The 65,515-nt window shown below is 34.7% G+C and overlaps 1 protein-coding gene and 1 pseudogene across 1 annotated transcript; both read right to left on the reverse strand.

Annotated features, from left to right (window-relative positions):
- Nucleotides 1-16,517: 16,517 nt before the first annotated feature.
- On the reverse strand, nt 16,518-23,792 carry LOC107261910 (annotated as a pseudogene).
- Nucleotides 23,793-33,253: 9,461 nt separating this feature from the next.
- On the reverse strand, nt 33,254-48,377 carry LOC107262088 (exopolygalacturonase-like). The gene is made up of 6 exons (XM_048378400.1): nt 48,344-48,377; nt 47,801-48,006; nt 39,864-40,175; nt 39,294-39,751; nt 35,208-35,239; nt 33,254-33,288 (listed from the first exon to the last, which is right to left on the reverse strand). Exons 1-6 carry the CDS (start codon nt 48,375-48,377, stop codon nt 33,254-33,256), a joined length of 1,077 nt encoding a protein of 358 aa, XP_048234357.1.
- Nucleotides 48,378-65,515: the final 17,138 nt, after the last annotated feature.

A 65,515-nucleotide genomic window follows, 5' to 3' on the forward strand; every position in this document is an offset into this window, starting at 1 on the left:
TCCGGTGGAGAGAAAATGGTGGCGTTTTGGGTTTTCCGGAGGATGGGCGATTGGAGGACGTATCCCGACTCTCCTCACCAAGCTTCGCGATGGCACTAGTTTCGTGGCGATCGGGCTTCGTTCTGAATCGACGGTCGAGATCGTCCGTAAATTTCTCCCGGATGATCGGGTGTCGGATCGGAAAATCGAAAGCGAGGATCGTCATCGGTAGCGTCGTTGAGTCCGATGGTGTGTTCGGATCGTCGATCGGACTCGCTAGTCGGCCGAGCGATCGAGCGTCTCGGTAATTTTCTTTGGCCCATTAATTTTAGAAATTCTTGGTTTAATTGTGTCTATTGGATTATATTGAGTATTTGATGATTTTTGTGAGTCATAAATAATTGTCAGTTTTGACTGCCATAGTCGTGTTTTTGTGCTGTGTGGCGGAGTCGGAAATAGTGAAGTTTGGGGACCCGACTCCTATTGTTTGAATCGTTAAGTATTTGGAGTGTTTTTCTGGCCGGTCCTGGACCCATTTTTACGGGGGGTAATGTTCGTGTTGTAGGGGAGGTTCTACCGGATTTTCGGTAGAATTCTCCTGAGTCGAGATTCTTAGTGAGTCTAGACCTAGGATTAAAGATCGATTGTTTGACTTTTGATAAATTGTTTTCCGTGACTAGATTGTCCGTTTGTTCGCTCGGGCACGGGCGAGCTAGGAGGTCGCCCAATCCTGTGAGTTAAAGTCATATATCGCTTATGCACGTGTCATGCATAAAATTTGATTTGCTATTGTGATTATTCATTTGCAATTTTAATTTTTCATTTAATTATTATCATTATTTTCATGATGCTTTTAATTATTTTATCACCAATTTTAATATTGCATGATGACTCAGGATGGGACGGCAGTAGAACATACGAGTTGGATGAGTGTTCCAATATAATATGAGAGAGATAGGAAAAGGGTAAAGAGGTAAAAATTTTGAGAAAGAAAGATTAGGACCTGCCCTAGTCGAGCATCGCTCTCTGGGCTTAGTAGAGTGTGGTTGCCGGAGTAAAGGTCCCTGGTCGAGCATTGCTCTCTAGGCGCCGGCTTATTTGGAAATTTAAGTGACCAAACTGGAGGTAAGGTCCCTGGTCGAGCTATGCTCTCTGGGCGCCAGTCTTATTGGATAAGAGAGCCGAAAGGCTAAAATTTGAGAGTTAAGTGGCCGGGAGGTAAGGTCCCTGGTCGAGCTTTGCTCTCTGGGCGCCAGTCCTGTTGGAATGAGAGGTTTGAGATGTTAGAGTTGAGGTTAGTTGAGACATAAGTGTTGAAATAAATCGAGATGTTAGAGTTGGGATTAGGGTTATACTGAAGTACTCCGTCCCGTTGTATGTGGAATAATTTTTGTTTAAGCATGGCATGACACATATGTCTTAACATGACACGTATGGTTCGCGTGATTTATTAATTATTTTTAAAAATTTAATGAATGTGATATTGAAATGTTTGAAACTGCTTTTAGATATATGATTTTAGCTCACTCTAGACTCATTTTTATTTTCGGATTCGTGTTGTTAGTCCTCTCGCGACTCTTATTCAAGAACCCGACTCCTTCATCATCGGGTGATGTATTTGATTTGGTATGTAAATTGGTAAATCTTAGATTCTCCGCATGAGTAATAGTAGATGTATCGATTTGTAAATTTTCCGAGTTTCAAGTCTCGCCTAGTTCTTCTGGGAGACCGATTAAATTATGTAAAATGTAGCATTTAAGATAATTTGTGGCTTTAATAATATTAATTTGAGATGAGATTTGTTTAAGTCAGTGAGTGTCAGGCTTACTACGGGTTTTGGCTGCCTACCCATTCCTAGTCGGCCATGGGCCTGGGTGGGGTCGTGACAGTTAAAGTCATATATATGTTTACTTGTGTCATGCCAAGGTTTTACGAAATAGTTTTGATTCTATGATTTAATATTTTAATTATTTATTTAATCACTATTTATATATGTTTCATTTTCTGCATTATGATCTTATTGATTATGTGTTGACTTGGGATGGGACGACAGTAGAACATGCCACATGATGGGTTGCATCAGGACCACGTGCGCACCAGTATGAATCTGAAATAGATACTAAAAAGGGTAAATTTAAAAAGGTAAATTTAGGACTTGCCCTGGTTGAGCATTGCTTTATGGGCGCCGACTTATTTGGAAACTTAAGTATCCAGACTAGACTTAAGGATCCTAGTCGAGCTTCGCTCTCTATGTGCCAGTCTTATTAGAGTGAGAGAGCCGAAAGGCTAAGACTGTTAGTGATAATTAAGTGACCGGACTAGATTTAAGGACCCTGGTCGAGCTTCGCTCTCTAGGCACCAGTTCTATTGGAATGAGAGAGTTGAGACTGTTAGTAGTGGGGCTAGGCTTCTACTGAGGTACTCCATCCCGTAGTATGAAATAAATTTATTTTATTTTACAGAAGCATAGCATGACATGTATTTTATTTTAATTAAACAAATATTTTATTTAAGTATTTATATTCATTTTGGGATATATGATTTTAACTCACTCTCGAGACTGACAGTCTCAATTTCACTGTTTTCCAGGTGTAGTTAGTTTCTGCAGTTCTTTTCTCTAGCAGCCCGACTCCTTCATCCTCGGGTTAGATGTAACTGATTTCATTGGTATGTTGACTTTTAAAATTCTAGATTCTCTGCAGTAGGAATTTTAGATTTATCATTTTGTAACGGCTTATAAATTCAAGTCTCGCCTAACTATACTGGCAGGCAAAATTTAATTAGTAGTACATGTTAATTTAAGGCTAATTATGGAAAAAGTGCTTTGGATTGAGTCCGGATCTCAATTTGATTGAGTTAGGGAATAGTCAGGCTTACTACAGGATTTGGTAGCTTTAAGCCTACCTATTCCCTAGTGCCAGTCACGGGCCCACAGATTAGGTCGTGACAATAAGAGTTTTATCTAATCCAAATAATTAAGGAGATTTACATAATATAAGAGTTCTATTTAATCCTATCATCGAGTGATATACATATTAAACTTATCTCTGTTATGCCCACGTCTTCTCTCTGCAAGTCTTTTGATTAAACTTACTCTACTTGCACCATATAACTTTATTAGACGTGCCCACATCTTATCTCTTTAAGTCTGCTGACTAGACTTACTTTTATATGCACCATACAACTCTATTAGGCGTTCCCACGCTTTATCTTTACAGGTCTGCCCACCTTAGTTTTCAATACGCCCCTTGAAGTTGGAACATGGAGATTTCAAATTCTCAACTTGCCAACTAAAGTTGAAGTGGTTTCTTTCCCAAGGCCTTAGTGAAAATATCGGCAACATGAGTTGAGACACAATGTACGGGTAGTAAAAAGGCCTTTTGGATGCAATCACGAATAAAATGACAATTATTTGAATGTGTTTTATTTGTTCATGATAGACTAGATTATTAGCAATATACATGGCAACTTGATTGTCGCAATAAAGGTGAATAGAAGAGGGGCGAGGTACAATTAAATCACAAAATAGTTGTTGTAACCATATTGATGCACAAGCAGTGATGGCCATGGATCGATATTCAACCTTTGTAGAGGAACTCCAAAACTGTTTCTTGCTTTTCCAAGAGATTTGAGAATGTCCAAGGAAAATGAAGTATCTGCTAAGTGAACACCGAGTGAGAGGACGACTAGCAAAGTCAGAATCACAATATGCTGAAAGAGACAAGCACCAGTCGAGGATAAAAACATTATGGTGAAAGTGCCAATTTGCCCCCCTAAATCTGGCGCCAATAGGCAATTAGCTCATATTTTAATTTTCTAGCCAATTTATCCAGCAATTTAGAAAAAGTGGCCAATTCACCTTAATCAAATTACCTAGTCCATACAAAAGTTTCAATTTGGTCCTAAAGCTTCATAATAAATTTGAAATTTTATAAAAAAAAAAACTTTTATCAAGTTAGAGTAAAGTTATCTAATTTTAACATAATTTATTCTAACTAACTAATACAAATAATTAGATGATGTTTTTAATTAAAAGCTTAAATTAAATAATATTACCAAACTCATAAAAAATTATGCTTTTATAAATTTAGAATAAAATCTTATATCTTATCAATATTTAGTCTTAGTTTGTAATAGAAAATAATAGGTTAATAATTTTGTAGTCTCAAACTCTGTCTGGATCTCGACCCGAAGAAATGCTAGACATTTATAAAATTATTTAATTTAATATTACCAAAACTTATTTAAAATATTCTTTTAATTTTTTAATTTATTTATTATCGGGTGAAGATGCGAGACCAAGTCACATACTAATTAAATTATTTTTTTATTAGCAATTAAGACTAAATATTGCTAAAATTTAAGGTTTTATTTTATTTTATAAAAGCATAATTCTATATGAGTTCGACGATATTATTTAATTTAATATTTTTAATTAAAAATATTATCTAGTTATTTTTGTCAAATAATATGAATAAATTATGTTAAGAATAAATAATTTTACTTTAATTCAATAAAAATATACTTTTAAGTAATTTGACATTTAGTATGAAGTTTAAGGACCAAATTGAACTTTTCATATTGAGTAAATCTTTTAATTGGTTAAATTGACTATTTTATTGCTAAGTTGCTGGATAAATTAACCAAAAAATCAAAATATGAGCTAATTACCCATTGATTCCAAGTTCAAGGACAAATTGGAATTTTAGCCAAACAATTCCTTTGACCTGGTACCACTTTAAGTTATCGTAATATGCTCATAGCAACTTGCCAATGGCCTTGGCGAGGTTGGTTCATAAACTCAGATAAGATATGCACTGAATAACAAATATCAGACCCGGTGATGGTCAAATAAATCAAGCGTCCAACTAGGCGATGGTAAGGACCCGGATCATTAAGAAGAGAGTTGTCATCAAGTGCTAACTTATGGTTCTGTTCATTAGGGAAATGACAGAGTTTTGAATCCAGCATGCCCACCTCGTGCAAGATGTCAAACGTATATCTCCGTTGTGATAGAACAATCCTTTCAAGAGAGTGGGAACTTTAAGACCAAGAAAATATTTAAGAGTGCCAAGATCCTTGATTAGAAATGAGGACTCTAAAATATTTCTTAAGAGAAGTAAGATGTGAGTCACTGTTAATGGCAATAACAATAAGGAGCTGTCAGGTTTAGACTAAGTGAAACCAAACTGGAGAATAGCATTAGAACATTTGGCTAACCATTACATGGAGGCTTGCTTCAAACCATATAAAGATTTGCAAAAATGAAAAACTCGATCATCACCAGGTGATAAATAACCAAGTGGGGGCTTCATATATACTTCTTCATTTAGATCACCATAAAGAAAAATATTATGAACATCAAGTTGATGGAATCCAGTTTTTGGTGGCAGTAAGTGCTAAAAGAGTATGAACAATTGTAAGTTTAGCAACAGGAGAGAAAGTCTCAGTATAATCTAGACCTTCCAAATGAATGTACCCTTTTGCCACAAGACACGGCTTATAACGTTCAATTGTTCCATCTGAGTGATATTTAATTTTGTACACCCATTTGCCTTTAACCACTTTCTTTTCTTGAGGCAATTTCTCCAGTGTCTAAGTTTGATTTTCTTCAAGTGCTTTGTTGAGAAATATTAGTACAAGAAGGTATTAGAGTCATAGCCTAAAGAGTCTTATTTTTAGTAACTACATATACATATAGGGCAAAAGAAATGCAAAGAAAAATGGGGCAAAAATTGACCCTCTAACACAAATACTTTTTATGGTATCAGAGTTATTTGCCTAACCACAATAACAGCAACAAAATCTTCAAAAAATTGGCAGCCATCTGCCTCACCATAAACGACAGCAACAAAATCAAAACTTCACATCTTCTCAAAAAAAAAAAAAAAACTAAAGGTCCACCTTCTTCACTGGGTTTTTCACGCAGAGCGTTCGTTTTCAAATCGACGCCGCATCTAAACACACAAAACGACCCGAAAGAATACCTAGATCCACCTTCATCAACTAGTGTTTAACTTGAAACGACCGTGTTGAGCTCGTGTTCAACCCGTGTTCAAACCAAAATGAACCCATGGCTGGCGTTGATCAACCAGCCCTCAAAATTGAACCAAATTCTCCTTTTCTCTTAGGATCGCAAGATCGTCCTGGGGACTTCATTACTCCGACCTGACTTCGTAGAGAAAACTATGACGATTGGCCTGGAGATATATAAATTGCGTTGGAAGCACAACGAAAATTCGGGTTCTTAGATGGCACAATAACCAAACCAAAACCTCCTTACACACAATCAGATTGGAATACTATTCACGCCATGTTAATTTCATGGATTATGAACACTGTTGAACTCGAGGTAAAGTGCACTCTCTCAAAATATAAGGATGAAAAACCACTTTGGGACACACTTAAATCCCGCTTTGCATTGATGAATGGCCTTAGGATTCAATAATTAAAATCTTCTATTGCTAAATGTGAACAAACAAAAGACATGTCTATTGCAACGTACTTTGGAAAGTTAACTACTTTGTGGGAAGAATTGCATAACTAAGAGCATATAATTAATTGTTCATGTTGTTCCTCTTGTTTGGCGGGATGTAAGCATGAAGAAAGACATGAGAATGGAATGCTCCATGAGTTTTTAATGGGTCTTTATTCTGAATATTATGCATAACTCTGTACTAGTATATTGTCACAGGATCCATTGCCAAGTCTTGATAGGGCTTATCAGTTGGTAATTCAAGATGAGCGTGTTTGTCTCGCTAAACCAGTTCAAGAAATTAAGTCGGCTGATGCTATGGCCTTTGTACTTTGTTTAAGGGTTGCCAGAGGATGAGGAAAAAAGGATAGAGTGGACAGGTCTCATCTTGTTTATTCTTATTGCAAAAAAATGGTCACGAGACTTCAGATTGCTTTGAAATTGTTGGTTATTCGGAGTGGTGGCCAGATCAAGCAAAGGTTGGTGGTGGAAGTTCGGGACGTAGCAGGCCACCATAATCAGCTGGGAAAGGATGTGGATTGGCTCGAGCCAATGCAGCTGCTGCTTTGTCAATTGGTGCAGGGGCTGTAGGAGCGGTTGGACCTGCTGGCAGTACTGGGTTCATGGGTTCTTCTTTGCAGCTCTTGTCTGTCGATCAATGGAAGGCTCTTCCTAGCCTTCTCGGTAATACCAAAATTTTGGATGATCGTTTGAATGTGAGTTTGATGATAAATTATGGATTATTGACACAGGAGCAACTCATCATGTCACTGGTAATGCTGCTTGGTTGTATGATACACAGGAAATTTCTTATCCCATAGGTCTTCCCAATAGTGGAACCATCGTGGCAACACAAGAGGGCTCGGTTCAGTTATCATGCCACATTACTCTTAAACATGTTTTTTATGTACCAAATTTGAGTTGCAATTTAATTTTGATATCCGAATTAAATGATGATAATGCAGTGTAGTGTCTAATTTAACTCTTATATGTGTGCTATACAGGACCAATCGAGGAAGCTGATTGAAACAAGTGTTAGGCGGGATGGACTTTACTACTTTAGGGAAGCTACTTCAGTGCAACATATCTCAGTGCATGGGATAGCATCTACGATAGAATTGTGGCACAAATGAATAGGACATCCGTCTGAAAAGTAGTAAAGTTACTTCCTCCTGTTAGCAATACTAAAGATAGTTTGTATAAAGCTTGTGAAATTTATTTTCGTGCTAAACATTCTAGAGACAAATTTCCTTTCAGTGATAATAGGGCAACTAGAAGTTTTGAAAAAATACATTGTGATTTATGGGGTCCTTACAAGCATTCTTCCTCTTGTGGAGCACGTTATTTCTTGACTTTGGTGGATGATTATTCCTGTGGTGTTTAGGTTTATTTACTAGTTGATAAGAGTGAGGTTTTTTGAATATTTATGTCCTTTATAGCAATGATTAAAAGACAATTTTCTCAGCAAATTAAGGTTGTCCAAAGTGATAATGGCACGGAATTTAATTGCTTACTTGATTATTTCTCTGCGACTGGTATTTTATTTCAATCTACATGTGTGGGAACTCCGCAACAAAATGGGAGGGTTGAAAGAAAACACAAGCATATTCTGAATGTAGGGTGGGCTTTGAGGTTTCAAGCTAATTTGCCAATTCACTTTTGGGGAGAGGGTATTCTTGTTGCTGCTCATTTAATAAATCGAACCCCATCTCCTTTGTTAAACAACAAAACTCCCTATTAAATTCTCTTTGGAAATCCTCCTTCATATAATGTAATTCGTATTTTTAGATGTCTTGCTTTGCTCATAATCAAAAATCAAAGGGAGAAAAATTTGCTAGTAGAAGTAGAAAATGTATTTTTTTGGGATATCCATTTGGAAAAAAGGGATGGAAACTCTTTGATCTTGATACAAAGGAATTCTATATTTCTCGTGATGTGAAATTTTTTGAAGATGTTTTTCCATTTCCTGATACGGAAACAACTAATATTGAGCTGGAAAATACTGTATCTAATATTCATATGGAAGTAGATTCTGATTTTGATGACTGTGAGTCACAATATGCTGCATCTCAAACCACTCCACAGCAGGACCAGCCTTGTAATGAACATTTAGAGGCGAACCATCAGGCTGGCTCCAGCCAAGTTTCTAAAGCTCACACGAAGTTACCCACTTCCACTGTTTTCCCACACAACCCTGCTTTGTCTAGGTTCTCTAATCTTCCTAAGCAGCCCGTTGCATCTGGGCCAACTCACCTCGGCCGTTGTATGAGGGATAAATTTTCTTCAGTTTTATTACGAGATTTTATAACACATACGGTCGTCATCGAAAGTCCATCTCCCTCCACTTTGTCTCCACAGCATTCCTCAGGCACTCCTTACCCTATAGCACATTATATAAATTGTGCCAATTTTTCTATGCATTATCGAAAACTTCTTGCAGCTATTACTTTTGGTAAGGAGCCTGAGTCTTTTAAGGAGGCCGTGAAGGATGTTGGTTGGAAAGAATCTATGCAAAAGGAGATACGGGCATTGGAGGATAATGGTACTTGGACATTACAACTTTTACCTCCTGGAAAACGTGCCTTGGGCAGTCAATAGGTGTACAAAATTAAATATTGTTCAAATGGAGATATTGAACGCCTTAAATCTAGATTGGTGGTTTTTGGCAATCATTAAGAAGCCGGCATTGACTATACAGAGACTTTTGCTCCAGTGGCAAAAATGACTATTGTTCGGGTTTTTCTTGCTATTGCACCTTTTAAAAATTGGGAACTTCATCAGATGGATGTTCACAATGCTTTCTTGCACGGAGATCTTAAGGAAGAGGTGTATATGAAACTTCCTCGACGATTTGAGTGTTCCAATCCCAATAAGGTGTGTCTTATGGGTAAGTCATTATATAGGTTGAAATAGGCACCAAGGTGTTGGTTCACTAAACTGCTCACAACATTGAAAGGGTATGGCTTCCTCTAATCTTACTCTGATTATTCTTTATTCACTTACACTCGAAGAAGTTTGCAACTTAATGTGCTCGTGTATGTTGATGATCTTATTATCTTTGGAAATAATTCTACTGCTATACAGGTTTCTAAAGCCTATCTTAGCGATTGTTTCAAAATGAAAGATCTTCGCTCTCTGAAATATTTTCTTGGTATTGAGGTAGCTCGTAGTTCTTCTAGTTTATTTCTATGTCAAAAGAAATATACACTCGATATTAATATTGAAGTGGGTCTGTTAGGAGCTAAGCCGTCTAACTTTCCCATTGAACAGAATCACAAACTCTGCCTAACAAATGGCGAGTTAGTCTCTGATCTGGAAGCTTATCGATGTCTTATGGGCCGTCTCATCTACTTGGCAGTCACTCGTCTGGATCTTACATATTCGGTGCATATCTTGTCACAGTTCATATAGGCACCTTGTGTTGAGCATTAGGAGGCAGCCTTGAGAGTGTTCGTTACTTAAAAGGCACTTCTGGTCAAGGTATTCTCTTGCGAGCTAGCAGTGATTTGTCATTACAAGGTTGGTGTGATTCTGATTGGGTAGCATGTTCCATTACTCGCAAGTCTTTGACAGGATGGCTTGTTTTTCTAGGCCATTTCCCCGTTTCATGGAAAACAAAGAAGCAGCATACTGTGTCTCGATCTTCTACAGAGGTGAAATACCGATCCATGGCAGCCATTACTTGCGAACTTAAGTGGTTAAAAGGGTTGTTATTGAGCATGGGTGTTCGTCATCTAAAGGTGATTAAACTTTTTTGTGACAGTCAATCTGCACTTCATATTGCTAAAAATCCAATTTTTCATGAACGCACAAAACACATCGAGGTGGATTGTCATTTTGTTCGTAATGATATAACAGATGGTTTGATTGCTCCGTCATATGTTTCTACGACGACACAACTGGCAGATATCATTACAAAGGCTCTTGGCAAGAAATAGTTTGATTGTGTTCTTCGCAAGTTGCGCATTTTGGATCTGCATGCTCCAACTTGAAAGGGCGTGTTGAGAAATATTAGTACAAGAGGGTATAAGAGTCATAGCCTAAAGAGTCTTCTTTTTAGTAACTATATATACATATAGGGAAAAAGATAAAGATACATAAATAGGGAAGTCGGCTTCCAGATTAATCTCTAGATTTGTGACATAAGCTTCCTTATGGATCGAGAAACGTCATTCATTAGTAAAAGTGTCCCGGTGAGTTCCCTAGGTGGCGACTCCCATCTCCCTGCTAGTCTATGTGACTAGTTTGCATACTCATGATTAGGTTGAAAAGCCTTGTAGTGCCGCAGTTGCTAAAGACACTTGGATGCGCGCCCGAAACCGCCACCCACAAAAGGCACATGTCAAAGAGTGTTAAAATAACACAAAAATAAATTCAAGTGTCTATTAAGTTAAATCAAAAGTTAAAGTATTAAAGTGATTAAATGACCAAAGTTTAAACACATAAATATGCATTTAGCCTATTTGTTTAAGGTTTATAAAAATTTCGGTCAATTTGGATATAATCAAATGTTTTTGAACAAAAACTGAACTAAAGTATTTTTTGGTTTATCCATTTTCAAACCGAACCGAACCAGACCTTAAAAATAATTAAATCCAGCTAAACCCAACTAGTTGGTTGGTTTAGTTTTTCGTTTCGGTCAACTTTGCTCACCTGTACCCGGTTGAACTAGTTAGTCCGGTCCAATTTGAAAAACAATAATAGAAGCATCAATAAAAAAATTTACCAGAAAAAGACACTAGTTAATTTTACTAAATAAGATGAATGTTATAATTAATTATTAAAAATAGAGAAAGCTAATAGCGTAATTAGTTAAACCTCAAGGAGAATAAATTAATTAACCATTTATTTATTACTTTAACTAGCAAGTATCACTAAAAGAAACCTACTGGAAAATTTGATAGAAATAAAGTATGTATATAATAAGACATTCATTCTGAGAAAGAGTAATTATTCCTGAACAGATTATGATATTGGTCTTTAAGGGAAATTTACTACATAGGTATCTCAATAGTAAATTACCTAACAAGTCTTGGATTGAAAAATACCTAATAAGTTCTAGAAGGAAAATGACTAGATTGGTCATTGTGGCATAGTTTAAAAATTATTAGAATGGTCCCTAAAGAAAATCACCACATATGCCCTAGACTATAAATTACCTGACAAGTCCTTGGATAAAAAACTAACCAACTACTCCTTAATGGAAAATTAATGAATTGGTCCATGATGACAAAGTACATGATAAGTCCCTGAATGGACAATTACCTAATAAGCATTAAAGGGAATTACAATATTGTACCTAAAGATTACCATATTGCTCCTAGATGGAGAATCATTGCATAGGCCCTAGATAGAAAACTAACGACTAGGTCCTTATATGCCAAATTACCAAATAGGACCATAATGGAAAATAATTGAATAGGTCCTTGGATGTAAAATTGCCATGTTGGTCCTTGATAAATTTACCTGACAAGTCCCTGCATGTAAGTTTACCACAACAGTCCTAGATATAAAATTACTTGATAGGCTCTTAGAGGAAAATTAACATATTGGTCCTTGAAAAAAAAAAACAAGTTAGACCCTAATAAAAATTATCAGATAAGTCCCCATATCGAGAACTACTAAATAAGTACCTAGCTAGAAAATTACTAAATAGATCTCTTGCAAAATTACCTATTTAGTGCTTAATTGTAAAAGTTACCATATAGGACCCTGATTGTAAAATTGTTTGGTCCTATATGAAAGATTGCTCAACTGTCCATGGTTAGACAATTACCAAGCCCTCTACTTAAGATTCCATTCATAAGGCTAATTTTTTCTTGTTGTGACGCTTTGGTTAGCCTGATAGAAAATTACTAGATTGGTCCCTAAATATATAATTGCTAGATGGATTAATTGAGATTGGACTATTACTAGTTGGTCCTTAGTGGATAATTATCAAAACAGTCCCTAGGCATAAAATAACTATATATAGGTACCTACAGAGAAGATTGCATGATTGATCCTTAGGTGGTAAATTATCTTTAAGTCCTTAATGGAGAATTACCATATTTGTCCTAACAAAAGATTATTAGAGTGGTACTTGTGGAGAAAATTACCTGATTTGTCCCTAGGTGAATACCTTATAGCCTTAGATAATTACAGTATTGATTCATATTAGAAATTCCTATATTGGTCCTGAATGGAAAATTTTAATCCTTAGAACATAAATCTTCATTTTTCACCCCTGCATCAAATATAATAAGAATGGAATTTGAGGGCGGAAAGCTAGCATATGTCACCATCTAATGATAGGAAAAGTATTGAGGGAGGTCCTTGACTATATATTACATTTTTTAATAAGGTAATTATAGGAGGAAATTTGTATAATTAGTTGTCGAAATGATTTCTATAAGGTTTTCATTGTTCTTATCATTGCTTTGTCATGATTTGTTATTCAACTTTATTTTAAATAAACGGAGGGAATTATAAAACTAGATTTTGGTGCAAAGTGATGTTTTGAACTCAATAATAAAAATTAGCTGATTTTTTAGATTTGTCTAAGGGCATGCTGCTTTGCTCCAAAGTCGTTCGGCTTTGTGTAGAATAAATGTCTTACGACTCTATGATATTGAGCAGCTTTGCCCTACACTAAGCAACCTTTCTTGCACAACTAAAATTAAAAGATTTATAAAAAATTATCTAATCCTATCACTTGTCTTTATCTTTCCTAAAATCATTTTGAAGTTCTATCAGCGTATATACAATAAGAATTCAATGAAATAGCGACAAACTACTTTTGTCACTATTTAGCAACAGATTTACGATGAATCTGCAATGGAATAAATATTATGAAAACTTTTTCTCTTTAGCAACAGATTCATGACTAAATATCCACAATAAATTTGCGACAAACAAAGTTCGTTACTATTCTTTTGCAAATTACATCGCTAACTTTTCGCGCTGATTTTAGTGATAGATTAGTGACAAATTGTCTATCACTAATTACTACGAATAAAAATACCGTTGCTAACAAAAAAATTTATCCCACCTTTTTTTAGCTTCCCACTCATACATTTATTTAGTGACGGGATTGAATTTTAGTAAAATAATTCTCACCCAATATTTTTATTCTCGCTTATTTATTCAATTAGCGAGGAAATAATTCGTCACTAATTTTAAAATAAGATTTTCCATCCAATTTTTTTTATTTTTCCGCTTATTTAATGTCTTAGCGACATATTCTTATATGTCGTTCAATCTATTATTTATCTATTTACCTTTTCTTCTTTACTCTATTATTTTTTACTGGCTAAATTACCATCATCGTTCCTGAGCTTTTGGGCTAGTATAATAAAGTCTCTAATCTTTAATTTGTAATACCAATTGTCTGAATTTGGATTTCAGTATCACAAAAGTCCCTCATACTATTTTCGATAAAAACACAACCGAAAAACTAATGTGGTTTAAGATTTTATTTACAAATTTATTAATTATATTCCATGTCATTAATTGAACAAAAATTAAAAAATTAAAATATATGGAGTAAAATATAATTCTCCTTATTTTCTCACTCTCAAACTTTAAAAAGAATATTATTTCTTTTGTTTTCTCAATCGCCAAATACAATAAGAAAATCCTTTTCTTATTTTCTCACTATTTTCGTAATCTTATAACCATCACAATCATAACCTTACAATAATCTTCTTATTGCAACATACCACACACAGTAGCTCAGAGGGCACATTTTCAAACCGAGCCAAATCAAGCCTCTCAATCTATCCCTCAAGTTTTTCCTCTCTTTTTCACCAAAACATAGAAAGATATCCCTCAAGTTTTTCCTCTCTTTTTCACCAAAACATAGAAAAATTCCAAATTAGAATCTCGGCAAGAAAAGTGAAAAGTTTCATAAGCAACCTCAAGAGAAGAAAATGGGCATTTGATTTATCTCTCTCTTTTTCTATGTCTCAGTTAACTAGGAAATAGTCCTCGTTTTATTTGGTTGGGATAATAAGTGGTAAGTGAGGGTGGAGTATAGCAAGGACAACGAAAAAAATGAAAGAGATTTTTCTTTTGTTAACTAAGAAAAGACCCGCCAAATAAAAATTATATTTTATTCCATGTATCTTCAATCCAGTTAATGACATGAAATTTAATTAATAAAATTATAATTAAACTTTTTCACATATGGTATGATATATTAACTTTTTGGCTTTTTTTTTTGCTAAAAAAAGTACAAAGAATTTTTGTGATATTAAAATCAAAATTCAAACAGTTTTCTCTATCGTTATTTCTCTTTTTTTTTTTATGTTTCTTTTAATCTTTTTATTTTCCCTCTCTCTCATTATTTCCTCTCTCTCTCTCATATTTTTTCTGCTTATCTCATTCATTTATTTTTTTTCTTTTCATTTCTTTCCTACACATTAGCCTGCACATTGTGCAAGATTAATAAAATAATTTTAATATAATATTAAAAATTTAAATAATTAATTTATATAATCTTTTAATTATATAAAATTATGATTATTTTAAAAGATCCATTTTATAATAAAATCAAATAATTTTTTTATAATAAATTTAACTTTTACCTAAATTATTTTAATTCATAATCTATTACTTTTGATTCTTTTCATTTTTTTATAAAACTCGTTGAATTTATATTTTATATTGTTGCTCAATAATTTTCAAAACTTTATAATTTATATATATATATATATATATATATATATATATATATATATATATATATATATATATATATATATAATATTTTAAAATTATCTTATAAGAGTAGAGTAAGCTTTTTAACCTCATTACTTGAAATAAACATATTGATAATCGTCTTCCATGAATACCATTATTTTCTTTATAATGAATTATTTAATATTTATACAGTTACTTTTCATGTTTATTTAATAAAAAATAGTTTTGTACACTAAAAAGTATAAAATATTTAATCTTCTTAAAAAATTTCATAAAATTAGTTATGTGACAGTCTGACTTAGAGAAGCAGTCTGACGAGGGCGGGAAGTCAACGTCGGGGCAAAAATAGGATGCCTAGACAAGGAGCGGCTTCTAGGATGACAACACTCTATGGTACGGGGGTACATGAATGAATCGAGTTGCACATCGAAATTGAGTGGGGAATAGTTGATAACATATATGTAAAGAGTTGGAACTATTCACATGAGGCGCCTTTTGATTGTTTGGCTGTGGAGCTGTAGGAACTCCAAAGTTAAATGTGCTAGGTTCAGAGAAATTCCAAGATGGGGGACCTCTTCTTGAACCCACCAAAGGGACAAAACCGTGAGGCCAGTGGGGGCCAAAGCGGACAATATCTCATGTAAGCTGGTTCCGGTTCATTACAAGTTAGATAAATTGAAATTCAAAATTAAATTAGTAGCTTTATAAATCGAATTGCAGTATAAAAGATAATAATATTCTAGCATAAAAGTAATGGTGCTTACATTTTAAAATATCAAGCATATGGAGAGCAACCTTAATGTAAAAATATGTATTGAAGTTTAAACAAGAAAGGCAGGTATTAAGATTAAATTACGAAGTTAAACTTTTAGACTCTAGTACACCATAATGTTAGTAAGTGATCTTAACAGACATCTCTTATATTCAATTAAATTAGATGTCACTTACCTAGATGCGATACTTGTCCCTCGAAGTGAAGGTCAAGACCATAACATTGAAAATTCTGAATCTAATCTCACTTTTCTCAGGTTGAACTACTGTCTATCTTGCCTCGATTAGAAAAGAATTAAAATAAAAGCATATGATAATTTAATCTTACAAAAAATGTATAATAAGGATTTTCATATACTGTTAGGTATTTTCTTAAATATAACTTTTCTTAAAAAATTTAATTTTATAATAGATAAAGTTAAAAAAGAAACTAGATTAGGTAAGACGAGTGTATTCATTTATACATAAAGAAATTAACTTTTCATGAAGCTACATAAATAAAGCCAAGCATAACTTATTTATTACAATAAAACATATTTTCTAGATTTCATTTCAACATTGTGATTCATAAAGAAATTAAAAAAAGAAAAGACATTAAATGCTAAATGTTTTAACATCCAGATGGAAATATTTTTCCCTTAAGTTTAGGTTTGGCATTTGCACACTTAGATTTTGGAGGTCCTTCAATTCCATTAGATGTTAAATTAATATCGGCTAGCTCCACCTTCTCACATGGGACGCTGCTACTACAGTTAAGTTGAACAGCTACAACAGTTGCTGAAGAGCCCTTAATATTCTTGAAGCTGATATTGCTAATCTTAACTTTTAATGGAATCTCATAAGATTAAAAAAAAAAATAATCAATCAAATTTAGTTTACAATTATGTCTATATATATTCAGAATTCTAAAAGTCTACTTCACTTTTAATTAATTACCTTTGGGTTGCACTGATTCCATGGACAATACAATTGATCTATAATGATAGGGTTCCATACATTTTCTATTTTAATATCTTCAAAATGCATATCAGATACAATGCCACCATATGATGTAGGCTGTCACGACACCATCTGTGGGCCCGTGACCGGCACTAGGGAATGGGTAGGCGTAAGGCCACCGAATCCCGTAGTAAGCCTGACACTCACTGACTTAAATAAATCTCAATCTCATTTTTCTGATGCCACAATTATCTTAACAATTAAATTTTACATAACTAATTCGGTCTGCCAGAAGAATTTGGCGAGACCCGAAACTATAGAAAATTACCACTGATACCCCTACTATTACTACTGCGGAGAATCTAAGATTTACAAATTTACATACCAAATCAAATACATCACCCGATGATGAAGGAGTCGGGTTACTAAATAAGAGTCGCGGGAAGACTAACAGTCACGAATCTGAAAAAAAAATTGAGACTGTCAGTCTCGAGAGTGAGTTAAAATCAAATAATCTGGGGACTATTGCATTCTTCATAGAAAATATAGATTATTCGAATCAATATATCAAACCATGCACATAAATACCAATCATACTATAATCATACCATAATAAATAAATAAATAAAAATATATTTTTACTTTTACGGGACGAGTGGCTCAGTAAAACCCTAACCCCAAATTCTAATAGCCTTTTGGCCTTCTTAATCCAATAAGACTGGCACCCAGAGAATAATGCTCGACCACAGACCTTACCTCCAGTCTGGTCACTTAAGTATCCAAATAAGCCGGCGCCTAGAGAGCAATGCTCGACCAGGGACCTTACCTCCGACAATTTACTCAAATCTGCCTAGAGAGCCATGCTCGACCAGGGCAAAACTCATAATAATCTTATTACATCCATGATCATTCACCCATCGGGGTGGCATATTCTACGAAAGCCACATTTCCCAAATAGCAATCATCACATTTAATAAATATCATTGTCTAAAGAAATCATTCAACACATATCGAAATAAAGATTACAAATTTAGGGTAAAGCAACGTGCAATTCGTGTGAAAATAATAATAATAATAATATTTGTATTATTATAACATTACTAATAATAATATTGATATTATTTTCAATAATTAATAATCAAGTGAAATTTATTTATATTGCAATGCTAATAATCATATCAAGCATAAGTTTCTAAAATAGCATATTAAATTCAGACTTAGCAATAGTGCAACGATTAAGTGACTTTAACTCACAGATTTGGCGACCTCCTAGCTCTGCTCCGGTGCCTCGGTTGGAGCGAGCCGAACATACGGATTATCTAATCACGGAAAACAATATATCAAAACACTGAAACAATTGACCATTAATCCTAGGTCTAGATTCCTAGGACTGACTGTCTAAGAATCTCGACTCAGAAGAATTCTACCGAAAATCCGGCAAAACCTCCCCTAAAACACGGACGTATAGCCCCCGTAAAACGGGTCCAGGACCTGCTAGAAAAATACTAGAAATATCCAACAATTTAACACAACGGGAGTCGGGTCCTCAAGACTTCACTAATTTCCCGACTCCACCACACAGCATAAAAATCACGACTACGGTAGGCAGTCCGACAAACTATTACTTTGGACTCACAAATATCATCTAATACTCAACACAAATCAATAAGCATAAATTAAATCAAAGAATTCCAAATCAACGGGTCAGAGAATTACCGAGACGCTTAATCGCTCGATCGACTCGCCTCCAGGCGTCGGAGTCCGATCGACGATCCGAACACACCATCGGACTCGAAATGACGAGCTGATGATGTCCCCGCTTCCGATTTTCTAATCCGACCCCGATCATCCGGAGAGATTTGCGGACGATCTCGGCCGTCGATTCGCAAAAGAAGTCCGATCGCCACGAAACAGGTGCCATTGCGAAGCTTGAGCTGAGGTGAGTCGGGATACGTCTTCCGATCGTCCATCCTCCACCGAAGCTCGCCGAAAAAGCTAAAAAACTCGGCTGCCATCACTTAGCCGGAACTCCCTCCTCCGGCCACCAAAGCGGCATTCCCCAAGGCTCTCAGGGTGCCGTGACGATCGTAGAAAAGTTTTAAAAAGGAACGACCTCAGAGTTCTTTGCCGCTCCTCGTCGATTCCCGCCGCTGCTTTGCCGCCGCTGGCATGGCTTCTTCCGCCGCGCTTTGCTCTAACCGGCCACTAATGTACGGTATGGAAGGACTGAAATCATCATCCAGCATGACAGATCTTCTCTTTCCCCCGCCAGTTTCTCTCTCCCCGACATCTCCTTCCTTCCTTTCTCTTCTTCCTCGATTCCTTTCCTTTCAATATTGACATTTGACTCCTGAACTTTTCCTTATTACAATTTGGCCCCTCAACTTTCTTAATTACTTACAATTTCATCCTGCAGAATTTCCAAATAACCCCTAAAATTTCCTTTAGCCTTTCAATTAAGCCCAAACTAATTAATTTGGGGTAAATTAGAATTATTGAAAATACATAATTGTATATATACACCTGACCGACATATTTATTTACAAAAATACCAAACTCACAAATTTCCATTAAAACCCCATAAAATAATATTTTACTTTTAATCCTTATTTCAAAATAAATTTTCAATTTAGTCCTAACACACAATTAAATTAAATAGCCAATTTGCTAAATATTTTCCAACTTAAAATTAAATACCACTAGCTAATTAAAATACCAATTTTCCAAAAATTCTTTTATAAAATATCCTTTACAAATTCTTTCATAATTCTCATATATATAATTATATATATATATATATATATATATATATATATATATATATATATATATATATATATATATATATATATATATATATATATATATATATATACATTGGAAAAATTTGAATAACCAAAATATGATTTATTCCTCGAATAATTTACTTAATTAACTCCTTAAAATCAAACTAATTGGGTATAGAAAATAACTCATTTATTCGTCTAATACTAAGATTCAAACTTTGCATTTAAATCATTCCAACTAGACCAAATAAAATTAATTTAAATAAAAACTCATTATTTATATATTTAATAATGAATTTTTATTTAAATTAATTTTTTTATTTGATGTAATTTGAAATGATTTAATGGAAATTTTAATATTAGTCAATTAAATGAATTATTTTTCTGTACCCAATTAGTTTGAAATTTTAAGAATTAATTAAGTAAATTATTTGAGGAACGATTATATTTTGGTTATTCAAATTTTCCCCAAATGCATATTTATATAAGTAAATTATATATTGGAAAATTTTGGAAGAAATTGTAAAGGTTGTATTTATAAAAGAATTTTGGAGAAATTAGTATTTTAATTAGCTAGTGGTATTTAATTTTAAGTTGGAAAATATCTAGCAAATTGGTTATTTAATTTAATTATGTGTAGGACTTAACTGGAGAATTATTTTTGGATAAGGATTAAAAGTATAATTTTATTTTTATGGGATTCTAATAGAAATTTGTGAGTTTGGTATTTTTGTAAATAAATATGTCGGTCAGGGGTATTTTTGTAATTGTGAATTTTCAATCATTCTAATTTGGCCCAAATTAAATAGTTAGAGGCTTAATTGAAAGGCTAAAAAGAAGTTTAGAGGTTAAATTGAAATTCTGCAGGATGAAATTGTAAGTAATTAAGAAAGTTGAGGGACCAAATTGTAATAAGGAAAAGTTCGGTCAAATGTCGATATGATGGGAAAAAAATCGAGGAAGAAGAAAAGGGAGAGAGAGAGAGGGAGGCCTGGGAGAGAGGCCGCTGGTCGAGGGGGCGAGCGCAGTGGCCAAGGCTGCTTGGCGCATGGTACAGCGGCGGCCAAGGATGTGCGCAATGACGGCCTCGCGTGAGGAGAAAGATGGCCGAAGCTTCCTTGCCAGGCGTGCGTGCGCCAGCGTCGGTGGTCATTGATCTTATCTTGATCGACTCCTCTCGGCCTTGGCTTTGTTTTGGCGGCGGCGGTGTCGACAGTGGTGGCCGGAAATGGAGGTTTACGGTGGAGAGAGAAAATGGAGGCAGCCGAGGTTTTTGGGCTTTTTCGGCAAACTCTGGCGAGCTATGGATGATCGGAGGACATATCCCGACTCTCCTCAGCTCAAACTTCGCAATGGCACCAGTTTCGTGGCGATCGGACTTCGTTTGCAAATCGACGGTCGAGATCGTCCGCAAATCTCTCCGGATGACCGGGTGTCGGATCGGAAAATCGGAAGCAGGGATTGTCATCAGCGCGTCGTTGTGAGTCCGATGGTGTGCTCGGATCGTCGATCGGACTTCGTATCTTTGGCCCGTTAATTTTAGAATTCTTTGATTTAATTTGTGTCTATTGATTATATTGAGTATTTGATGATATTTGTGAGTCAAAAATAATTGTCGGTCAGTGCCTGCCTCGTATTTTGTGTTGTGTGGCGGAGTTTGGAAATAGTGAAGTTTGGGGACCCGACTCCCGTTGTTTGAATTGTTGGATATTTGAAGTGTTTTTCTAGCAGGTCCTGGACCCGTTTTTACGGGGGGTAATGTCCGTGTTGTAGGAGAGGTTGTGCCGGATTTTCGGTAGAATTCTCCCGAGTTGAGATTCTTAGACAGTCAGTTCTAGGAGTCTAGACCTAGGATTAATGATCGATTGTTCAGCGTTTTGATAAATTGTTTTCCGTGACTAGATTGTCCGTTTGTTCGGCTCGCTCCAACCGAGGCACCGGAGCAGAGCTAGGAGGTCTCCCAATTCTGTGAGTTAAAGTCACTTAATCGTTGCACTATTGCTAAGTCTGAATTTAATATGCTATTTTGAAAGTTTATGCTTAATATGGTTATTAGTATCGCAACGTAAATAATTTCACTGGATTATTAATTATTGAAGATAATATAAGTATTATTATAGTAATATTATAATAATACCAAATATTATCAGTTTTCTACATGAGTTGCATGATGTCTTACTCTAAATTGTTAATCGTTATTTTGATATGGTTGAATGACTTCGTTAGACAATAATATTTATTAAATGTGGTGATTGCGATTTGGGAAATGTGGCTTGTAGAATATGCCGCTTGATGGGTTACATCTTAATAAAATTTTATGGGTTCGCCCTGGTCGAGCATGGATCTCTGGGCTGATTTGAGTAAATTGCGGTAATAAGATTATTATGAGTTTTGCCCTGGTCGAGCTTCGCTCTCTGGGCGCCGGCTTATTTGGATACTTAAGTGACTAGACTGGAGGTAAAGTCCCTAGTCGAGCATTGCTCTCTGGGCGCCAGTCTTATTGGATTAAGAGAGCCAAAATGGCTATTAGAATTTGGGGTTAGGGTTCTACTGAGCCACTCGTCCCGTAAAAGTAAAAAATATATTTTTATTTATTCATTTATTTATTTATTATGGTATGATTATAATATGGGTTGTATTTATGTGCATGGTTGATATATTGATTCGAATGATTAATATTTTCTGTGAAGAAAGTAATAGTCTCTAGATTATTTGATTTTAACTCACTCTCGAGACTGACAGTCTCATTTTTACTGTTTTTCATATTCGTGACTGTTAGTCCTCCTGCGACTCTTACTCAGTAACCCGACTTCTTCATCATCGGGTAGTGTTTGATTTGGTATGTCAAATTGTAAAAATCTTAGATTCTTCGCAGTTGCAAGAGTAGAGGTATCAGTTGTAAATTTTATGAGTTTCGGGTCTCGCTTAATTTTCCTGGCAGACCGAATTTATTATGTAAAATGTAACTATTAAGATAATTTGTGGCTTTAATAATATTAAGTTGAGATGAGATTTGATTGAGTTAGTGAGTTTCAGGCTTACTACAGGATTCGGTGGCCTTAAGCCTACCCATTCTCTAGTGCCGGTCACGGGCCCTCGAGTGGGGTCGTGACAACACAGGCCAAGTCTTTATTCTCACTCCATTAGTAGTATTGGAGATGGTGCAATTCTTTACAAAAAATCCAGATACTGGTTCTTCATTCTTAAACTTTCCTAAGCTCCCTACAATAATTCCATGTCCGGGTCCGCATCTAACATTAGTGACACGTATCTGTTGGCTACCATCGCCGGCGGAGATACAGTCATTACCAGTGCTAATATTTGAATCAGTAATGTTGATCTCATTTTATCGTTCGATATGAATACCATCTGTGTTGGCACTAGTTGCAGGTGCAGTAATTGTAAAGTTTTGAAAGGTGAGGTTCTTGCATCCCAAAATATTTACATGAAAATTCTTGCTCTAGATAGAAGCTATATCTTGGACAATGCTATTGGTGATAAAAGTGAACCTTAAACTCTTAGCAATTTTTAAATGAATAAGAAACATATGGAAAATGTTTTGTTAGTACCATTGTAAAATAATCTTGTAAAATAAAAAATATGCGCAAGATATTGTTTTGATATACTTACAATTGGAAGTGAATTGCATTTAAGATTTTGGCCACAATTATTGTTTTTCCAAGCAATTTCTCCTTGCCCATCAAAAGTCCCACCACCGTTTAATATGAATTGATCAATATATGAAAAGGTAATCCAATTTTCTGCTTTACTATGTGCACTAGGGTCAATTGGTGCCTTTATCGTTCCTCAAACTTGAAACCTTATGGCACCTTTACAAGGACCTTTTATATCTGCCTCACTTAGGAAATATACCCCTTTAGGAATTACAATTTTGTTTGACCCCATTGTTGCACATGCATCTTTCCAAGCACTTAACAACGCCTAACAAGGAAAAAGAATTGAGGATTCTTAGCTAAAAGATTAAGAAATGTTAAGAAAGATCTTAATAATGAAATGTGTATTTATACCTTACTGATATCAGATTTGCCATCAGCTTTGGCACCATATTTTCTTACATTGAAGACATTGACATTAGCTTCGGCTACAAAAGTCAAGAATAAGAATAGAGATAGTAAGCATACATGTATTTTGATTGCCATCTCTTTTTGGTATATATATGCTTACTTTCTTTTATAGTTTTCTTGCTTAAAATTTGTTAAATTGCAATAATATGAATGTGTCTCTTTTGCTTTATAATTCTTTTTGTAGGAGAAAAAAATAAGCTTTATTTATTGAAGTAGGCGGTGGTGTTTCCATGCAAATTTTTTGCTTCTATTTTTGTCATTTGTTTTGATAGCTTACCTTAAATGAGCAAACCCAAAGATGCCTACTGACTAAGTTATAACGAATTGCTAATATTGTTTGCTTTTCGATGTCTCTTATTGGTTTCTTTCTTACAATTTGAGTTCTCATAGAATAATATGTAAAAATAATATATTTCTTTTCAAAAAGTTATTGTTATTTATTAATATGGATTGTAAATATGGTATATAATAATTGGTTGCTTGTGTATATGTACTCTTTAAAGCACATGTGATTTTAATATTTAAGAAATTAATTTTTGTACCATTCTTTTCCAGTTTTTTTAGCTCAACTTTGTTGTCTGTCATGAAATAGACTCTGTAACTAATTATGCAATTAAATTATAATTAGAGATTGTACATATCTATGTGATCAAAGTTTTATACATTTACATTCTTAACATTGCTGGTGTATGCGGACAAGATAATTTTTCTTAATTAAAATGGATTTTCATTCATAAGATATAAACATAAAATATTATTAAAATATAGACCTTTATTTATTGACACAAGTAAATCCAGAGAGTTTGAGATCAGTAAAAGCAATAAGAAGAGTCATAAGAATATCACCATTATGACAATTCAGCCCCATAAAAATAAACTAGACCTTAACTCCAACCATTTTACGCGATTAATAGAATGTTTATATTAAAGTTGATAAACTCGTTAGTATATATATACATACATACATACATATATATATAGATTCTTAGGTTTTCTTATATATAATCTTTTTCTTTTATTTTTTATTTCTCCTTTCTTTCTTCTTCTCTTTTCTTTTCCAATTTCTTTCACTCTTTTTTCTTTCTCTATTATTACTCTTTCTTTATCTCTTTCCATTTTCTTTATCCCTTTCAGTGTTTTCTTATATTAATCCCGTTTAATTTGTCATCATTGTTTTTGTCACGACCCCACCCGTGGGCCCGTGACCGGCACTAGGGAATGGGTAGGCTTAAGGCCACCGAAACCCGTAGTAAGCCTGACACTCACTGATTTAAACAAATCTCAACTCAAATTTATATTATTAAAACCATAAATTATCTTAATAGTTACACTTTACAAAATTACTTCGGTCTACCAGAAAATACTAGGCGAGACCCGAAGCTCAGAAAATTTACAACTGATACATATACTAATTACTACTGCGGAGAATCTAAGATTTACCATTTTACATACCAAATCAAATACTTCACCCGATGATGAAGGAGTCGGGTTACTGAATAAGAGTCGCGAGAGAACTAACAGTCACGAATCTGAAAAACAATAAATGGAGTCTAGAGTGAGTTAAAATCATACATCTAAAACAGTTTCAAATATCTCAATGTCACATTCATTTAATTTTAAAATAATTAATAAATCACGCGAACCATACGTGTCATGTTAAAACATATGTGTCATGCCATGCTTAAACAAAATTTATTCCACATGCAACGGGACAGTACTTGTTAGAACTCTAATCCCAACTCTAAAATCTCGATTATTTCAACACTTATGTCTCAACTAACCTCAACTCTATCATCTCAAACCTCTCATTCCAATGGAATCGGCAGAGAGCAAAGCTCGACCGGGGACCTTACCTCCACCGGCCACTCAACTCTCGGCCTTAGCCTTTTGGCTCTCTTATCCAATAAGGTGGCGCCCCGAGAGCAAAGCTCGACCGGGGACCTTACCTCCGGTCAGTCACTTAAGTATCCAAATAAGAAATCTAATAGCCATTCGACTCTCTTAATCTAATAAGACTGCCCGAGAGCAAAGCTCGACCGGGGACCTTACCTCCGGTCACTTAAATATCCAAATAAGCCGAGAGCAATGCTCGACCGGGGACCTTACTCCGGCAACCACACTCTACTAAGCCCGGAGAGCGATGCTCGACCAGGGCCGGTCCTAATCTTTCTTTCTCAAAATTTTTACCTCTTTACCTTTTTCTTATCTCTCTCATATTATATTGGACACTCATCCAACTCCTATGTTCTACTGCCGTCCCATCCTGAGTCATCATGCAATATTAAAATTGGTAATAAAGGAAAAACATATTTAAATAGTAACTAAAAGCATCATGCAAATGATAATAATAATAATTGAATGAAAAATTGAAATTGCAAATAAATATTCTCGAGCAAATCAAATTTTATGCATGACACGTGCGTAAACGATATATGACTTTAACTCACAGAATTAGGCGACCTCCTAGCTCAGCTTAGGTGTCTCGGTAGGAGCGAGCCGAACAGACTGATCATCTAATCACGGAAAACAATTTATCAAAACGATGAAACAATTACAATAGATCCTAGGTCTAGATTCCTAGGGTAAGAATCTCGACTCGGAGAATTCTACCAAAATCCGGCAGAACCTCCCCTACAACACGAACATTACCCCCCGTAAAGACGGGTCCAGGACTGCCGGAAAAATACTCCAAATACTTACAATTAAAACAACGGAGTCGGGTCCCAAAACTTCACTATTTCCGACTCACACAAAGACAAAACACAAGGCAAACCGATGAATTATTTTGACCCACAAATACCATCAAATACACAATATAAACCAAAAGACACAATTAAACTAAGAATTTCTAAAAAATGGACGGGCTAAAGAAAATTACCAGGCGGCCGGTCGCTCGGTCGACTCGCCTCACGAGTCCGATCGACGATCCGAACACACCATCGGACTCACAACGACGCTACCGATGACGATCCTCGCTTCGATTTTCGATCGACACCGACCATCCGGAGAAATTTGCGGACGATCTCGACCGTCGATTCACAAACGAAGCCCGATCGCCACGAAACCGGTGCCATCGCGAAGCTTGGTGAGGAGAGTCGGGATACATCCTCCGATCGTCCCTCCTCCATGGATCTCGCCGAAAAAAGCCTGCCACCATTTTCTCTCCACGGATCTTCCGCTTCCGGCCACCATCGGCCGTCATGGCTAAAAAGCTCGCCGGAGGAGCCGATCGCCACCCAACTCGGCCAACAACGCCGAAAACACGCCTGAAGCCGCCACCGCGATTCCCCCGCTGCCGCTGCCGTTGGCTGCACGCCCGCTCTACCAATCGCCCACGCCTCGACGCGCAACTTCCCTTCTCTCCCGGCCGCTCTCTCTCCTCCTTTCTTCTTCCCCGACTTCTTTTTCTTTCAATATCGACATTAGGCCCCCGAACTTTTCCTTATTACAATTTGGTCCCTCAACTTCCTTAATTACTTACAATTTCATCCTGCGAATTTAAATTTGACCCCCAAACTTCTTTTTAGCCTATCAATTAAGCCCTTAACTATTTAATTTGGGCCAAATTAGAATTCGAAAATACACAATTACAAAAATACCCACCGAGCATATTTATTTACGAAAATACCAAACTCACAAATTTCCATTAAAACCCCATAAAAATAAAATTATACTTTCAATCCTTATTCCAAAATAAATTTCCAATTTAGTCCTAACACAATTAAATTAAATAATCAATTTTTTCCAAAATTCTTTTATAAACACATCCTTTACAATTCTACCATAATTTTCCAATATATAATTTTACTTATATAAATATGCATTTGGAAAAATTTGAATAACCAAAATATAATCATTTTAAATTAAACCCAATAATAATGAGGCTAAAATTAACTTAAATAAAAACTCATTATTAAATATATAAAAATTCCGGGTGTTACAGTTTTCTTCAAAGCCACCCATGGATGCGTCTTAGAAGTCATAAGAGTTTCTTCCTCAGACCTATCCATATTTTCTGTTAATCTTGTATCAATCATATATTTCTCCTCATTGATGGAAAGATGTTATATAATATAAGAGTTTAATCTAATCCAAGCAAATAATGGAATTTACACAATACAAGAGTTTTATCTAATCCCAATGATTAAGGAGATTTACATAATATAAGAGTTCTATTTAATCCTATCATCGAGTGATATACATATTAGAATTATCTCTATTATGCCCACGTCTTCTCTCTGCAAGTCTTCTGATTAAACTTACTCTACTTGTACCATACAACTCTATTAGATGTGTCAACATCTTATCTATTTAAGTCTGTTGACTAGATTTATTTTTATATGCACCATACAACTCTATTAGGCGTTCCCACACTTTATCTCTACAGGTTTGTCCACCTTAGTTTTCAATACTCCCCTTGAAGTTGGGGCATGGAGATTTCGAATTCCCAACTCGCCAACTAAAGTTGAAATGGTTTCTTTCCCAAGGCCTTAGTGAAAATATCGGCAACATGATGTTGAGACACAATGTACCAGTATTAAGAAGGCCTTATTGGATGCAACCACGAATGAAATGAAAATTATTTCAATATGTTTTATTTGTTCATGATATACTAAATTATTAGCAATATATGGCGGCTTGATTGTCGCAATAAAGGTGAATAAAAGAGGGGTGAGGTACAGTTAAATCACAAAATAGCTGTTGTGTCCAAATTAATGAACAAGCAGTGGTGACCATGGATCGATATTCAACTTTTATAGAGGAAAGCCAGACTGTAGTATGTTTCTTGCTTTTCCAAGAGATTGGAGAATGTCCAAGGAAAATGAAGTATTCGCTAAGTGAACACCGAGTGAGAGGACAACTAGCAAAGTCAGAATCACAATATGCTGAAAGAGACAAGCACTAGTCGAGGATAAAAATATTATGGTGAAAGTGCCAATTTGCCCCCTTAAATTTAGAGCCAATAGGCAATTAGCTCATATTTTAATTTTCTAGCAAATTTGTCCAGCAACTTAGCAAAAGTGGCCAATTCACCCGAATCAAATTACCTAGTCCATACAAAAGTTTCAATTTGCTCCTAAAGGTTCATACTAAATTTGAAATTTTATAAAAAAGAATAACTTTTATCAAGTTAGAGTAAAGTTATCTAATTTTAACATAATTTATTCTAACTAACTAATACAAATAATTAGATGATATTTTTAATTAAAAGCTTAAATTAAATAATATTACCAAACTCATATAATATTATGCTTTTATAAATTTAGAAGAAAATCTTATATTTTATCAATATTTAGTCTTAGTTTATAACAGAAAATAATAAGTTAATAATTTTATAGTCTCAAACTGTGTCTGGATCTTGATCTGAAGAAATGCCAAACATTTATAAAATTATTTAATTTAATATTACCAAAACTTATTTAAGATACTCTTTTAATTTTTTAAATTATTTATTATTGGGTGAAGATGCAAGACGAAGTCACATACTAATTAAATTATTTTTTTATTAGCAACTAAGACTAAATATTGCTACAATATAAGATTTTATTTTATTTTATAAAAGCATAATTCTATATGAGTTCGGCAATATTATTTAATTTAATATTTTTAATTAAAAATATTATCTAATAATTTTTGTCAAATAATATGAATAAATTATGTTAAAAATAAATAATTTTACTTTATACAATAAAAATCTACTTTTATGTAATTTGACATTTAGTATAAAGTTTAAGGACCGAATTGAACTTTTCATATTGAGTAAATCTTTTAATTGGTTAAATTGACTATTTTATTGCTAAGTTGCTGGATAAGTTGACCAAAAAATTAAAACACGAGCTAATTACCCATTGATTCCAAGTTCAAGGACAAATTGGAATTTTAGCCAAACAATTCCTTGACCTGGTGCCACTTTAACAAAGACAAAAATGAACACTATAAGATGCAAATAATTTAGTCTATGTGAAAATAATACTTCATAAGGACTCTTTTCAGATAAGAGAGGTTTGGGAGTGTAATTAATCAAGTAGGCTGCGGTGAGGATACACTCACCCCAAAATTTAATCGGTAATCCTGCTTGAAATCTTAAAGCTCCTGCAACTTTAAGGAGGTATCGATGTTTACGCTCTACAACCCCATTTTATTGAGGGATAGAAATATAAGAAAAATGTTGGATGATCCTATTTTGTTAGCAAAGTGTTGAAATTTATGAGCAATGAATTCTGTCCCATTATCACTCTGAATCTGCTTAACATGACAATTGAATAGTTTATATATCATGGTAGTAAAAGATGTTAACAAATGATCAACCTCACTCTTGTTTTTATCAAATATACCTATGTAGTTCTAGTGTGATCATCAATGATACTCAAGATGTCACGACCCCACCCGTGGGCCCGTGACCGGCACTAGGGAATGGGTAGGCTTAAGGCCACCGAAACCTGTAGTAAGCCTGACACTCACTGATTTAAACAAATCTCATCTCAAATTAATATTATTAAAGCCACAATTTATCTTAATAGTTAAACTTTACAAAATTACTTCGATCTACCAGAAAAACTAGGCGAGACCCGAAGCTCAGAAAATTTACAACTGATACATTTACTATTACTACTGCGGAGAATCTAAGATTTACCAATTTACATACCAAATCAAATACATCACCTGATGATGAAGGAGTCGGATTCTTGAATAAGAGTCGCGAGAACTAAGTCCGAATCTGAAAAAACATAAATGGAGACGCCGGTCTAGAGTGAGTTAAAATCAAATAATCTAGGGACTATTGCTTCTTCTCAGAAAACATAGATTATTCAAATCAGCATATCAAACCATACTATAATCATACCCTACTATTTCCTTCACATAAAATATTAATCATTAAAATCAAAATATCAACCATGCATGTAAATACAATTCATATTATAATCATACCACAATAAATTAATAAATGAATAAATAAAAATATATTTTTACTTTTACGGGACGAGTGGCTCGGTAGAACCCTAAACTCCAAAATCTAGTAGCCATTCGGCTCTCTTAATCCAATAAGACTGGCCGAGAGCAATGCTCGACCGGGGACCTTACCTCCAGTCCGGTCACTTAAATATCCAAATAAGAAATCTAGTAGCCATTCGGCTCTCTTAATCCAATAAGGCCGAGAGTAATGCTCGACCAGGGACCTTACCTCCGGTCACTTAAGTATCCAAATAAGCCGGCCAAGAGCAATGCTCGACCAGGGACCTTACCTCGACAATTTACAAATCAGCCTGAGAGCCATGCTCGACCGGGCAAACCCATGAAAATCTTATTACATGTCCATGATCATTACCTATGCGCGTCCGATGTAACCCATCAAAGTGGCATGTTCTACAAGCCACGTTTCCCAAGACACAATCATCCATTTAATAAATATCATTGTATAATGAAGTCATTCAACCATATCAAATTAATGATTAACAATTAAGAGTAAAACATCGGAAATCGATAATATTTGGAATTATTATAACATTACTATAATAATACTCATATTATCTTCAATAATTAATAATCCAGTAAAATTAATTACGTTGAGATATTAGTAACCATGTTAAACATAAACTTCCAAAATAGCATATTAAAATCGGACTTAGCAATAGTGCAATGATTAAATGACTTTAACTCACAGGACTGGCGACCTCCAGCTCTCCGGTGCCTCTGGAGCGAGCGAGCATGCGGAGATCATCTAATCACGGAAAACAATTTATCAAAGCCGAAACAATCGATCATTAATCCTAGGTCTAGACTCTAGAATCTCGACTGGGAGAATTCTCACGAAAATCGGCGAACCTCCCCTACAACACGAACATTACCCCAGTAAAAGCGGGTCCAGGACTGCCGGAAGAACACTTCAAATACTTAACGATTCAAACAATAGGGTGGTGCCCCAAACTTCACTATTTCCGACCAGCCACACAAAGACAAAAATACTGAGGCGAACCGGCGGACAATTATTTTGACTCACAAATATCATCAAGTACTCAATATAATCCAATAGACACAATTAAACCAAGAATTTCTAAAATTAACGGGCCAAAGAAAATTACCGAGACGCTCGGTCGACTCGCCTCCGGCCGCCGGAGTTCGATCGACGATCAGCACACCATTGGACTCACAACGACGCGTTGACGATGATTCCACTTTCGATTTTTCGATCTGACACTCGATCGTCTGGAGAAATTTTGCGGACGATCACGGCCGTCGATTTGCAAACGAAGCCCGATCGCCCACGAAACCGGTGCCATCGCGAGCTTGAGGAGAGTCGGGATACATCCTCCGATCATCCATCCTCCACGGGAGCTCGCCGGAAAAGCCCAAAACACGGTTGCCATCAACCGCGAACTCTCCTCCGCCACTAAAACCGCCGCTGCCGGAAGCTCTCAAGGGCCGATCGCCACCGGATCGGCCGAACGACGCCAGCCGCCACCGTCGCGCGATTCCGGCCGCTACGCCTCCACGCCACCATCGTGCTCGCCTTCTGCTTCCGACGTCAACCACAGCCTCCTGGCTCCGTCATCCACCATGGACGGCCGGCTCTCTCTCTCATCCCTTTCTTCTTCTTCCTTCTTTCTTTTCTCTCTCCCCGATTTCCATTCCTTTCAATATCGACATTTGACCCCTGAACTTTTTTTTATTACAATTTGGTCCCTCAACTTTCTTAATTACTTACAATTTCATCCCGCAGAATTCCAATTTAACCCCCAAACTTCTTTCTAGCCTTTCAATTAAGCCCCTAACTATTTAATTTGGGTCAAATCCAAATTATTGAAAATACATAATTACATAAATACCCCTGACCGACATATTTATTTACAAAAATACCAAGCTCACAAATTTCCATTAAAACCCCATAAAAATAACATTATACTTTCAATCCTTATTCCAAAATAAATTTCCAATTTAGTCCTAACACACAATTAAATTAAATAATCAATTTCCAACTTAAAATTTAATACTACTAATCAATTATAATACCAATTTTCCCAAAATTCTTTTATAAACATCCTTTACAATTCTACCATAATTTTCCAATATATAATTTTACTTATATAAATATGCATTTGGAAAAAAAAAATTTGAATAACCAAAATATAATCATTTCAAATTAAACCCAATAATAATGAAGCTAAAATTAACTTAAATAAAAACTCATTATTAAATATATAAAAATTCCGGGTGTTACACAAGAAATAATGAGCACCAAATATAGATGGAGTTTGATAAGGCCCCAAAACATTGTAATGAATTAAATCAAAAGCATTCTGAGTTTTAATAGAATCAGTAGGAAAAGGGTGACAAACTTGTTTAGCTCGATGAAAAGTATCACAAAAATTATTAAAATTCTTCACATTATAAAGATTCAAACTATTGATTAAAGACATTATATCAAAAGATAAATGACCAAGTCGTTGGTGCTATAAAATAAGGCTCACATCATTGTAAAATTTGGTAAAACCATAGCAATATTAAGTGCTCGAAAATAATAAAGACCATCTATGAGATCACCAATGCCAATAAGCTTCCTTGTGGCTAGGTCCTGTAAGACACAAAAGGAGGGAAAAGATAAGCAACACAATTTAGGACATTGGTTAATTTGCTTATTGAAATAGGGTTGCAAGAGAAAGAAGGGATGTAAAGAACATGACTTGATTTGATATATGAATTGATGGTAACATCTCCATTAGTTTAACTGGACCTCACATGCTATAGTACTTAATGTGTAGAAATATAACTGTTGCATTTATAGGGAATAACCCGTTAAATAATAAAATTAAAGACAAAGATACACAAATAGGGAAGTCGGCTTCCAGAGATTGAATAGGGAAGTCGGCTTCCAGATCAATCTCTGGATTTGTGACGTAAGCTTCCTTATGGATCGAGAAATGTCATTCATTAGTAAAAGTGTTGTAATACCCGAAATTTTTCTTTAATAAAGATAATATTAATAATGATTAATAACTGAGTTTTTATTTAAATTAATTTTATTTTATTTTTATTTGGTTTAAATTGGAATTAATTAAGTGGAATTTTAATGTTAGACAATTAAAGGAGTTATTTTTTCTATATCCAATTAGTTGGATCTTTAAGAAATTAATTAAGTAAATTATTTGAGAAATAAATTATATTTTGGTTATTCAAATTTTCCCCAAATGTATATAAAATATATATAAATAAAATTATATATTAGAAAATTATGGAAGAATTTGTAAAGGATGTTTTTATAAAAGAATTTTTGGAGAAATTGGTATTTTAATTAGCTAGTGGTATTAAATTTTAAGTTGGAAAATAGTCTGCAAATTGATTAATTAAATTAATGGTGTGTTAGGACTAAATTGAAAATTTATTTTGGGATGAGGATTAAAAGTATAATTTTATTATTATGGGGGTTTAAAGAAAATTTGTTTGTTTGGTATTTTTATAAATAAATATGTCGACAAGGGTATATATGTAATTGTGTATTTTCAATAATTCTAATTTGGCCTAAATTAAATAGTTAGGGGCTTAATTGAAAGGCTAAAGAAAAGTTTAGGGGTTAATTGAAAATTTTGCTGGGTGAAATTGTTGTAATTAAAAAGTTGAGGGATCAAAAGGTAAGAAAAAAACTTCTGGGACTAAATGACGATATGGAGAAGAAGAAAAGAAGAAAAGAATCGGGGAGAGAGAGGGAGACCGGAAGAAGAAGAAGGGCTGAGGAAGAGTGCGTCCGGTCGATCGCCCTGGGTCGACAAGCGGTTGGCATCGACTAGCGCAATGAGGATCGCGATAAGATGGCGGCCTTCAGACGCTCACCTCTTTTGGCGGCCTTGTCATTTACCGGTGGCGATCGGCTCCCCTCGGCGAGAGCTTTCTTTTGGCAGCAGCGGTGACACCAATGGTGGTCGGAGACGGAAGATCCGGTGGAGAGAGAAAGTAGGGGGCAACCAACATTTTTCGGCGAGCTCCAGCGGGGGATGGATGATCGGAGGTCATATTCCGACTCTCCTCAGCTCAAGCTTCGTAATGACACCAGTTTCATGGCGATCGGACTCCATTTGCAAATCGACGGCCGAGATCGTCCGTAAATCTCTTCGAATGATCGGGAGTCGGATCAGAAATCGAAAGCAGGGATTGTCATCAGCGCATCGTTTCAAGTCTGATGGTGTGTTAGGATCGTCGATCGAACTCCGGCGGCTGGAGGCGAGTCGACCGAGCGATCAAGCATCTCGGTAATTTTTTTCTCTGGCCCGTTGATTTTGGAAATTCTTTAGTATAATTATGTTTTTATTGAATTGTGTTGTGTATTAAAAAATATTTATGAGTTAAAATAATTGTTTGTCGGAATGCCTGCCATAGTTGTGAATTGTGTTGTGTGGGGGAGTCGGGAAAAATAGTGAAGTCTTGGGGACCCGACTCCGGTTGTATTAAATTGTTAATTATTTGAAGTGTTTTTTTGGCAAGTCCTGGACCCGTTTCTACGGGAGGTAAATGTCCATATTATAGGGGAGGTTCTGCGGAATTTTCGTTAGAATTTACCCAAGTCGAGATTCTTAGACAGTCAGTTCTAGGAATCTAGATCTAGGGTTAATTATCAATTGTTTCAGTGTTATTGATAAATTGTTTTCCGTGATTAGATAAATCTGTTAGTTCGGCTCGCTCCGCCCAAGGCATCAAAGCAGAGCTAAGAGGTCGTCAAAGCTGTGAGTTAAAGTCATATATCTGTTATGCACATGTCATGCATAATTTTAAATAGTTATCGTGATTAATTAATTACAAGTCTGAATTATTCATTTAATTATTATTCATATATATACATCATGCTTTTTTATTACCATTCATATATATCATGTTCGTCATCACTGAATTTATCGATTTTGTGTTGACTCGGGACGGGACGGTAGTAGAACGTAGTAATTTGATGAGTGCATCAGTATAAATCCGTGAGTGATGGAAAAAGGGTAAAATGGTAAATTTAAAAGGAAAGTTTAGGACTTGCCCTGGTCAAGCATCGCTATCTGGGCTTAGTAGAGTGTATTTGCCGGAGTAAAGGTCCCTAGTCGAGCATTGCTCTTTGGGCGCCTGCTTATTTGGAAAACCTAAGTGACCAGATTGGAGGTAAGGTCCCTGGTCGAGCTTCGCTCTCTGGGCGCCAGTCTTATTGGAATAAGAGAGCCGAAAGGCTAAGGCTGATAGTGAATATTAAGTCAAGTGACCGGACTGGAGTTAAGGACCCTAGTCGAGCTTTGGTCTCTGGACGCCAGTTCTATTAGAATGAGAGAGTCGAGGTGTTAGAGCTGAGATTAGTCGAGATGTCAATGTTGAGATTGATCGAGATGTTAGTGTTGGAATTAGGGTTCTACTGAAGTACTGCATCCTGTAGTGATAAGAAATTATTTTATTTAATTTAAGCATGACATGACACGTTTATTTTTGCATTACTTAGTAGTTATTTCAAATTAAATAAATATATTATTGAAGTGTTTGCAACTGTTTTTAGATATATGATTTTAACTCACTCTCGAGACTGATAGTCCCAATTTTACTGTTTTTCAGATCTGTGACTGTTAGTCTTCCCGCGACTCTTATCTAGTAACCTGACTCCTTTATCATCGGGTGATGTAATTTATTTGGTATGTTAACTTGTAAAATCTTATTCTCTGCAGTAGAATTAATAGACTTATCTGTTGTAATTCTTTGTAGTTTTGGGTCTCGCCTAATTCTTCTGGCAAACCGAATTAATTGTGTAAAATTTAATGGTTACGATAAATTGTGGCATCAATAATATTAAATGAGATGAGATTTATTTAAGTCAGTGAGTATCGGGATTACTACGGGATTCAATGGCCTTACGCCTACCCATTCCCTAGTGCCGGTCACGGGCCCACAGGTGGGATCGTGACAAGTGTCCTGATGAATTCCCTAGGTGGCTACTCCTATCTCCCTGCTAGTCTCTGTTACTAGTTTGCATATTCCCAACTAGGCCGAAAAGCCTTGTAGTGCCGTAGTTGCTAAAACCACTTAAATGCGCGCTTGAAACCGCCATCCACAAAAGGCACATGTCAAAGAGTGTTAAAATAACACAAAAATAAATTCAAGTGTCTATTAAGTTAAATCAAAAGTTAAAGTATTAAAGTATTAAAGTGACTAAATGACCAAAGTTCAGACACATAAATATGCATTTGGCCAATTTGTTTAAGGTTTATAAAAATTTCGATCAATTTGGATATAATCAAATGTTTTTGAACAAAAACTGAACTAAAGTATTTTTTGGTTTATCTATTTTCAAACCGAATCGAACCAAACCTTAAAGATAATCAAATCGAGCTAAACAGAACTAGTTGGTTGGTTTAGTTTTTCGTTTCGGGTTGACTTTGCTCACATGTACCCGGTTGAACTGGTTAGTCCAATCCAATTTGAAAAACACTAATGAATGCATTAATAAAAAATTTACCAGAAAAATATACTAGTTAATTTTACTAAATAAGATGGATGTTATAATTAATTATTAAAAATAGAGAGAGCTAATAGCATAATTGGTTAAACCTCAAGGAGAATAAATTAATTAACCATTTATTTTATTACTTTAACTAGCAAGTATCACTAAAAGAAACCTACTGGAAAATTTGATAGAAATAAAGTATGTATAGAATAAGACATTCACTCTGAGAAAGAGTAATTATTCCTCAACAGATTATCATATTGGTCTTTAAGGAAAATTTACTACATAGGTACCTTAATAGTAAATTACCTAACAAATCTTGGATTGAAAAATACCTAATAAGTCCTAGAAGGAAAATGACTAGATTGGTCATTGTGGCATAGTTTGAAAATTATTAGAATGGTCCCTAAAGAAAATCACGACATAAGCCCTAGACTATAAATTACTTGACAAGTCCTTGGATAAAAAACTAACCAACTACTCCTTAATGGAAAATTAATGAATTGGTCCATCATGACAAAGTACATGATAAGTCCTTGAATGGACAACTACCTAATAAGCATTAAAGGGAATTATAATATTGTACCGAAAGATTACCATATTGCTCCTAGACGAAGAATTATTGCTTAGGCCATAGATAGAAAACTAATGACTAGGTCCTTATATGCAAAATCACCAAATAGGACCATAATGGAAAATAATTGAATAGGTCCTTGGATGTAAAATTGCCATGTTGGTCCTGATAAAATTACCTAACAAGTCCCTGCATGTAAGTTTACCACAACAGTCCTGGATATAAAATTACTTGATAGGCTCTTAAAGGAAAATTAATATATTGGTCCTTGATAAAAAAAATACTAGTTAGACCCTAATAAAAATTATCAAATAAGTCCCCATATTGAAAACTACTAAATAAGTACCTAGCTAGAAAATTACTAAATAGATCTCTTGTAAAATTACATATTTAGTGCCTAGTTGTAAAAATTACCATATAGGACCCTGATTGTAAAATTGTTTGGTCCTATATGAAAGATTGCCTAACTGTACATGGTTAGACAATTACTAAACTAATCCTGATAGAAAATTACTAGATTGGTCCCTAAATATATAATTACTAGATGGATTAGTTGAGATTGGACTATTACTATTTGGTCCTTAGTGGATAATTATCAGAACGGTCCCTAGGCATAAAATAACTATATATATAGGTCCCTACAGAGAAAATTGCATGATTGATCCTTAGGTGGTAAATTATCTTATAGGTCCTCAATGGAGAATTACCATATTTGTCCTAACAAAAGATTATTAGAGTGGTACTTGTGGAGAAAATTACTTGATTTGTCCCTAGGTGAATACCTTATAGCCTTAGATAATTATAGTATTGGTTCATATTAGAAATTCCTATATTGGTCCTGAATGGAAAAATTTAATCCTTAGAATAAAAATCTTCATTTCTTACTCCTGCATCAAATATAATAAGAATGGAATTTGAGGCTGGAAAGCTAGCATATGTCAACATCTAATGATAGAAAAAGTATTGAGGGAGGTCCTTGACTATTTAGCAACAAATTTACAATGAATCTGCAATGGAATTAACATTATGAAAACTTTTTCTCTTTAGCAACAGATTCATGACTAAATATCCACAACAAATTTGCGACAAACAAAGTTCGTTACTATTCTGTTGCAAATTACATCGCCAAATTTTTACGCTGATTTTAGTGACAAATTGTCTATTACTAATTACTACGAATAAAAATATCGTAGCTAAAATTTTTTTTTATCCCACCTTCTTTTTAGCTTCCCACTCATATATTTACTTAGCGACGGGATTGAACTTTAAAAAATAATTCCCACCCAATATTTTTATTTTCTCGCTTATTTATTCAATTAGCGAGGAAATAATTCGTCAATAATTTTAAAATAAGATTTTCCATCAATTTTTTTTTATTTTTTTGCTTATTTAATGTTTTAGCGACATATTCTTATCTGTCGTTCAATCTATTATTTATGTATTTATCTTTTTTTCTTTACTCCATTATTTTTTACTAGCTAAATTACCATCACCATTCTTGAGCTTTTGGGCTAGTATAATAAAGTCTCTAATCTTTAATTTGTAATACCACACATTTTCCATTTTAATATCTTTAAAATGCATATCAGATACAGTGCCACCATATGATACAGGCCAAGTCTTTATTCTCACTCCATTAGTAGTATTGGAGATGGTGCAATTCTTTACAAAAAATCCAGATACTAGTTCTTCATTCTTAAACTTTCCTAAGCTCCCCACACTAATTCCATGTCCGGGTCTGCATCTAACATTAGTGACACGTATCTGTTGGCTACCATCACCAAGAGAGATACAGTCATCACCAGTGCTAATATTTGAATCAGTAATGTTGATCCCATTTGATCGTCCGATATGAATACCATCTGTGTTGGCACTAGTTGCAGGTGCAGTAATTGTAAAGTTTTGAAAGGTGAGGTTCTTGCATCCTAAAATATTTACGTGAAAATTCTTGCTCTGGATAGAAGCTATATCGTGGACAATGCTATTGGTGATAAAATTGAACCTTAAACTCTGAGCAATTTTTAAAAGAATAAGAAACATATGGAAAAGTTTTGTTAGTACCATTGTAAAACAATCTTGTAAAATAAAAAATATGCGCAAGATATTGTTTTGATACACTTACAATTGGAAGTGAGTTGCATTTAAGATTTTGGCCACAATTATTATTTTTCCAAGCAATTTCTCCTTGCCCATCAAAAGTCCCTTCACCGTTTAATATGAATTGATCAATATATGAAAAGGTAATCCAACTGTCTGTTTTACTATGTGCACTAGGGTCAATTGGTGCCTTTATCGTTCCTCGAACTTGAAACCTTATGGCACCTTTACAAGGATCTTTTATATCTGCCTCACTTAGGAAATATACCCTTTTAGGAATTACAATTTTGTTTGACCCCATTGTTGCACATGCATTTTTCCAAGCACTTAACAACACCTAACAAGGAAAAAGAATTGAGGATTCTTAGCTAAAAGATCAAGAAATATTAAGAAAGATCTTAGTAATGAAATGTGTATTTATACCTTACTGATATCATATTTGCCATCAGCTTAGGCACCATATTTTCTTACATTGAAGACATTGACATTAGCTTCGGCTACAAAAGTCAAGAATAAGAATAGAGATAGTAAGCATACACGTATTTTGATTGACATCTCTTTTTGGTATATATACATGCTTACTTTCTTTTCTTATTTTCTTGCTTAAAATTTGTTAAATTGCAATAATATAAATGTGTCTCTTTTGCTTTATAATTCTTTTTATAGGAGAAAAAATAAGCTTTATTTATTGAAGTAGGCGGTGGTGTTTCTATGCAAATTTTTTGCTTCTATTTTTGTCATTTGTTTTGATAGCTTAGCTTAAATGAGCAAACCCAAAGATGCCTACCGACTAAGTTATAACTAATTGCTAATATTGTTTGCTTTTCGATGTCTCTTATTGGTTTCTTTCTTACAATTTGATTTCTCATAGAATAATATGTAAAAATAATATATTTCTTGTCAAAAAATTATTGTTATTTATTCATATGGATACTAAATATGGTATATCATAATTGGTTGCTTGTGTATATGTACTCTTTAAAGCACATATGATTTTAATATTTAAGAAATTAATTTTTGCACCATTCTTTCCCAGTTTTTTTAGCTCAACTTTGTTGTCTGTCATGAAATAGACTCTACAACTAATTATGCAGATTAAATTATAATTAGAGATTGTACATATCTATGTGATCAAAGTTTTATTCATTTACATTCTTAACATTGCTGGTGTACACGGACAAGATAATTTTTCTTAATTAAAATGGATTTTCATTCATAAGATATAAATATAAAACATTATTAAAATATAGACCTCTATTTATTGACACAAGTAAACCAGAGAGTTTGAGATCAGTAAAAGCAGTAAGAAGAGTCATAAGAATATCACTATTATGACAATTCAGCCCCATAAAAATAAACTAGACCTTAACTCGAACCATTTTACGCGATTAATAGAATGTGTATATTAAAGTTGATAAACTCGTTAGTATACTTCTCTCTTTTTTTTCCATTTCTTTCACTCTTTTTTCTTTCTCTAGTATTACTCTTTCTTTATCTCTTTCCATTTTCTTTATCCCTTTCAATGTTTTCTTATATTAATCCCGTTCAATTTGTCATTATTTTTTTCTTCAAAGCCACCCATGGATGCGTCTTAGAAGTCATAAGAGTTTCTTCCTCAAACCTATCCATCTTTTTTGTTAATCTTGTATCAATTATATATTTCTCCTCATTGATGGAAAGATGTTATATAATACAAGAGTTTAATCTAATCCAAGCAAATAATGGAATTTACACAATACAAGAGTTTTATCCAATCCCAATAATTAAGGAGATTTACATAATATAAGAGTTCTATTTAATCCTATCATCGAGTGATATACATATTAGAATTATCTCTGTTATGCCCACGTCTTCTCTCTGCAAGTCGTCTGATTAAACTTACTCTCCTTGCACCATACAATTCTATTAGATGTGTCCACATCTTATCTATTTAAGTCTGCTGACTAGATTTATTTTTATATGCACCATACAACTCTATTAGGCGTTCCCACACTTTATCTCTACAGGTCTGTCCACCTTAGTTTTCAATACGCCCCTTAAAGTTGGGGCATGGAGATTTCAAATTCCCAACTTGCCAACTAAAGTTGAAATGGTTTCTTTCCCAAGGCCTTAGTGAAAATATCAGCAACATGATGTTGAGACACAATGTACCGGTAGTAAGAAGGCCTTGTTGGATGCAATCACGAATGAAATGACAATTATTTCAGTATGTTTTATTTGTTCATGATAGACTAGATTATTAGCAATATATGGCGGCTTGATTGTTGCAATAAAGATTAATAAAAAAGGGGTGAGGTACAATTAAATCACAAAATAGCTGTTGTACCCAGATTAATGCACAAGCAGTGGTGACCATGGATCGATATTTAACCTTTATAGAGGAACGCCGGACTGTTGTCTATTTCTTGCTTTTCCAAGAGATTGGAGAATGTCCAAGGAAAATGAAGTATCCGCTAACTATAATTGCTTTTATTTCTCCTTTCTTTCTTCTTTTCTCTTTTTTTTTTTCCATTTCTTTCACTCTTTTTTCTTTCTCTATTATTACTCTTTCTTTATCTCTTTCCATTTTCTTTATCCCTTTCAATGTTTTCTTATATTAATCATGTTCAATTTGTCGTTATTGTTTTCTTCAAAGCCACCATACACCATGGATGCGTCCTAGAAGTCATAAGAATTTCTTCCTCAGACCGACCCATCCTTTCCCTTAATCTTGTATTAATCATATATTTCTTCTCATTGATGAAAAGATGTTATATAATACAAGAGTTTAATCTAATCCAAGTAATTAAGGGAATTTACAAAATACAAGTGCAATACCCACAATTTTTCTTTTAATAATAATAAAAATATTAGTAATAATTAATAACGAGTTTTTATTTAAATTAATTATATTTTATATTTACTTGATTTAATTGGGATGATTTAGATAGAATTTTAATGCTAGACAAAATAAGGGAGTATTTTCTATATCTAATTAGTCTGATTTTTAAGAAATTAATTAAGTAAATTCTTTGAAAAATAGATTATATTTTTGGTCATTTAATTTTTTCCCAATATGAATATATGAATAATTTCTATATTTGAAAGTCATGAAAGGAATCGTAAATAATATTTTTATAAAGAATTTACTGGGGAGTGATAAATTTTAATTAGCAAATGGTGTTGATTTTAATTGAAAAATAGTTAGCAAATTGATTAATTAAGTTAATTAAGTTTTAGGATTAAATTGATGATTAGTTTTGAAATAAGGGTTAAAATATATAATTTTATTAATATATGGAATTTTAATGAACATTTGTATGGTTGGTATTATTGTAATTAAAGATGTCTCTAGGGGTATTTTAGTAATTTAACATTTAAAAGCAAGGGTAAATAAGTAATTTTATATTTTTAACAATTCTAATTTGGCCTAAATTAAATAGTTATGGGCTTAATTGAAAAGCTAAAGAAAAGTTTAAGGATTAATCGAATTGCAGAGCGAAATTGTTAGTGATTAAAAAGTTAATGGACTAAATGGCAAAGAAGAAAAATTCAATGACCAAATGTCGATATATAGAAGAAAGAAAAAGGAAGGAGATCGGGGTGCGTCGGGAAGAAGGAGAGGGGGAGAAGGACCTTCGGGTGCCATCCATGACCGACTAGCCTAGGGCTTGGCCGGAGGAGGTGCGGTAAGCAGAGCATGTTGTCGTCGTGGCCAGTGACAGCGGCCAGAAGTGGTAGCGAAGAAAGCCGCAGCCGATCGTCAAGGCATTCCGACGCATCGGTATATGAGATTCGATGGCGATCAACTCCCCTCGACCTGAGCTTCATTTCGGAGGTGGTGGTGACGCTTTTGGTGGCCGGAGTTGGAAGTTTACGGTGGAGAGAGAAAGTGGGGGCAACCGGGATCTTGGGCATTTTTCGACGAGTTCTGGTGAGCTTTGGCCGATCAGAGGACGTATTTGGACTCTCCTCAGCTCAAGCTTTCCAATACCACGGTTTTCGCGGCGATCGGACTACGTTTGAAAATCGACGGCCGAGATCGTCTATAAATCTCTCCGGATGATCGGGGGTCAGATCAGAAGATCGAAAGCTGGAATCATCATCAGCGCGTTATTTCGAGTCTGTTAGTGCATTCGGATCGTCGACCGAGTGATCAAGCATCTCGGTAATTCTCTAGCCGTTGATTTTAGAGTTCATTAATAAAATTATGTGTTTATTGAATTGTGTTAAAAATTATAAAAATATTGGAAGTTAAAATAATTAATTATCGGACCGTCGGCCAGTAGTCGTGATTTGTGATGTGTGGCGGAGTTGGGAAAACAATGAAGTCTTGGTGACCCGACTCCCGTTAAAAATAGTTGTTGAAATATTTGAAGTATTTTCTGGCAGGTTCTAGACCCATTTTACGGGGGTTAGACGTCCGTATTTAGGGGAGGTTCTACCGAATTTTCAGTAGAATTTACCCGAATTAAAATTTTTAGACAGTCAGTCCTAGGAGTCTAGGCCTATGGTTAATTGTTAAATGTTTTATTGATTTAATTATTTTCATGATTAGATAATTCTGTCAGTTCGGCTCGCTCCAACCGAGGCATCGAAACAGAGCTAGGATGTCGTCATAACTGTGAGTTAAAGTCATATATATGTTTACTTGTGTCATGCCAAGCTTTTACGAAATAGTTCTGATTACATGATTTAATATTTTTAATTATTTATTTAATAACTATTTATATATGTTTGATTTTCTGCATTATGATCTTATTGATTACGTGTTGACTCAGGATAGGACGGCAGTAGGAATCTGAAACAGATAGTAAAAAGGGTAAATTTAAAAACATAAATTTAGCACTTGCCCTGGTCGAGCATTGCTCTCTGGGCTGAGTAGAGTGAGTTTGCCGAGGTAAAGGTCCCTAGTCGAGCATTTCTCTCTGGACACCGGCTTATTTGGAAACTCAAATGTCCAGACTAGACTTAAGGACCCTAGTCGAGCTTCGCTCTCTGTGCGCCAGTCTTATTAGAGTGAGAGAGCCGAAAGGCTAAGACTGTTAGTGATAATTAAGTGACCGGACTGGATTTAAGGATCCTGGTCGAGCTTCGCTGTCTAGGCGCCAGTTCTATTGGAATGAGAGAGTTGAGAGTGTTAGTAGTGGGGCTAGGCTTCTACTGAGGTACTCTTTCCCGTAGTATGAAATAAAATTTATTTTATTTTACAGAAGCATAACATGACACGTATTTTATTTTAATTAAACAAATATTTTATTTAAGTATTTATATTCATTTTGGGATATATGATTTTAACTCACTCTCGAGATTGACAGTCTCAATTTTACTGTTTTTCACGTGTGGTTAGTTTATGCAGTTCTTTTCTCTAGCAGCCCGACTCCTTCATCCTCGGGTTAGATGTAACTGATTTCATTGGTATGTTAACTTTTAAAATTCTAGATTCTCCACAGTAGGAATTTTAGATTTATCATTTTGTAATGGCTTGTAAATTCAAGTCTCGCCTGACTATGCTGGCAGGCCGAATTTAATTTATAATACATGTTAATTTAAGGTTAATTGTGGAAAAAGTTCTTTAGATTGAGTCTGGATCTCAATTTGATTGAGTTAGGGAATAGTCAGGCTTACTACAGGATTTGGTAGCTTTAAGCCTACCTATTCCCTAGTGCCAGTCACGGGCCCACAGATCAGGTCGTGACAACAAGAGTTTTATCTAATCCTAATTATTAAGGAGATTTACATAATATAAGAGTTCTATTTAATCCTATCATCGAGTGATATACATATTAAACTTATCTCCGTTATGCCCACATTTTCTCTCTACAAGTCTTCTGATTAAACTTACTCTACTTGAACCATACAACTCTATTAGACATGCCCACATCTTATCGCTTGAAGTCTGCTGATTAGACTTACTTTTATATGCACCATACAACCCTATTAGGTGTTACCACACTTTATCTCTACAGATCTTCCCACCTTTGTTTTCAATATGCCCCTTGAAGTTGGAACATAGAGATTTCGAATTCCCAACTTGCCAACTAAAGTTGAAATGGTTTCTTTCCCAAGGCCTTAGTGAAAATATCAGCAACATGATATTGAGACACAGTGTACCGGTAGTAAGAAGGCCTTATTGGATGTAATCACAAATGAAATGACAATTATTTCAATGTGTTTTATTTGTTCGTGATAGACTAGATTATTAGCAATATACATGACAGATTGATTGTCACAATAAAGGTGAATAGAAGAGGGGTAAGGTACAGTTAAATCACAAAATAGTTGTTGTAACCAGATTAATGCACAAGCAGTGGTGGCCATGGATCGATATTCAACCTATGTAGAGGAATGTCCAAGGAAAATGAAGTATCCGCTAAGTGAACACCAAGTGAAAGGACAACTAGCAAAGTCAGAATCACAATATGCTGAAAGAGACAAGCACTAGTCGAGGATAAAAACATTCTGGTGAAAGTGCCAATTTGCCCCCTTAAATTTGGAGCCAATAGGCAATTAGCTCATATTTTAATTTTCTAGCCAATTTATCCAGCAACTTAGAAAAATTGGCCAATTCACCCTAATCAAATTACCTAGTCCATACAAAAGTTTCAATTTGGTCCTAAAGTTTCATACTTAACTTGAAATTTTATAAAATAAATAACTTTTATCAAGTTAGAGTAAAGTTATCTAATTTTAACATAATTTATTCTACTAACTAATATAAATAATTAGATGATATTTTTAATTAAAAGCTTAAATTAAATAATATTACCAAACTCATATAATATTATACTTTTATAAATTTAGAACAAAATCTTATATCCTGTCAATATTTAGTCTTAGCTTGTAATATAAAATAACAAGTTAATAATTTTGTAGTCTCAAACTCTTTCTGGATCTCGACCAGAAGAAATGCCAGACATTTATAAAATTATTTAATTTAATATTACCAAAACTTATTTAAAATATTCTTTTAATTTCTTAAATTATTTATTATCGGGTGAAGATGCGAAACCAAGTCACATACTAATTAAATTATTTTTTATTAGTAACTAAGACTAAATATTGCTAAAATATAAGGTTTTATTTTATTTTATAAAAGCATAATTCTATATGAGTTCGACGATATTATTTAATTTAACATTTTTAATTAAAAATATTATCTAATTATTTTTGTTAAATAATATGAATAAATTATGTTAAGAATAAATAATTTTACTTTAATTCAATAAAAATCTACTTTTATGTAATTTGACATATAGTATGCAGTTTAAGGACCAAATTAAACTTTTCATATTAAGTAAATCTTTTAATTGATTAAATTGACTACTTTCTGCTAAGTTGCTGGATAAATTGACCAAAAAATTAAAATATGAGTTAATTACCCATTGATTCCAAGTTCAAGGACAAATTAGCATTTTAGCCAAACAATTCCTTGACCTGGTGCCACTTTAAGATATCGTAATATGCTCATAGCAACTTGCCAATGCTCTTGGCGAGGTTGGTTCATAAACTCAGATAAGATATGCACTGAATAACAAACATCAGGCCTGGAGATGGTCAAATAAATCAAGCATCCAACTAGGTAACGATAGGGACCTGGATCATTAAGAAAAGAGCTGTCATCAAGTGCTAACTTATGGTTATGTTCATTAGAGAAATGACAGAGTTTTGAATCCAGCATGCCCACCTCGTGCAAGATGTCAAACGTATATTTTCGTTGTGATAGAACAATCCTTTCAAGAGAGTAGGAACTTCAAGACCGATAAAATATTTAAGAGTGCCAAGATCCTTGATTCGAAACCAGGACTCTAAAATATTTCTTAAGAGAAGTAAGATGTGAGTCACCGTTAATGGCAATAACAACAAGGAGCAGTCAAGTTTAGTCAAAGTGAAACCAAACCGGAGAATAGCGTTAGAACATTTGGCTAACCATTACATGGATGCTTGGTTCAAACCATATAAAGATTTGCAAAAACAACAAACTCGATCATCACCAGGTGATAAATAACCAAGTGGGGGCTTCATATATACTTCTTCATTTAGATCACTATGAAGAAAAATATTATGAACTTGAGTTGATGGAATCCAGTTTTTGATGGCAGTAACTGCTAAAAGAGTATGAACAGTTGTAAGTTTAGCAACAGGAGAGAAAGTCTCAGTATAATCTAGACCTTTCAAATAAGTGTACCCTTTTGCCACAAGACACAGCTTATAACGTTCTATTGTTCCATCCGAGTTATATTTAATTTTGTACACCTATTTGCATTTAACCACTTTCTTTTCTTGATGCAACTTCTCTAGTGTCCAAGTTTGATTTTCTTCAAGTGCTTTATTGAGAAATATTAGTACAGGAGGGTACAAGAGTCATAGCCTAAAGAGTCTTCTTTTTAGTAACTACATATACATATAGGGCAAAACCTCTAAAACTGATTTTTTTTATGGTATCAGAGCTATTTGCCTGACCACAACAACAGCAACAAAATCAAAACTTCACATCTTCTCAAAAAACAAAACCCAAAGGTCCACCTTCTTCATCAGGTTCTTTACGCAGAGCCTTCATTTTCAAATCGACGCCACATCTAAACATATAAAACGACCCAAAAGAATACCTAAATCCACCTTCATTAACTGGTGTTCAACCCGAAACGACCGTGTTGAGCTCGTGTTCAACCCGTGTTCACTCATATTCAAACCAAAACGAACCCATGGCTGGCGTCGATCAACCAGCCCTCAAAATTGAACCAAATTCTCCTTTTTTCTTAGGATCGCAAGATCGTCCTAGGGACTTCATTACTCTAACTCGACTTCGTGGAGAAAATTATGATGATTGGCCTGGAGATATATAAATTACGTTGGAAGCACGACGAAAATTCGGGTTCTTGGATGGCACAATAACCAAACCAAAGCCTCCTTGCACATAATCATATTGGAATACTATTCACACCATGTTAATTTCATGGATTATGAACACTATTGAACCCGAGGTAAAGTGCACTCTCTCAAAATATAAGGATGAAAAATGACTTCGGCACACGCTTAAATTTCGATTTGCATTGGTAAATGGCCCTAGGATTCAGCAATTAAAATCTTTTATTGCTAAAGGCGAACAAACAAAAAAATGTATGTTGCAACGTATTTTGGAAAGTTAACTGCTTTGTGGGAAGAATTACATAACTAGGAGCCTATAATTAATTGTTCATGTTGTTCCTCTTATTTGGCGGGATGTAAGCATGAAGAGAACATGAGAATGGAATGCTCCATGAGTTTTTAATGGGTCTTTATTTTGAATATTATGCATAACTCCGCACTAGTATATTGTCACGGGATCCATTGCCAAGTCTTGATAGGGCTTATCAGTTGGTAATTTAAGACGAGCGTGTTCGTCTCGCCAAACCAATTCAAGAAAGCAAGTCGGCTGATGCTATGGCCTTTGTACTTCCTTCGGGGGCTGCCAGGGGACGAGGAAAAATGGATAGAGTGGACAGATCTCATCTTATTTGTTCTCATTGCAAGAAAAATGGTCAAGAGGCTTCAAACTGCTTTGAAATTGTTGGTTATCCGGAGTAGTGGCCAGATCAAGCAAAGGTTGGTGGTGGAAGTTCGGGACGTAGCAGGCCACCACAATCAGCTAGGAGAGGACGTGGGTCAGCTCGAGCCAATGCAGCTGCTGCTTTGTAAGTTGGTGCAGGGGCTGCAGGAGCGGTTGGACCTGCTGGCAGCACTGGGTTCACGGGTTCTTCGTAGCTCTTGTCTGTCGATCAATGGAAGGCTCTTGCTGGCCTTCTTGGTAATACCAAAATTTTGGATGATCGTTTGAATAGTGAGTTTAATGATAAATTGTGGATTATTGACACAGGAGCAACTCATCATGTCACTGGTAATGCTGCTTAGTTGTATGATACACAGGAAATTTCTTGACCCGTGGGTCTTCCCAATAGTGAAACTGTCATGGCAACGCAAGAGGGCTCGGTTCAGTTATCGGGTCATATTACTCTTAAACATGTTCTTTATATATCAAATTTGAGTTGCAATTTAATTTCGGTATCCCAATTAAATGATGATATACAGTGTATTATCTAATTTAACTCTTATGTGTGTGCTATACAGGACCAATCGAGTGAAGCTAATTGGAACGAGTGTTAGGCGGGATGGACTTTACTACTTCAAGGAAGCTACTTCAGTGCAACATATCTCAGTGCATGGGATAGCATCTACGGTAGAATTGTGGCACAAATGAATAGGACATCTGTCTGAAAAAGTAGTAAAGTTACTTCCTCCTGTTAGCAATTCTAAAGATAGTTTGAATAAAGCTTGTGAAGTTTGTTTCTATGCTAAACATTCTAGAGACAAATTTCCTTTTAGTGATAATAGGCAACTAGAAGTTTTGAAAAACTACATTGTGATTTATGGGGTCCTTACAAGCATTCTTCCCCTTGTGGAGCACATTATTTCTTAACTTTGGTGGATGATTATTTCCGTGTTGTTTAGGTTTATTTACTAGTTGATAAGAGTGAGGTTTTTTGAATATTTATACCCTTTATAGCAATGATTAAAAGACAATTTTGTCAGCAAATTAAGGTTGTCCAAAGTGATAATGGCACAAAATTTAATTGCTTACTTGATTATTTTTCTGCGACTGGTTTTTTATTTCAAACTTCATGTATGGGAACTCCGTAACAAAATGGGAGGGTTGAAAGAAAACACAAGCATATTCTAAATGTATAGAGGGCTTTGATATTTGCCAATTCACTTTTAGGGAGAGGATATTCTTGATGCTGCTCATTTAATAAATCGAACCCCATCTCCTTTGTTAAACAATAAAACTCCCTATGAAATTCTCTTTAGAAATCCTCCTTCATATAATGTGATTCGTATTTTTAGATGTCTTTGCTTTGCTCATAATCAAAAATCAAAGGGAGATAAATTTGCTAATAGAAGTAGAAAATGTGTTTTTTTTTTTTTTATATCCATTTGGAAAGAAAGGATAGAAACTCTTTGATCTTGATACAAAGGAATTCTTTATTTCTCGTGATGTGAAATTTTTTGAAGATGTTTTTCTATTTCCTGATACGGAAGCAACTAATATTAAGCTGGAAAATATTGTATCTAATATTCATGTGGAAGTAGATTCTGATTTTGATGACTGGAGCCACAATATGATGCATCTGAGACCACACCACAACTGAACCAGCATTGTAATGAACATTTAGTGGCGGACCATCAGGCTGCCTCCAGCCAAGTTTCTAAAGCTCACACGGAGTTACCCACTTCCACTGTTTTCCCACAGAACCCTGCTTTGTCTAGGTTCTCTAATCTTCCTGAGCAGCCCGTTGCATCTAGGCCAACTAACCTGGGTGAAATTTTTGAATTAGATCGTGCTACTTTGAAATTTCCTTCAGTTTTATTACGAGATTTTGTGATACATACGGTCGTCATCGAAAGTCCATCTCCCTCCACTTTGTCTCCATACCATTCCTCAGGTACTCCTTACCCTATAGCATATTATATAATTTGTGACAATTTTTCTATGCATTATCAAGAACTTCTTGCAGCTATTACTTCTGGTAAGGAGACTAGGTCTTTTAAGAAGGCCGTGAAGGATGTTGGTTGGAGATAATCTATGCAGGAGGAGATACGGGCATTGGAGGATAATGGTACTTGGATATTACAACTTTTACCTCCTGGAAAACGTGCCTTGGGCAGTCAATGGGTGTACAAAATTAAATATTGTTCAAATGGAGATATCGAATGCCTTAAATCCAGATTGGTGGTTTTTGGCAATCATCAAGAAGCCGGCGTTGACTATACAGAGACTTTTGCTCCAGTGGCAAAAATGACTACTGTTCGGGTTTTCTTGCTATTGCAGCTTCCAAAAATTGGGAACTTCATCAGATGGATGTTCACAACACTTTATTTCATGGAGATCTTGAGGAAGAGGTGTATATGAAACTTCCTCCAGGCTTTGAGTGTTCCAATCCCAATAAGGTGTGTCGTCTGCATAAGTCATTATATGGGTTGAAGCAGGCACCAAGGTGTTGGTTCGCTAAACTAGTCACAAAATTGAAAGGGTATGCTTCCTCCAATCTTACTATGATTATTCTTTATTCACTTACACTCGAGGATGTCTACGACTTAATGTGCTCGTGTATGTTGATGATCTTATTATCTCTGGAAATAATTTCGCTGCTATATAGGTTCTTAAAGCCTATCTCAGTGATTGTTTCAAAATGAAAGATCTTAGCTCTTTGAAATATTTTATTAGTATTGAGGTAGCTCATAGTTTTTTTGGTTTATTTCTATATCAACAGAAATATACACTCGATATTATATCTAATATGGGTCTGTTAGGAGCTAAGCCGCCTAACTTTCCCGTTGAACAGAATCACAAACTCGGCCTAACAAATGACGAGTTAGTCTCTGATTTGGAAGCTTATCGACGTCTTATGGGCCGTCTCATCTACTTGGTAGTCACTCATCTAGATCTTACATATTCGGTGCATATCTTGTCACAGTTGATGCAAGCACCTCGTGTTGAGCATTGGGAGGCAGCCTTGAGAGTTGTTCATTACTTAAAAGGCACTCCTAGTCAAGGTATTCTCTTGCGAGCTGACGGTGATTTGTCACTACAAAGTTGGTATGATTCTGATTGGGCAGCATTGCCCCATTACTCTCAAGTCTTTGACAGGATGGCTTGTTTTTCTAGGCTATTTCCCTATTTCATGGAAAACAAAGAAGCAGCACACTGTATCTCAATCTTCTGTAGAGGCGGAATACCAATCCATGGCAGACATTACTTGCAAACTTAAGTGGTTAAAAGGGCTGTTATTGAGCATGGGTGTTCGTCATCCAAAGGCGATTGAACTTTTTTGTGACAGTCAATCTGCACTTCACATTGCTAAAAACCTAGTTTTTCATGAACGCACAAAACACATCGAGGTGGATTGTCATTTTGTTCGTAATGCTATAACAAATTGTTTGATTGCTCCGTCATATGTTTCTATGACGACACAACTGGCAAATATCTTTACAAAGGCTCTTGGCAAGAAATAGTTTGATTGTGTTCTTCGCAAGTTGGGCATTTTGGATCCGCATGCTCCAACTTGAAAGGGGGTGTTGAGAAATATTAGTATAGGAGGGTATAAGAGTCATAGCCTAAAGAGTCTTCTTTTTAGTAACTATATATACATATAGGGCAAAAGATAAAGATACACAAATAGGGAAGTCGGCTTCCAGATCAATCTCTAGATTTGTGACGTAAGCTTCCTTATGGATAGACTTCGAGCCCGCCCCAAGCCCGGGAATTTTTAATATCTCTCAGCCCCAAGCCCGAGCTCGAATTTTTAAAAAGCCCGTCAAATACTGGCGGGTTCGGGCTTGAGTTTAGTTTTATTTAAATATATTATTAATAACAATAAAATTATAAACAAAAATAATAGGTAGCTAAGTGGTAAGTAGCACTTAATTATAAGTTAAAGGTCACAAATGCTAGGTATGACATTTTTTTTTCTAATTAAACTAAACATCGGGCCGGGCCGGGCCAGACTTGGGTTTTTATGGAAATCCCAAGCCCGGCCCTAAAAATTCGGGCTTTTCATGGGTTCGGGCCGGGCCGGGTTTGTACACAAAAATTATTGTCCAAGCCCGGCCCGAAGAGTGCGGGCCTGGGCGGGCCGGGCGGGTACCTAGGCCCATGAACAGGTCTACTTATGGATAGAGAAACGTCATTCATTAGTAAAAGTGTCCCGGTGAATTCCCAAAGGTCGCGACTCCCATCTTCCTGCTAGTCTATGTGACTAGTTTGCATGTTCCCGATTATATCGAAAAGCCTTGTAGTGCGGTAGTTGCTAAAGACACTTGGATGCGCGCCCGAAATCGCCACCCATAAAAGGCACATGTCAAAGAGTGTTAAAATAACACAAAAATAAATTCAAGTGTCTATTAAGTTAAATCAAAAGTTAAAGTGTTAAAGTGTTAAAGTGACTAAATGACCAAAGTTCAGACACATAAATATGCATTTGGGCTATTTGTTTAAGGTTTATAAAAATTTCGGTCGATTTGGATATAATCAAATTTTTTTGAACAAAAAAGGAACTACAGTATTTTTTGGTTTATCCATTTTCAAACCGAACTGAACCGAAGCAAACCTTAAAAATAATCAAATCGAACTAAACCGAACTAATTGGTTGGTTTAGTTTTTCGTTTCGGGTCGACTTTGCTAACCTGTACCCGATTGAACTGGTTAGTCCGGTCCAATTTGAAAAACACTAATGGAAGCATTAATAAAAAATTTACGAGACAAAGACACTAGTTAATTTTACTAAATATGTTATAACTAATTATTAAAAATAGAGAGAGCTAACAGCGTAATTAGTTAAACCTCAAGGAGAATAAATTAATTAATCATTTATTTTATTACTTTAACTAGCAAGTATCACTAAAAGAAACCTACGGGAAAATTTGATAGAAATAAAGTATGTATAGAATAAGACATTCACTCTGAGAAAGAGTAATTATTCCTGAACAGATTATCATATTGGTCTTTAAGGGAAATTTACTTCATAGGTACTGTCACGTCCCGATCTGTGGGCCCGTGACCGGTACTAGGGAATGGGTAGGCGTAAGGCCACCGAATCCCGTAGTAAGACTAACACTCATTAACTAAATTAAATCTCATCTCATATTACTGATGTCACAATTTCTTAACCATTAAACTCTACACATTTAATTCGGTCTGCCATAAGAATTAGGCAAGGCCCGAAACTACAATAATTTACAACTGACAAGTCTATTATTTCTACTGCAGAGAATCTAAGATTTTAACAAGTTAACATACTAAACCAATTTCATCACCCGATGATGAAGGAGTCAGGTGCTAGGTAAGAGCCGTGGGAAAACTAATAATCACAGATCTAAAAAACAGTAAAATTGGAACTGTCACTCTCGAGAGTGAGTTAAAATCATATAATCAAAAACATTTACAACACTTCCATAACACATTTATTTAATTTGAAATAAATAATAAGTCATGCAAAAATAAACGTGTCATGTCATGCTTATATAAAATAATTTTCACGCACTACTAGACGAACTACCTCAACAGAACCCTAATCACAACACTGAACATCTCGACTCTCTCTCATTCTAATAGAATTGGCACCTAGAGAGCGAGGCTCGACCAGGGTCCTTAAATCCAGTTCAGACACTTAATTATCACTAACACTCTTAGCCTTGTGGCTCTCTTACTCCAATAAGACTGGCGCCTAGAGAGCGAAGCTCGACTGGGGTCCTTAACTCCAGTCTGGTCACTTAGGTTTCCAAATAAGCCGACGTCCAGAGAGCAATGCTCGACTAGGGTCCTTTACTCTGGCACACACACTCTACTCAGCCCAGAGAGCAATGCTCGACCAGGGCAAGTCCTAAACATACCTTTTTTAAAATTTACCATTTTACCCCTTTTCCATCACTCTCGGATTTATACCGATGCACTCATCAAAATAGTATGTTCTACTTTCGTCCCATTCCGAGTCATCAGGCAATAATAAATTTAGTGATGAAAAACATGATATATATGAATAGTAATCAAAGAGCATGATATATATGAATAGTAATTAAATGAATAACTTAAACTTGCAATTAATTAATCACAATAGTTATTTAAATTTTAGGCATCTTTAACTCACAGCTTTGACAACCTCCTAGCTCTGTTCCGATGTCTCGGGTGGAGCGAGCCGAACTGACGGATTATTTAATCACGGAAAATAACTTAATATATAACATTGAAACATTTGACGATTAACCCTAGGTCTAGACTCCTAGGACTGACTGTCTAAGAATCTCAACTCGGAAGAATCCTACCGAAAATTCGGCAGAACCTCCCCTAATTTTCAGACATTTTCCCCCCGTATAACGGGTCCAGGACCTGCCAGAAAAAAATTCAAATATTTCAACAATTTATCTTAACAGGAATCGGGTCCCTAAGAGTTCACTGTTTTTCCCGACTCCGCCACATATCACAAATCACGACTAATGGCAACAGTCCGATAATTAATTATTTTAACTCACAGTATTTTTTTAATGCTCAACACAATTCAATAAACACATAAATTTTACCAATGAATTCTAAAATCAACGGACCAGAGAAATTACTGAGACGCTTGACCGCTCGGTCGACTTACCTCCAACCGTCAAAGTCTGATCGACGATCCGAACGCACCAACGGACTCGAAACAACGTGTTGATCACAATCCCAGCTTTTAATCTTCTGATCCGACCCTTGATCATCTGGAGAGATTTACGGACGATCTCGACCGTCGATTTTTAAACAGACTCTGATCGCCACGAAACCGGTGCCATTGGAAACCTTGAGCTGAGGAGAGTCCGGATATGCCCTCCGATCGGCCATAGCTTGCCGGAACTCGCTAGAAAAGCTTGAAAACTCCAACCGCCACCCATTTTCTCTCTCCACCATGAACTTCCAACTCCGGCCACCACTTGCAACACCACTACTGCCAAAATGAAGCTCAGGCCGAGGGGAGTCGATCGCCACCCGACTCGGCCACCGGAATGGCGTCCAAAGCCGGCTGACTTTCCTACTCGCGATTTCTTTGAAATTTCTTCGCCACACTCACCGGCCTCTGCTACGCCTTGGCCGACCGCCGCCAGATAGTCGGCCACCATGGACGACCTCCCCTTTCTCTCCTCTTCTTCCGCAATCTCCTTCTTCTCCTTTTCTTTTCTTTCTTCTCTATATCGACTTTTAGTCCCTCAACTTCTATAATTACTAGCAATTTCATCCTGTAAAATTTCCGATTAACCCTTAAACTTTTCTCTAGCTTTTCAATTAAGCCCCTAACTACTTAATTTGGGCTAAATTACAATTATTGAAAATAGAGAATTACTTATTTACCTTTGCTTTTAAATATAAAATTATCAAAAAGCCCTTGCCGACATATTTAATTACAAAAATACCAAACATACAAATTTTTATTAAAACCCCATATTAATAAAATTATATTTTTAATCCTTATTCCAAAATAAATTTTCAATTTAATCCTAACACTTAATTAATTTAATTAATCATTTTACTAACTATTTTCTAATTAAAATCAACACCATTAGCTAATTAAAATTCATCATTCCTAAATAAATTTTTTTATAAAATATTAATTATTACTTCTTTCATAACTCTCAAATATAGAATTTAGTTCATATATTCATATCGGAGAAAATTGAATAACCGAAAATATAATTTATTTTCCAAGGAATTTACTTAATTACTTTCTTGAAAATTAAACTAATTAGATATAGAAAAATAATTCTCTTATTTTTATGTAGCATTGAAATTCTATTTTAAATCATCTCAATTAAACTAATTAAAATTAAAATAATATTAATTTAAATAAAACTTGTTACTAATTATTACTAATATTATTATTATTAAAAAGGAAAAAATTTACAGGTATTACAGGATATCTCTTATTATAATAAATGATGCTAGCTAAGGAAGCGTGGAGGCTAGCCCATGACTCAACTTCTCTTCTTGCACAGGTGCTCAAATCTCATTATTATCCTAGAGGTAGTTTTCTTGATGCAAAAATTGGTTGTAACCAAAGCTATACCTGGTGGAGCATTACGGCCTCTCAAGAGGTTTTATCAAAAGGTATACATAGGGTTATTAGAATGGTCATGATGTGTATGTTGAAAAGACAAAAAGGGTTTCTAGCCAACCGAATTTCTGAGTTCATTCTCCTCGAAATGACTCTTCTTTGAGGCTAAAATTTTCCCAATTGATGACAACAGATGGTAGAGCTTAGGATAGAGGTAAGGTACGGACCCTCCTTATTGCATCTGAGGTTGAACATGTCTTAAATATTCCTTTTTTTCGCACTCCAAAGAAGGACTTTATGGCTTGGCATCATACAAAGGATGGCATATATACTCTATGAAATCAGGTTATAAGATAGTAAAAAAAAATTAAAGAAGGATTGTCCTTTTAGGCTTCTTCATCGAACCTGTCTCAAAGCTACTGGAACTGGTTTTGGCGTCTGAATATTCCTATGAAAATCCAATTATTTATTTGGACATGTTTCAGGTGTGTGTCCTAGTGAGACTAGCTTTGTTGCGACGTGGGGTTTAACAAGATATCATTTGTAACAGGTGTGGTATTGGGGAGGAAAGCCTTGAGCATGCTTTGCGTGATTGTGATTGTGATTGGGTGAGGAAATCTTGGCACCTTAATCCTTTGAAATTGCAAATTACTGAGTCTGATTTGCTTGTCCCTTTAGTAGGTTGGCTATTGAAGATTACATTAATTTATAGTTTGGAGTTTGTTGAAACTTTTGGTTTTTTTGATATGATCCATTTATTTTTCACGAAATCAATTGGTGTTTCATAATAAATTCCTAAATTCTTAAGATTATTTCAGAACGGCCACCAAATGCAAAGCTGATTTTCAAAAAGCAAATGCTATCCCAACAGATTGCAGACTTGTCATCGTGATTGTACATGGAAAGCACCTCCTATTGGTAGTTTCAAAATCAAAACAGATGCATTTATCATCCCTGATACAGGTACCGACTTAGGAATCATCATTTATGACCAACTTGGTAAGGTAATTGCATCCAAATCTATACATATTGAGGAGTGTTTTCTTGTTGAGATTGCTGAAGCTTTAGCCTATAGAGAAGGTGTTGCACTTGCTCAAATTTTCAAGTTGTCAAGTGTGGTTTTAGAAGGAGATTGTCAAATTGTGATGTCTGCATTGAAGAGGATCGAAATTGCCTTCTTCTACCTTGGTAGAGTTATTTAAGACGTGAAAGAGTTCTACTCCTTATTTTATTTCGTTTCTTTTTCTAATGTTAGTCATACTACAAACAATTTAGCATACCATTTAGCGCATCATACTTTTTCTTTTTCTTCTTCTGATTTGTTGCTAAAAGGGCAGGTCCCACCTCATCTTTGTGATTTGTTGAACTCAAAGGTTGTCGCCTATCAGATGGCCTGTTTTCACTCTTTCTTTATAATAAATCTTAATAATTTTTAAAAAAAACACTAGTGATTTCTCTTGTATAACTAAAGAGAGAAAGAAAATCTAAAACAAAGGAAAGTAATGAAAGTTGGTTCGATTAATTGGTAATTGGTTAATGGTAATTTCAAAATTAATTTTAAAAAATTATATTCATAAAAAATGAAATTTTTAAAAATAATTTTATAAATAATTATATTTTTATAATATATATAAAAAATACAAAATAAAATCAGTCAATTTGATTAAATCGTAGATCTTTTGAACGAAAAATAAAATAACTCAATATGTTAACTAAATTTCCTGAAAAACAATATATTGATTCCAATTAGTTTGGTTAACCTTTTTTTTTTCTTTTGACTTCAATCAGTTTTATGATCGATTTGATTTGACTTTTTCTTACTCACCCTAGTCATTACTATCATCATTGTCATTGCCATTTCCATTTCCATCTTCATCATCGTCAACGTCTATGTCTTCTCCATTATTGTCAGTCTTTTTGGTAAATAAATTGATGGTTTTAATGTAATTTTCTTTACTAAAGGATCTTAACATGATAATGGTGTAATTGTTTGGATTCATGTTGTTGATATAATAAAAAAAAGAAGGGGATACGAAAGCAGGACCAGCGACTGATGACTGGATCACTTCCTTTTAAGGGAGAAGTAATACTTGTTTGATATTTTTTAACTTTTATCATTTTTCTTATTAGAAAATAATACACAATTTCTTCTAAGAAAAATTTTGATAAGTTGAAGAAAAAAAGAAGAAGATTGATACTAGCTATTAGAGGAGTGAAGAAGACAATGAAGGTGTGAGCTTTGGTAATAGAATAGAGAGAAGACAAATATTAATTAATGTAATAACCTTAATCAAGAGGAATAAATTAATTAACATAAATAAAGAGAGAAAATTGATGAGCAAATATGGTATTTAAGTTAAAATTAACGGTTGATTATAGAAAAGTCTAACAAAATAAGGTATTCATGTAATATAGTAATATATAGGTATAATTTCATAAAGTTTTAAAAACTCCGTCCTAACTAGTGTAATATTGTAAATCTGAAGGAGTAGATTGTAGTTATCCTTTATATACATAGTCTATAATTTATAATTTAAAATTGTAAGAAGATTTCAAGTTCGTTGTCTGTTTTAAAAATTTTGAAAAGACCAAAAAAATACAAAGAGAAATTCATTACATTCCAATTTAGTGTATAAAACCAAGTTTTATGTTATTGAGAGTGACAACTAAAAAACTTTAGTATTTTGTCCCTTCTACATTAATTAGTTATGAAAAACTCCCAACATAAATAATTAAGCAAAGAGGATTTTCATTTTTATGTGTTCTCCACCTGTTCATCCAAACATAAAAAATAATAATACCTACTCTCCTTTTCACTTCCTAATAAATTATTGATATAAATGTTTTCTTCTTTTATTCCTTATCCTCTCATTAAAATATCATTTTTTTTAGCTTCATCTCATCCAGGTATGCATAGTAATATTTAAAAAATTATACATATAATTAATACACTTCAGTTTTTTATTTAATGGAATCATGATTCAATTCCCATCTGATTATATTCAAAGTAACATAAAGATGTCCCCAGTTATTTTTATTATTTTTACTAAGTTTTTCATGATAAGAACTTTAAGAAGAGAAGATTAGAAAGCAAAAGCTTCAAAATGCATGATTATTATTTATTTTTGGCCAAGTTTCTCAAAGTCAAAGCAAAAGAAAAAGTCAATAGGACCTTACCTTAATTTGTAGATTCCACTATAATTGTGGAATCACCACCAATACCAAAACGCTTCTGGAAGTTGACTTTGGAATGTTCCACAAAACTCATTTGCTCTTTTGTGATTAATTAACTTTTCATTTGTAATCTCTGAAATAGTGATTATGAGTTGACTTCTCAAAAAGAAAAAGGAAAGGCTCACTTCACTTTGCCATAAATTTGGTGTCACAAACATAATCTATTTTAGTTAATTGATAAATTTTGTAGTAGCTTTCACATCAATTTATAATGAGTGCTAACATGGATGTTGGTAATGATTATATGATCTATTGGTATGGAGGCCAGTCCCATTTATAAAGGTTATTTTTGAAAGTCTAAGTTAATTAGTGGTCAGGTGCTCAGAGTCAAAGTTATGGAACTCGATGGTGATATAAACGGTCACTACTGAATTTATATTCATTTTTATTTCTTATAAAATTTTAATTTTTCTATTTCAATCATTTAACTTTAATTATATTTTAATTTAATAAATTTAAAATAAAAAATTGATATGTAACAAAAATAGTCAATTAAAAAAATAAAAATAAAAACACCACATATTAATTCCTTATTGATAAATGAATAAATTATAACTCCAATTGAAATTAAATGATTAAATAAATTAAATTAAAATATTATGATCAAAATAAATTAAGTGCAAACTTGACTTACCATTCATATTTTATTTCTAAATTATTGAATCATTTCTTAAAGAAATAAAAACCAATCTAGCAATTAATCTTTTCAGCTAGGTCAAACGGGTTTATTTTATAAACTTTTTTGACCATATTATATCGGAACTTTCTATTTTTAGATTGAATTAAATTATCTTTTAAATTTAATTCAATCTTTACTGCTTGAACTTGAATTTCCTGGTTAAGGTTGATTGCACGGACAAAATATGAAAGATAATAAAAGGAAGGATCATTATCTGGTTTCATATGACATCAGTGTTACATTAAATTTTAATGGCTAGATTATTTATTTTAAATTTTAACCATTTAATTTTATTTATTTAAATAACATACAACTTGAATAACTGGTTAAAAAAGAATAGATAAATTTCAAAACAATAATAATATATAAATATTAATTATTTATCATTCTTTTCAAAAATAATCTAATTTTATTTATTAAAGTGATTATGTTTATTAAATCAAACAGAAAATCTATATATTTTAATTGATTTTGTTTTTATATTTTTCTTTCCACTAATACTACCAAATTTTTGCTTAATAATAGAAAATATGTACTAGTTAAATTTTATAAATATTATTCACATAGTTGTAATTGTATATATTATAAAAATAAAAATAATATATTTTCAAAGTCATATAAATTATATTTTCAAAGTCAAATAATTTATACTCGTCAAATAATTCTAAATTAAATTATCAATTCATATAAATTATATTTTCAAAGTCAATTCAATCATATAATATATCTATCATTGTATTTATTGCGACCATCTGCATCAGTATCGGCATCTCCGGCATCACTCGGAGTTGTATATGTATCTATTGGTATTACACTGGACTGAGAAAAATTATGAAAGCTGTCGAAATAAAGGACTGAAATGGTGAACGAAAAAATGATGGCATCATATTCAATGGTGTCTGCGTTAGTTGCGAGTCAAAATGTTGTAATTGCGTCGTCAAAAATATTGTAAGAGAAGGTCGAAAAGGCATGAAATTAGCTTTAACTCACGCTGTGAATGGACCTGATGATGAAAAAGGACTGAGAATGATGGTGCAAAAGAAACTGCCACAAAGCTTGATGGATTAGCAAACGGGTTTTGTTAAGATTGCATAGCATATATCGCAGTAGGTGGGATGGGTACTTCTCTATGTCTGTTGCATCGACGTCTTGGCGGTTGGGGAACTTTTGTATTAGGACCTGCACATCTTCATGCAATGGCTGGGAAGCAGGGGCAGGATGTGGGGCAGGCATAGTGACAATACGTTTATCCTCACTTAGTGCCCCTTGAGAACTTCTAGCAAGTCGATATATAGTCTCAATGGAGTTTGTCATCCTAATATACTCAAGTGCATTAGCCTAGACAAAAGTTATGAAAAGAATAATAAATAATAATATTGCAAATATATGTATACAATTATAAAATGAAGGTGAGGTTAACTGATCGATGCTCCAATTACAACACTTCAATATAAGATCCACTTATGTGTGATACGTCAATACTACTCCATGTATTCTGAATAGTAATGGAGTGGTCCAATTGATAGTGTCCTATTAACTATCCAATGTGCTTTGTTATTCCATATTTCGATCCATCTAGAATGTCGCTTTACCTAATTGACATGGATATTATTATGTAACACGATAGAGTGTAATGCCTCAATTTGTTGTGGCGGATTAGGGATTGGTTGTTTTAGGCCAAATTGCCTTAAAACTCTATCAAATTGGTGCCATTCAACGATATAAATATATATTAGCGGTACTACAGCTTGCCATATATCACGACCATGTAAGCAGTCAACTGGAAGGCCTCTAATGACCTCATGCGTGTATGGCTCCCATATAATCTATTAAGAAAAGATGTAATGTTAAAAAGATACAAATACACAATATAAATATACTTAAATATTATAGGAACGTAAAAGTATAAGTTTGAACACACCTCATCTCCACATATATCAAACGTTAATCGGGTCTCACAGATCTCATGTGTGGCTACTTTATGAACTATACGATCACCAATCCATCTAGATTTTGTTATATAGGTAGAATTATCAAATATGCATATAAATAACTAGGTAGAAAATTAAAAAATTATTAAAACTAATTGGATACCTTCATTCGAGGGGAGCATCATGATGCAATTGTGGGTGATACAATATTGATGTGATAAATGAAAATCTCTCACACGCCCATAATTGCAATCGAAAAAGTTCACTCCCAAATTGTGAAACAAGAGGATATATCGATGCATTACACAACTCTCTATACAAAAATGCCAAACATGCACCTCCCCAAGTGTATTTACAAATAGCCCAATATTTTCTAAATATGGTAGGTAGACTAATGATACTCGTCCGGTACTTTAATCGCAAAATAAGGTCCCCGAAATGAGATATAACTGGTAAGCCCTAGCATGACAATGAAATGTTTCTTCATCAGCTTCATGTGGTATGTTGTCATAGTTAGCATGAATCCATGACAGTCGAAGCTACGACCCTCTAATTGACTCTGCAGTAAGGCACAACCCAAGCATTCTTTCATATAATGCAAGCCAATCATATCTAGTAGGCTTAATCAATGCATAACCATCAATAGGAAGTCCAGTCAAAATGGCTACATCTTGCAATGTTATAGTGCATTCCCTATCTAGGAGATGGAAGGTATAAGTTTCAAGCCTCCATCTCTCTATAAGTGCGGTTATTAGGTGCCAATCTAATTAAAAAATTTCCAGCTAGACTAATCCATATAAAACCGCTTGTCTGAGTATATCCTGTAAACAGTAGTCGAGCTCAAGTCCATTATTTAATCTGTGATAGCCTAACCTAGAGAAGCAGTCTGACGAGGGTAGGAAGTGGACGCTGGGGCAAAAATAGGATGCTTGGACAAGGAGCGGCTTCTGGAAGGCTTCTAGGATGGAAGCACTCTAAGGTACAGGGGTACATGAATGAATCGAATTGCACATCGAAATGGGGTGGGGAATGGTTGATAACATATATGTAAAAAGTTAGAACTAATCACATAAGGCACCTTTTGGTCGTTTGGCTGTGGAGTTGTAGGAACTCCAAAGTTAAACGTGCTTGGTTTAGAGAAATTCCAGGATAGGAGACCTCTTGGGAAGTTCTCGAACCCGCCAAAAAGATAAAACCGTGAAGCCAGTGGGGGCCAAAGCAGACAATATCTCATGTGATCTGGTTCCGGATCGTTACAAAATGATATCGGAGCTAGACCCCTCTAGTAGATGTGTGGTTCGAGGAGAACCAAGCGAAAGCTGGTGGGCATGTGACAGCCTAACCTAGAGAAGCGGTCCGATGAGGGTGGGAAGTGGACACTAGGGGCAAAATAGGATGCATAGACAATGAGTGGCTTCTGGCAGGCTTCTAGGATGGCAGCATTCTAAGTATTGGGGGTACATAAATGAATCGAATTGCATATCGAAATGGGGTAGGGAATGGTTGATAACATATATGTAAAAAGTTGGAACTAATCACATGGGGTGTTTTTTGGTTGTTTGGTTGTAGAATTGTAGGAACTCCGAAGTTAAATGTGCTTGGTTCAGAGAAATTCGAGGATGGGGGACCTCCTGGGAAGGGACAAAGCGGACAAAACCGTGAGATCAGTGGAGGGCCAAAGCGGACAATATCTTATGTGATCTGGTTCTAGGTCGTTACATAATCGATATGTAGCTCCACTGTTACGTCTACAGCTTAGCACCTCATCGTCAACCTATATAGTTAAAATATGAAATTATAAAAGGAAAAAAAAAAGAAGTTTTCGAATCCGCTAAAGGGATAAAACCGTAAGGCCAGTGGGGGTCAAAGCGGATAATATCTTATGTGATCTAGTTTCGGGTCGTTACATAATCGATATGTAGCTCCACTGTTACGTCTACAGCTTAGCACCTCATCGTCAACCTATACAGCTAAAATATAAAATTAAGAAAAAAAAGAATTCATGAAAATAATATAAAAAGTCACTATATCTTTAATGTATACCTCGTCGAACTAGATGGCTTGTGACATGTGCCATGATTGTAAACATAATAATGATGGGTCGAGCGGACCAGGCTGGATGTAGTCACGCTGATTAGCTGCCATACCTACAATACCAATAAAAAAAATATCACATTCACTGATGCTTAAATATTAGTTGACAAGACTACACATTACTATGATGACTTCACTATATATAAATTATTTG

The sequence above is a fragment of the Ricinus communis genome, chromosome 8, assembly GCF_019578655.1.
Source record: "Ricinus communis isolate WT05 ecotype wild-type chromosome 8, ASM1957865v1, whole genome shotgun sequence".
Taxonomy (NCBI): domain Eukaryota; kingdom Viridiplantae; phylum Streptophyta; class Magnoliopsida; order Malpighiales; family Euphorbiaceae; genus Ricinus; species Ricinus communis.

Excerpts from the sequence above, each read along its gene's own strand:
- LOC107262088 (XM_048378400.1), bottom strand. The coding sequence starts at position 48,377 with ATGAAGGCTCTGCGTAAAGAACCTGATGAAGAAG. Across the intron at positions 40,176-47,800 it reads TATCACCTGGTGATGATCGA|GTGTTGTTAAGTGCTTGGAA; the intron begins GTTTGTTGTTTT and ends TTTCCTTGTTAG. Across the intron at positions 39,752-39,863 it reads AATGCAACTCACTTCCAATT|AGTTTAAGGTTCAATTTTAT; the intron begins GTAAGTGTATCA and ends AAAATTGCTCAG.